General features: G+C 45.4%; 2 protein-coding genes across 5 annotated transcripts in view; both read right to left on the reverse strand.

Moving 5' to 3' along the window:
* Positions 1-7801: 7801 nt before the first annotated feature.
* On the reverse strand, positions 7802-33744 carry GPRC5A (G protein-coupled receptor class C group 5 member A). 3 transcript variants are annotated; one of them, XM_057702885.1, is made up of 4 exons: positions 33657-33744; positions 14847-15772; positions 9088-9146; positions 7802-8791 (listed from the first exon to the last, which is right to left on the reverse strand). In XM_057702885.1, exons 2-4 carry the CDS (start codon positions 15763-15765, stop codon positions 8699-8701), a joined length of 1071 nt encoding a protein of 356 aa, XP_057558868.1. In that variant the 5' UTR covers positions 15766-15772; positions 33657-33744; the 3' UTR covers positions 7802-8698. The 3 variants fall into 3 exon arrangements, with proteins under 3 accessions (XP_057558868.1, XP_057558867.1, XP_057558866.1); XM_057702884.1 differs by lacking the exon at positions 33657-33744 and adding an exon at positions 27709-27814; XM_057702883.1 differs by lacking the exon at positions 33657-33744 and adding an exon at positions 19575-19612.
* A 33663-nt stretch (positions 33745-67407) lies between these two features.
* DDX47 (DEAD-box helicase 47) overlaps positions 67408-72089 on the reverse strand; it is an 11768-nt gene continuing 7086 nt past the window's right edge. Inside the window, exons 10-12 of one of the 2 annotated variants that reach the window (XM_057703389.1) lie at positions 70554-70624; positions 69855-69984; positions 67408-67982 (exon numbers count right to left, since the gene is read on the reverse strand). In XM_057703389.1, coding sequence (XP_057559372.1) covers positions 67851-67982; positions 69855-69984; positions 70554-70624 — 333 coding nt within the window. In that variant the 3' untranslated portion in view covers positions 67408-67850. The remainder of the gene's footprint in view (positions 67983-69854; positions 69985-70553; positions 70625-72089) is intronic. The other variant, XR_009048502.1, reaches the window with a different exon arrangement.

Here is a 72089-nt window from a genome sequence, read left to right on the forward strand (position 1 = left end):
TTTCTGGCTGATGAGACCCTCTGCGAGAAGCAGGGGTCTGGGAAGCTGGAGGAAGTGAGGTAATGCCATCTGCTTGTGACCCAACCCTCAGGGTACTTGAGGTTGTGGAAACCAAGGTCACAGGCATGGGTCATGCACCCTGAGTGAGGGACAGCTGGTAGCATGCCTTCCTTCTCAGCTACTCAATCAACAACCTCCCGATTTGCTACTGATTTGAATGGAAATATGTTTTATTTGGCGTGATAATATGTAAGCATACAGGAAGTGACTAGGATTAAGGATAACGGTTTCATTGAGCTTGTGAGAATGGCTCTCCGTACCTTACAATTACATCTGATCTGTGGATGTAGGCAAGGGAGGTGGGTTGGGGGGGGCGGGGCGGGGCAGGGTGCACGCACGCTTACACCAGCTGACACCCCACACATGTACTGGCGATTTCAAAGACTCCCACAGGCCACTGGAAACGATATTTGGAGAGCATGAAAATTCTTCCATTTACCATTTATCCCTTATGCAGAATTGATAAAGAACTCTTTTTTTTTTTTTTTCATTTCAAACCAAGGCCAATTTTTTTTCCCCCACCCCACGGCTTGCAGGATCTTAGTTCCCCGACCAGGGATCGAACCTAGGCCCCGGCAGTGAACGCACCAAGTCCTAACCACTGGACCCCCAGGGAATTCCTGAGAAATCTTTTTCTTCCTATCCCCTTGTTTTTTCCTAAAATTAAATGCAAAACACACACACTTACACACACACACACACACACACACACACACACACACACCCCCAATGACCTGGCAAAAATAAACAGGCTTTGGTGTGTCACTGCAACCAGGTGTGGTGGGTCAGGAAATGGAGGGAACGGAGGCCCCAGCCAGAGCCTTTGAAGCAGGTGGGGAGGAGAGTGGGGGAGGGAGGGGCGATGGCGGCAGGAGAACCACCTACTGCGCATGCCTGGCTCTGTACCTTCAGCAGCTGCCTCTGCTCACACCGTCCCTGTCTTTCATGATTCGGGGAACTCCTGGGAACTTAGAGGGGAAAATAGCCATTCTCCATAGGAGGTTCTACGAGGAGGGCAAACCCATCTGACCCATTTCACAGACAGTTCATGACGCTGGAAATTGGAACTTAACGTTTTCCTTAAGTCCTTAACTTTCATTTCACCTTACAATGCTTTTTTCTTCATTATTTTGCCATTATTTTGTTGATGTTACAACCCTTCCTCCTGCTTATCAGCCCTCTCTCCCCATCTCCTCACCCCCACTCTCACACTTTCTCCCCAACTCAGCCCTGGTCATCCTCATCGTCGCCGTCCTCGTCCTCCTCCTCTCCCTCCTCCTTCTTCTCTCTCTCTCCCTCCCTTCCCACATAAGTCCAGTTGGGTATCCTCTCTGACCCTCTTCCTGGTTCCCAAGTGTCCAGAGACTTCACGGGCTCAAGACTGAGGACTAAGATCATGGGGCTATACAAGAGCAACCCACAAGCCTTTTTGATTTTGCTGAGCAACACAAATCATAGAGTTCTTCCTTATGCCATGAATCACCCTTGAAGAACAACATGGACTAGTAGTTTTTGTACTTAAAACATGGTAGCTTTTGTGTAAAGAACTAAATCAGGCAATATTTCAGGCATTGACTGCATGTACCCAAGGCAAGGGGTTGGGGATAGGGGGCACACTGGTTTTTATAAAGTTCAAGTGCCTTTGCAAAGGATTCTACATCATCATCATCATGTCCATAGTAAAGCAAAATTAAATGTAGCACAGACCCTATTCACAAGGTATCTTCCATTCTAAAGCAAGGCTTTGAAGGGACTTCCCTGGTGACACAGTGGTTATAAATCTGCCTGCCAATGCAGGGGACACAGTTTCAATCCCTGGTCCAGGAAGATCCCACATGCCGTGGAGCAACTAAGCCCATGCGCCACAACTACTGAGCCTGCACAACTAAAGCCCACAAGCCACAACTATTGAACCCGTGTGCCACAACTACTGAAGCCCACGCCCCTAGAGCCCGTGTTCCTCAATAAGAGAAGCCACCGCAATGAACAGCCCCTGCTTGCCGCAACTAGAGAAAGCCTGCATGCAGCAACAAAGACCCAACACAGCCAAAAATAAAATAAATAAGTTAAATAAAAAAGGCTATGAAGAAGGGTTCTGTAAAATACAATCCAGCCAGGGAATGGATTTTGACAGCCAATAATAACACTTACTAAAGGGTGAGGGGACATCCAAGTGATGAAGACATTCTCATTTTCACCTAAGACCAAAAAGTGCAGGTATGGGGGCAGAAAACTGTGCAGAAAACTGATAACCCCTCCATGGTTCTTAGAATCAAACACCAAGAACAACAACTTGTCAAGTAAAAGTCCAGAACCCTGAGGGTTACAAGACTGCTTGAGGTTACCTAGTGCAGCCTCACTCCTAATACAGAATTCGCCACACCATCCTCAGCAGAGCACCCCTGACCTTGAACACCTCCAGCAAGAGATAACCCACCACTTCCAGGATCTGTCTCCCTTGAATTTCCGACCCTGGAGCCGTCTGCTGTGCTGTCATTATTACAGGCAGCTGAGGCAGCCTGGGGTTGTGCATAAGAGATCCAGACTCAGCCCTCCAGCTTTGACTCCCAGCCCTCCCACTGGGCAGCTGTGTCACCTTGGACACCAGTTAACCTCTTAGAGCTTCCATTTCTGCAGATGTTAGATAAAGGGTGATGATAACCATAGGAACGCATATGGTTTTTATAAGTATTAAATTATATGCCACAAGTAAAGCATTTAAGTCAGCCTGGCACAGAGGAAGCACACAATAAATGTTAGCTGTGATGATGGTCATACACACAGCAAAGTCTTCCCCTTTCCAGATGAAATAGCTCCAACTCCATCAACCTTGCTGTATATCATGTAGTTCTAAAAATAGCTCCACGGGACTTCCCTGGTGGCGCAGTGGTTAGGAGTCCGCCTGCCAATATAGGACACATGGATTCGATCCCTGCTCCAGGAAGATCCCACATGCCACGGAGCAACTAAGCCTGTGCGCCACAACTATTGAGCTTGTGTGCTGCAACTACTGAAGCCCACGCACCTAGAGCCCGTGCTCTGCAACAAGAGAAGTCACCTCGATGAGGAGCCCGTGAACTACAACGAAGAGTAGCCCTTGCTCACCGCAACTACAGAAAGCCTGTGTGCAGCAACGAAGACCCAACACAGCCAATAAAATTAATTAATTAAAAAATAAAATAAAAATAGCTCCTCCTTTAGAAGCTTCTCCATTACAGGAATGGAGTTAATATTCTGATGCGGTATATAACCTGCCCCCCAATTCGGTGGGAGTAGCACTGCCTTGATCCAGACTTCACAGTGGTATCAGTGTTGCCTTCAATTGAGTGGGCTTTTTGTCTGCTCAGCCACATCACTGGTCCTTATCAGTCTTAGAAACACCTAAAATTACCAGGTTTTTGGGGTTTTTTTGGTTTTTTTTTTTCATAAAAACTACTGTCAAACCAAGCCTTTCCAACCTATACTTACGTAATTTATTTTGAAGGTAGGAATACATTTACATCTATTAAACTCAATTCTTGGTCTGGGATCTTTATTCCAGTCTATTGCAATACATTTATAGTCTGGTTTTATTATTCAGTGTTTCCAAATTTTGTGTCGTGTGCAAAATTTGAGAAATATGCTTTATTTTTATCCAAGTGGTCAATAAAAATGTTATCCAAACAGATCCAAAAACAGAGCCCTGTGGGACACCACTAGAGACCTCCAGCTAATAAATGACCTTTTCTTGGATGTTTGACTTATGACTCAACCTAATGCTATGGTCATCATTCCTGCTTTTTTCCTGAAGATAGCTTGTTCGTAAAGATATCCTGCTAGACGCAAACTATTATATACGGAATGGATAAACAACAAGGTCCTACTGTGTAGCACAGGGAACTATATTCAACATCCTGTGGTAAACCATAATGGAAAAGAATATAAAAAAGAATGTATATATATGTATAACTGAATCACTTTGCTGTGCAGCAGAAATTAGCACAACATTGTAAATCAACTACAATACATGCTAAAACAATGTATGCTTTTTCTAATTCAATATCTTGTGGGTAAAAAAATAGTTGATCTGGAACTGTTCCTTCTTAGGAAGTAGCTTTACATAATCACAGGGTATGGTGCTAACCTCTACCACCATGTCCTAGAGCTCACGGCATAGCTGCATGAGTTTCTCAGAGCTTTTTAAACTGAGTTGATAAAAATCCAGCAGGTGTGATAGATCTTATTAGAGAAGGGGACCTGACTCAAAGCAGATGGTAACCAAATTTCATTAACGTTTCATCTTCTTTTCTGTTGAAGATCGTGATTGGATCTGGTGCTTGAGACACACAGCTCAGGTCACTACACACACAGTGGTTCCTCGCAAAGTTTTCCTAAGGACTGCCTCTGAAATCTGCCATAGGGTGGTGATGATTTTGTAATGTATAAAAATATGGAGTCACTACATCACACGCCGGAAACTAATATAATATTGTAAGTCAATTATACTTCAATTTCAAAAAAAGAAAAAGAAACTGCATAGCGAGTGAGAGATTGCCAAGGGGAGCTGTAGCTCCAGGCAAAGGAGAAGAACAGGTGCTGGGTATGGGTATTTGATTCAGGATGGGACTCAAGGAAGTGGAAGGATTATCCCAGCCATTGGGAAGATGAGAAACTCCACCTTCCCTTGCAGCCCCTCCTTTAACAGAAGGAGGCTCGTGTGGCTTGGAGGTTGCAGGAAAGTGACCTGGGGTGACCCAGAAAATGTCAGTCCTCACCAGGTCCCTCTCCCCACAGCTTCCATGCCCAGGGGAGGGATGCCTGGAGGAGAAGTCAAGGGCAGGAAGGGCATCTGGGGAGGCAAAGGAAAATGACAGAAGAGCCTGAAATACATGCTGACCACAGTTATTTTATCTGATTCTTTCCTCAAACACCCCCTTTGGGGGGAAAAAGTGTCTAAAATGGACCACACAAGTGTTGACAGTAGAAAAAGCACAGAACCAGACATCTGAGCCTGGTTATATTAAGTCCTTCAGGCCTGAATTCCATCCTCTGTAAAATAAGGTCGGTGGACACCAACTAAGGAAGCTCTGTGACCTTCTCAAACACTAACGTTTTAGGCACTGGAGTGGTCCCACTCTGAAGGGTCAAGGAAGTGGTGACAATTTGCAGAAATCGAGGTCAGGCACCCATTGTTTGCCACACAGACTCCTCTGCATACCTGGAAACCCTGAAGCCAAGGGGGCAAATCATTATCTTCCTGGCATCCCTTCCATCAGAAAGTGGCCACAGCTGGACCATAGAATTTCCAAAGGCAGCAGGTTACATGCTGGAGACCAAGTTCGCAGATTCAGAATCTCAGCAATCAACACCAGAGAATGATTTTTCTGAAGCTGCCACCTCTGAAGCTGCCACCTCCAGTTCTGAAATAACCCCATGTTTCAGGTTGGGGCTGGGACCATGGCAAACCTGCAAACCCGGAAGCAACAGGAGGAATTGGACAAGGAGGGAAAGGTGGGCGGGGCACAGTTCCGTTCTCGGTGAACGGATTTAGAAGTGAAGGGAGAAAACCCAGAATGCATGCGGCGGGGACTTCACCACTGCATTTCCGGGGCCAGACTGGAGTCTTGGTTTTGGCAAACTTTTCCTGACAAAAGCCAACGTTCTCACCGCATAAATACTCTTCGACATTAATAACCACAGCTTATGAGACCAATATCTGTCAACATACCAGGTTGCGTGAAGATGAGCTGGAAATACCTTGCAGAGTTTCACAAAAATGAGACACAGGGCAGTGAAGCTCCAGCAAGGAAGATGGAGAGCGGATTCTTTAAAGATGGTGGGAGGGAGGATGCAAACGGCTCACATGTTCAAGCCTTTTGATATGGGACATGTTTGCCTCAAGCCCGCTGAGTAGCTGCAGCCCTTCCTCCTGCCTTCAAAGGAGTGCTGCTGTGGACATTTGCTGAGTCCCTGAGGGCTGATGCCTGAGGTTTCACCGCCATCCAGTGGAACCAGGGGGGTATGGCCACTGTGGACAGCCTCAGCCTAAAGTGAGAGGCAGAGATGAGACTCCATCTATTTCCCATCTGACAGTGAAAGATGAGGGGAAGGTGGCTGAGCTTCATTTCATTATCACGCATTTAGTTCCAAGGAGATGCTGTTTTGATTCCCAGCCATCAATCAACTGGCATCACTCAAGGACCAGGCTGGGCTAAATTTGTACATTCTATTTCAGTACAGGTGGAGATAGAGACTTACAGGAAGGGCTCTGAAATCCTCTTCTCCAGTAGCATAGTGATTCTCAGATGCCCAAACCTCTGGTCCCTGAGATGTCCCTACTTTAATAAAAGAGTTTAATTATACACGGAACACAGAGACCTGAAGTCAGGTTAGCATCTTGCGGGGTTGGGGGGGGGGGCGGGGCGGAGTGCACAGGTGATAAGTTCTATTTCAATGGGGAGCATTCTTCTATCACCTGGCAAGAAAAAGAACTCAGTAAGGTAATAGTCTACTTGTCCAAACTGTATTTCTTTTTTACTTTCTTCATCCCTTCCTTCCTCCCTTCCTTCCTTCCTCAATCAGGGATCAAACCCATGCCCCCTGCAGTGGAAGCATGCAGTCTTAACCACTGGACCGCCATGGAAGGCCCCAGACTGTATTTCTTGGAAGAGAAACCAATCTCCAACAATGGGTGCCGTTTCCATGCCCTCTCTTGTTTTTGAAGAGGTTGTCTTGAGGACGGCCGTCATGGGGCTAGAAATGCCTGGTACATTCTTTCCTTAATGAAAAAGCAAATCCAGAGTATTTTGTGGCTTTACCTCTCACTCAGCCCCCTTTGCTTGGTTGACAGGCAGGAGACGGGGAAGGAAAGAAAAGAGGGGAGGAAATACGTATTTCTTGAGTACCCACATGGTGACAGAGAATACAGACACACACACATGAAATTACATTGTTTTCTCTTCACAACAAACCTTGCTGGGTTATGGCCTCTTTGGAAAGACTTGAATAGTCTAGAAGGATCCAAATCATCATTTATAATTCCCCTTTTCAATACAAAACAAGGCTAATGTTAGTGCAACGTCTTGTGGGAAACCATCAGCTAAGTCTCTGTGAAATGTAAATATCCCTAATTAAGCAAGTCATTAATTCCTCTCCATCCTCACCACGCCTCTCCCCACACTGGGTTTGCTTTGTGATGAGAAGCTGAGCATCAGGGCTCTTGGCGGTAACTCCCTAACTCAGCGATAATCTTATAAAGGTCATTTAGTTTCTGTGCTTGGGGATTTTTTTTTTTTTTCTTTCTTCTTCACCCAAAAGCGATTTTCGATTGCCCTGCCCCACAGAGCTGTTTCTGGGATTAAGCAAATGATAATTATTAGGTAGCCTTGTTTTCTCCGAGAGATATTATGAACCAATTCTGTCAAATTAGGGATCTGGATTTATCACCCACAATTAAACCTCAGATGAAACATGACATTGGCTTTGAGGTCTCCTCCCTGTCTGATCCGGGCTGTCAAACCCCATTCTGAGGTTGCCACTCCTCTGTTTTCCTGGAGCAAAATCTCAGGTCTGTGACCCTTCCCAGCTCCCTGCCTCACCTTTGCGGCCCCAACCTGGGGAACACACACTTGTTGTAGACCTAAGGAGAAGGAGAGACACATGGAGAAAAGTCAAGGCCACACCCAGTGCGACTGAACCTTTAACTTCAGCTCCCACGTGAAAACAAGTGTCCAGTACCCATCGCTCACAGTGCTTCGGCCACAATCAAAGAGCTGCCACCACACCTTTATTGCATCTCCAGGGAAGAAGGGTGAATAACTTATGTTACAAGGAACACTCCCCCGTGTGTGCACACTACCCACTTCCAGAACACAGGGGGTGAACACAGGGTACATCTATTTACAGAGGCTGAGGAGCAAGGGGGTGGGAGAAGAATCAGTACCGGGAACTTAGAACAAGACAGTACACACATTCTGCTGGCAAAGAGAAATCAGGCTTGTCTGCGCCAGTAAGGTTTGGAGGGAGAGCTCCCCATGAAGCAAAGCGGGGAGGTGAGTCTGGGGACCGACGGTAAGTCTGGGAGTGAATTGGCACTGGGGACCCTGGTTAGGTAGCATCACACAGGTGAGCAAATTTTGGTGACTTTTAGCCTCTCCCATCTGGGCAAGCAGGGAGGTGCCAGTAAGTTGGCTTCCAGTGTAGATGTGGGTGGGGTGGGCTGAGAGGTGGGCCTTTGCTGGTTTTGCTCGGGTTTGCAGCTCTGCTCTAAGTGAAGCGATCCTCGCAGAACCAGCCCAGAGCTGGAAGAGCTGGCTTCTGACGCTGAGCGAGCCAGTGTGTGGTCAGACGACCAGAGCCTTACTCGCGTGTAAGATGGCAGGGATGGTAAGAGTCACCCTGAGTTGCCTGCGACTCCCACTCGAGAGAAGCAGCCTAAGTATGGGACAAAGGGAACAGCTACAGTGCTGCTGAGAACTGTGGTCCCGTCAGCCCCATCAACCCCAGAACAGAAGGATCACGGCTGAAGGCTGCAGGGAGGCGAGGTCTTCCTGTGATGCTATGTACAGCTTCCTGGGACGCCTCGGGACTCAGCCCACATCTCGTGAACTCCCCGTTGGCTCTGCTGACTTGCTGTGTTCATCCCACCCTTCCGGACGTGTTAACTGACGTCTTTCCTTCCTTCGTAGTCACTGTAAGGGCTGACCCGAGTCTGGGCCCGTGGAATGGAGAAATCCTTTTGGGAGTTCCGATTCTGAAAAAGAAACACTCATACTGTTCAACCCACTCCACTTCCCAGCCATTTCCACAGCACTCGGCACTCCAACCTGGGCAGGAGTCTAACTTTCCTCCCCTTCTTCTAAGCCCTCCCCTGCCCTGCACTCCAGTTTCCTGCCCTAACCTCATGATGAAGATTACAGGAAAGTAGACCCATCTTTCTTTCTAGATGGCATCTAGGGACCATCAGAGTGGTGACGTCATCTATTCCCAACGGACAAATGCTCCTGGGGTGCCAACACTGCTGGTGAAAAAGAGAACGAGCTCATTTACCTGCATCTGGAAGTGGGTGGAGTACGGAGCATACAGTGTGTCACCTGTCTCTTCAGTACCTGAAACAGACAGAGAGGAGCAGGTAAACGTCAGGGTCCCCTCCTTCGTGCCCCCTCCTGTGCTCACCACAGTTGAGTCATCTATAAAGCATGATGCCTTATGCATTTAATTCTCTGTCTCCCCGGTAGATGGTCAGTTTCCTGCGGGAGGAGACTGTGTCCTCAAGCCCAGGCACAGAGTCAGCCCCAAACTGGTTGAATAAATGAGTAACTAGCCACAGATAATCATTAGGGAAATGCCTTCTAAAACCTCTCCAGAGGCCTCCTCATCCTAGGACCCCTCCAAAATCGCATTTGAACCTAGTCTTTTCAGACATGTATCTGCTGGAGGTGGACCTAGAGAGAATCTCACTGGGGATTTACCTACTTCCTTACCTTACCTGACAAGGGGAAAAAATGTCATGATTTTCTTTGTGAAGGGATAGAACCTATGAATAATTGTTTTCTATGAATTCGGGGGAAATTAGAGGGTTATTTATTTTTTTTCTGTGCCATGCAGCATGCAGGATCTTAGTTCCCTGACTGGGGATCAAACCTGTGCCCCCTGCAGTGAAAGCTGGGAGTCCTAACCACTGGACTGCCAGGGAAGTCTGAAATCAGAGGGATTTAAACTCAGGAACAGACAAGTAAACACAGACGCCCATCATGAATACTATTTAGGGAATTCCCTGGCAGTGCAATGATTAGGACTGGATGCTTTTACGGCAGGGGGCACGGGTTTGATCCCTCATCAGGGACCTAAGATCCCAAGCTGCAAGGAGCAGCTAAATAAATAAATACAACGGTGAGTCAAAAATTATCTGCACTCCAGTTATATTAAAACTTCTATAAATTCTACAGCCAGAATGTGGATAATTTTTGACTCACCCTTGTACAATTTAAAGCAATCCATTTATTTCCCATCAAATTTACCTGTTCAATTTACTCAATAAACACTTAAACACCTTCTGTCTGTAAGATATGTGAAGAATAGAAGGATTAACAAGAATGATTCCTGCCCTGAGGTTGTTGCTGGAGAGTCTGGAGTATGATAGCTACACAAATAACTCCTCGATGAGACAGACTCTGATAAGAGCATCTCAAAGGTCTAAAGCTATGCAGGGCGAGTGAAGACTGAGGGAGACTGGTGAATAGGGACTCTGGAAAAGCGCAAGAAGATGCAGGGACACATCAGGCAGAGGACAGACACTCTTTGAGCCCAGACACGCAGGCAGGGAAGTGCAGGGACTTGGTTTGAACACAAGAGCACAGCTTCAGGGTTGGTGGGGTTCAGGCTGTGAAAAGCCTCACCAAGGATTCGGTAAATGCAGTGGACGCTGGGGAGATAGTGAGGCATGTGGGCAGGAAGGGGTGGTGTCCAGAGAAGTATTTTAGGGAGGGGAAGCTGACAGTGACCAATAGAATGAAGGGAAAGAAGGATTAAAGGAAGGAAGACTAGGGACTTCCCTGGTGGTCCAGTGGGTAAAACTCAGAGCTCCCAATGCAGGGGGCCCAGGTTCAATCCCTGGTCAGGGAACTAGATCCTGCAGGCATGCCGCAACTAAGAAGCCTGCATGCCTCAAGTAATGAGTCAACATGCCACTATGAAGACCCCGCATGCCACAACTAAGATTAATTAACTAATTTAAAAAAAAATAAAGGAAAGGACTTCCCTTGTGGCACAGTGGTGAAGAATCCACCTGCCAATGCAGGGGACACAGGTTTGAGCCCCAGTCTGGGAAGATCCCACATGCTTCTGAGCAACTAAGCCCACGCACCACAACTACTGAGCCCTCTTGCTGCAACTACTGAAGCCTGCGTGCCTAGAGCCCGTGCTCCACAACAAAAGAAGCCACGGCACTGAGAAGCCCTCGCACAGCAACGAAGAGTAGCCCCGCTCTCCACAACTAGAGAAAGCCTATGCACAGCAATGAAGACCCAACACAGCCAAAAAAAAAAGAAAAGAAAAGAAAAGAAAAAAATTTAAAGAAAGTCAAAATATTTTTAAAAAATAAATAAATAAAATAAAGGAAGACTAGTTAGGGACTGATAACACAGAGTCCAGGCATGAGGTATGGAATGAAGCATTGGGAATGCACAGGAGGGAGTGGGTGGTAAAATATCCCCTCTGGCCCTCCACCTCCCTTCAGTCCTTCCAGTGCACAGGAGAGGACCCAGGGCCGCAGAGAGAAACACCAGCAAGCTTTGCATCGCAGGCTTCAAGGGGACAGTAATTTACTAGCTGGAGCTACAAACCTGGCCTTGGAGGTCCCTCACTCCTGTCCCAAACCCACTCCCCTTCCCTGAGTAGACCCAGAGACCGGTGTAAACCCAAGAGACCAAGGCACAGAGGCCTATGAGCAAAGGCAGTTTCTGCCTATCCGGGTAGCCTGGTTGCTCACAACTCCAGGCAAGAGCCAAATTCCCTCCCGCGGGCCAGAGATGGACAATAAAATGTAGCTCTTCGGGCTACAGGGAAATCCTCAGTAACTGTATGGAGATTCCTACTGGTTTATGATAAAAGAGCTTTCTCCCCACTCTGTGCTCTGTGGTCACTGCATCACTGCACGGCTGGGCTTTGTGCACTCAAATCGACACAGGCTCCACATTTCTGGAAGGATCGCCTACTTGTCTTTTATAAAGAACACCATCTCACCCACTTGTCTTTGGGGATTTGTCTAATCATTCCTTTCCCATTCCTTCACTCCATCTTGTTCAGTTCAGAGAAATCTACATGGTAGATTGTAGATTGGGTAGAAAGTACTAGATAAAGACCCCCAAGGCCAGCTTCTGGTTCTACTTTTCTCTAACTAGCTGGATGATTTTGACTAAGATCAGAGCCTTGGTGACCTTATCTATTAAGATCCAAGCCTTGAAGAGAGGATTAAGATGGTGGAGTAGGAGGACGTGAGCTCACGCCCTCTTGCAAGAGCACTGGAATTACAACTAACTGCTGAACAATCATCCACAGAAAGACACTGGAACTCACCAAAAAAGACACCCCACATTCAGAGACAAAGGAGAAGCCGCAATGAGATGGTAGGAGGGGCGCAATCGCGTTAAAATCAAATCCCATAAATGCTGGGTGGGTGAATCACAAACTGGAGAACAGTTATACAGCAGAAGTCCACCCACTAAAGTGAGGGTTCTGAGCCCCACATCAAGCTTCCCAACCTGGGAGTCCAGCAACGGGAGGAGGAATCCCCAGAGAATCAGATCCTGAAAGTCAGTGGGATTTGATTGCAGGACCTCCACAGGACTGGGGGAAACGGAGACTCCACTCTTGGAGGGCACACAAAAAAGTGTGCTCACCAGGACTCAGGGGGATGGAGCAGTGACCCCATAGGAGACTGAACCAGACCTACCTGCTGGTGTTGGGGGGTTGCCTGCAGACGTGGGGGGCAGCTGTGGCTCACTGAGGACACAGGGGCACTGGCAGCAGGGGTTCTGGGAAGTGCTCATTGGTGTGAGCCCTCCCAGAGTCTGCCATTAGCCCCACCAAAGAGCCTGTGGGCTCCAGTGCTAGGTGGCCTCAGGCCAAACAACCAACAAGGTGTGAACACAGCCCTACTCATTAGCAGACAAGCAGATTAAAGTTTTACTGAGCTCCGGCAACCAAATCTGATTAAAGCTTTACTGAGCTCCGCCCACCCAGCCCTACCCACCATCAGTCCCTCCCATGAGGAGGCACACGGGAGGCTCCTAGATAGCTTCCTCCACAAGAGGGCAGACAGCAGTATCAAGCAGTATCAGCAGTATTTCATCTTGCGGAACTGAAAACCACAGCCACAGAAAGACAGAGAAAATGAAAAAGCAGAGGACTTTGTACCAGATGGAGGGACAGGATAAAACCCCAGAAAAACAACTAAATGAAGCAGAGTTAGGCACCCTCCCAGAAAAAGAATTCAGAATAATGATGGTGAAGATCATCCAGGACTTTGAAAAAAGACTGGATGCAAAGATTGAAAAGTTTACCAAAGACCTAGAAGAATTAAAGAGAAAACAAACAGAGATATGCAACACAATAATGGAAATGAAAAATACACTAGAAGGAACCAATAGCAGATTAATTGAGGCAGAAGGGCAAATAAGTGATCTGGAAGACAGAATGGTGATCATCACTGATGCAGAAAAGAATAAAGAAAAAAGAATGAAAAGAACTGAAGACAGCCTGAGAGACCTCTGGGACAATGTTAAACGCACCAACATTCGCATTATAGGGGTCCCAGAAGGAGATGAGAGAGAGAAAGGACCCGAGAAAATATTGGAAGAGATTATAGTTGAAAACTTCCCTCACATGGGAAAGGAAATAGCTACCCAAGTCCAGGAAGTGCAGAGAGTCCCAGGCAGGATAAATCCAAGAAGAAACATGCCAAGACGTATAGTAGTCAAGCTGACAAAAATGAAAGACAGAGAAATGTTATTAAAAGCAACAAGGGAAAAATGACAAATAACATACAAGGGAACTCCCATAAGGGTAACAGCTGATTTCTCAGCAGAAACTCTGCAAGCCAGAAGGGAGTGGCATGATATATTTCAAGTGATGAAAGGGAAGAATCTACAACCAAGAATCCTCTACCCAGCAAGGATCTCATTCAGATTCAATGGAGAAATCAAAAGCTTTACAGACAAGCAACAGCTAAGAGAATTCAGCACCACCAAACCAGCCCTACAACAAATGCTAAAGGAACTTCTCTAAGCGGGAAACATAAGAGAAGAAAAGGACCTACAAAAACAAAAACAAAAAACAATTAAGAAAATGGTAATAGGAACATACATATCGATAATTACCTGGAATGTAAATGGACTAAATGCACCAACCAGAAGACACAAACTGGCTGAATGGATACAAAAACAAGACCCATATATATGCTGTCTACCAGAGACCCACTTCAGACCTAGGCACACATACAGACTGAAAGTGAGGGGCTGGAAAAAGACATTCCATGCAAATGGAAATCAAAAGAAAGCTGGAGTAGCAATACTCGTATCAGATAAAATAGACTTTAGAATAAAAAATGTTACAAGAGATAAGAAAGGATATTACATAAAGATCAAGGGATCAATCCAAGAATAGGAGATAATTATAAATATATATGCATCCAATGTAGGAGCACCTCAATACATAAGGCAAATGCTAACAACTATGAAAGAGGAAATGCAAGGCAGAAATAGAGACACAGGTGTAGAGAACAAACACATGGACACCAAGTGGGGAAAGCGGGGAGGGTTGGGGGGGAATGAATTGGGAGATTGAGATACCAAATTGTACACTCTAAATATATGCTATTTATTGTCTGTTAACTGTATCTCAATAAAAGTTCTTAAAAAAAAAAAAAAAAAAAGATCCAAGCCTTGGGGACCTTATCTATTAAGATCTGAGCCTTGGGGACCTTATCTATTAAGATCCGAGCCTTGGGGACCTCATCTATTAAGATCCAAGCCTTGGGGACCTCATCTATTAATATCCGAGCCTTGGGGAACTTATCTATTAAGATCTGAGCCTTGGGGACCTTATCTATTAAGATCTGAGCCTTGGGGACCTTATCTATTGATATCCGAGCCTTGGGGACCTTATCTATTGATATCCGAGCCTTGGGGACCTTATCTGTTCTATTGGGAGTATGACATGATAATCTTGCATGTTCCTTACAGTAGTAATAGCTTATGACTGCCCCCCATTTTTCCACAAGGGATTCCCCACCCAGCCAGGCTCCGCACCTTGCGTGACTCCCTCTTGAGAATAAGCTCTGTTCTCCACACCGTAGCTCTGCTTCATGAGCTGAGGTTTACAGAATGCATCTTCCACAGGGTAATCCATGGGGTTCCGTTGCCTCGTGAGCAGCTGCAGCTCGGGCGCAATATAAGCCAACAGGAAAACCCAGCCATTGGCGACCAAGGCTGAACCGAGGATGGTGTCATCCCACTGGGTGCCAGGGGTAGGAACCATGAGCAGGGTGATCCACGCCACCCAGATGGCGATGGAGAGGAGCGTGGTGAGGTAGATGTGGGCCCCATGTCTCTTCCAGCCAGTGAAGGACCCCCGGAAGGTGAACGAGGCCATGAGGAAGGTCAGTGCCATCAGGAAGAGGACGTAGATGAGCAGCATGACGAAGTCCTCGTTGCGCCGGGGAGGAGGAAGCTCGGAGAAGATGTTGACGTTGGTCCTGTTCATGGTGAGGACCACATACTCGAGGGCGATGATGTCCTGCACCAGGCTGAAGCCCAGGGCCAGGCCCAGCATCGCCAGCATGGAGAGCGGCTGCCTCCCTCGGACCAGCTTTGTCAGGTTGAAGGCGTGAACCAGGAGGCAGGAGAAGCAGAGGGCAAAGAGGATGCCGAAGAGGAAGAAGCGTGTGGGCCCCGTGCCGCCGTCAAGTTTGATGATGAAGGCGAACGTGAGGCCAAAAATCCCCAGCACGCCCAGCAGAAAGAGGAACTGGGTGGGGAGCATTTTGCGCCTGTTGGAGTCCTGCACCTTGCAGATGAGGACCAGGAGGGCGATCACGAAAGCCACCGAGGTCACAGCCCCCACCGCGGCCAACGCTTCTAAGACGATGCCCCAGGCTGCCTTCTTATCACAGAGCATGTAGTACCTGGGGTCCAGGCCCGAGCGGCAACCACCAGGGGCTGAGGACATTCTGGTCCTGCAAGAAAGCAAAGATGGGCTGGGGGTGAATCTCCCCACCAACTCAGGCACAGAGGACCAAAAATGATTCGGAAACAATGTTGTATATTTAGCCAGGGTTTTGCCCCTGAACTTACAATGTTAGATCAAGCTACTAGCTGTTCTCCACCTCTCGTGGCAAATTCTAAAGGCTAATGAAGGGAAGGAACAATTTCATACCTCCCCCCCCCCCCCCCGCAATTTAACTATATTAATATTTACCCTGAAGCCAGGGGGCCCAAGGGCTCTGATGAGGTATTCGAGAGTCACATCTCAAAAAATATGTCACAAATAACTCGCCAGGGTTCCTGATGTGTGTGGCCAGTGTTTTCTTAGGAATTGGTGAACATGGAGATGTCTAACCTTAAAGTTAACACTTTGGGAATTCCCTGGTGGTCCAGTGGTTAGGACTCAGTGCTCTCACTGGTGGGGCCCAGCTTAGATCCCTAGTTGGGGAACTAAGATCCCACAAGCAGGGCAACGTGGCTGAAAAAATTTAAAAAAAATAAAGTTAACGTTTTAATCATAATTTATCAGCCTCCAGTTCTTTTCCGTCTTGGGCCCAGCCTCAGATATTATTTGTAAGCATCCCATTCTCTTGTGGACAAGAGAAGTTATCTGAACCGTAGATATCTCTGCAGGCCAGCCTTCCCCTCTCAGCCACTGGGCCCTCTTCTTCAGCTCTGCTGTCACCATATTATTTTCCCTCTTTAAGGTTTGTAAGGATGGCCCTGCTAGTCCTGAGAAGCAATGGAAGGTGTCTTCCCTGTCATAGGGCTGGCGGCACCGTGAAGCTTGTGGGATCTTAGTTCCCTGACCAGGGATCGAACCCATGTCCCCTGGAGGGGAAGCACGAATTCTTAACCAGGAGTTAAGATACTCTTAACCAGGATAACCCTGGACCTCCAGGGAAGTCCCTCCCAGCTTCACTTTGTAATATAGCTGTTCATTCAACCAGCACCACTATGTATCCATCACTCTTCTAGATGCTCAATGGTAAAGGGGAAAACAGACATCAGACATGATCCTTGCTGCAGAAGAAATAGACAGAATGACGTAATCTTCCACCACTGCCACGGCCTTCTCATGGTCTTCCCTGGCCGGGGGTCTGTCCCCTGCAGTCCACCCCAGGCAAATGACACCCCGGTCATCCCGACCGCATGCAGAGCACAGAGCAAAGAACAGGTTACGTCCCACCTGCGCTGGGCAGTGCAGAATGAGACACGGGAGGAAAAAGGAAGGCAAATGCGCTTCAGATACAGGCAACCCCTGAAATACAAGGCCCCCAAAGTCTGATACACCTCGCCTTGGGTGGCGTATGGGGGGTGGTGACAGGGAGGGGGATGCACCCCCTTGTCTATGCTGAGGATGCAGGAGAGGAAGAGCCCGGTCTACTTCAAGCGCAGCAGCACAGGGGAAGGGACCAGGCTCCTGCATTCGCCTCACTCCCCACCTCCCCACCTCACTCCCTCAGACAGAGCAGAAGGGCAGCGTCCCGCTGGAGAGGTGTTTCTCTCACCCCCCCTACCCCTCCCTGGCAGCTGCTCCTTCCCCACCCTCAGGGCAGTGCCGTTTGTTGACAAGTAGTTGCCATCATAATTACCTGATAATTACAAAGGACTCTGAAACTGAGGACTCTCAATCTTGAGAGGCTGAGGAGGTTTTCACCTAAAGGAAGTTTCTGGTGCTGCACAGGAGGATGGTAGGGCAGAGACCTCCTGCCCCCAAGTTGGACCTCTAGGCCCCTCACATCTGTGCAGCTGTGCAGGAAGGGGTTGTATCTTGGGGCCTCCTGGGGCCCACAGACCAGGGTCCGACACTGTAAGCACATAAGGTAGGGGGTCCCTGGAGAAAGAGAACCAGGTGTGGCTTTCTTGACATAAGAGAAACCATTTTTGGCCTAAGCCATTTTGTAATCTAAGCCTGGCTTCAGGGCTTGCTCTTGAACAGGTCTCAGCAATTATAGAAAATTTCAAGCATACTCAAAAATAAAGAGACTAGCACAACGGAAGCCCATGTATTCATCATTTGGTTTCAAAATTACCACTATTGGGCCAATTTTGCTTCATCTACCTCCCCATCCCACTCACCAGGTCATTTTTAATCTAGTGAGAAATCCCAGACATCATTCTATCCACAAAAGCTTCAGTATGTATCTCTAAAAGAAAAAACTGCTTTTTAACTTAACCCCACTTTAGAAATTAACAATGACTCTTTAATATCAAATATCCAGTGAGGGTTCATAGTTCTCAATTCTCTCACACGTCTTTTTTAAAAACTTCTTAGTAAATATTTTTTTTTATCTGAGTGACTAATGTTTCGCAATTATCCTTCCTAATTCACCTCTCGGCCCTCCTCCACCCCTTCCCCAGCATGACATCTGCGCAACGGTCTGAACTGTCCTAAGCCCTTTGAATTTTGTCAGAGGGAAACCAAACTCACCAAGCTCACTAACAAGCAGGTCTGCACTGAGAAGGTGCTGGGTCACGGAGGGAATGGCCCAGGTGAGCCGCCAGGAAGGACGGGTGAGGTGGGGAAGAAGATAGGATTCTGAGACGCTGAGGTCTTCTAGAAAGCAGGGTTTGAGAAAGAAGAAGAAAGCAATCAGCATTGGGGAATAGAAACCTCCAGGAGCTAAAGCAACAGCCTCGGAGAACCAAAGGCCTGGAGCAGAAGGAGAAAATGAAATGAAACTGGTGGGCATGTGGACATCGTGCATAACCAGAGTCAAGGGCAGAGAGACCTATGGGACTTGCCTGGCAGTCCAGTGGTTAGGACTCCGAGCTGTCACTGCCGTGGCCCATGTGCAGTTCCTGGGCGGGGAGCTAAGATCCCACAAACTGCCCAGTGCGGCCAAGAAAAGGGGGGGGGCAGGTGGAGCAGAGAGACCTAGGGTCCAACCAAGAAAGGACTTGCTCCTACAAAGACCAAACGGGGGCAGAAAGAAACAATTTACTCTTGGACTTGCTCTGAAGGGGAGGGAAGATCTCATAACTCATTCTCACCATGGACCAGGCATGGCTGTATGCATCTCACTTATTTAACCTCACAGCCGCCTATGACATAGCCCATATTACTATCATCCTGTCCACAATTACAGCAGGTTAGCTGGCTCCCCAGAGTCACACAGCTACTAAGAGCAAGAGCCAGGATTCAAACCTGAATTCTAACTCCAACGTCACAAGTCTTAACACAACACCATGCAGCCCGCTTTGTCTGGTAAGAACTTTAAAGCCAGGGGTGAGGGTGACCTGACAATTAGAAACCGGGGGCGACCACATGAGCGCTCGAGTGCTGCTTTGGGCTGTGAGCGTGGGTTAAATCAGCTGAGATGCACAGCTGGCCCTTGTGAGTCGCTCCCACTGTTCAGAGTTACGCAGACCCTCAAATTCCTACCCAGTAAAGAAGTGACTGTACCCACAGACTGGCTTGCGTGCTCCTCTGCCCTAGACAGGGCAGGATAGGAGCGCCTTTGCAGAAGATGAGAAAGTGGGGCAGGAGGCATCCCAGGGGTCTCCCTGTTTATGAACCCGAGGCAGTGGCACTAAAAGCCAACTTCAGATCTACCACTGGGTTGGGAAGTGGCCTAAGAAGCCCCTAGCCCATCATCCATGTCCTACCAACTCTACATCTCCAGTATCTCCTAGGTTATGTCCATCTCTCCCTGCCCTGAGTCAGCCCACCATCGTCTCTGTCTGGACCACTTCAGAAGCCCGAGCTCTCTGTCTCCAGGTTTGCCCTCTTGGAGTCACTCTATTTACAGTCAGAGAAAGAGCCATAACCTGTGCATCCAGCCCCTGCCTGCCTCCTCAGCGTCTCCAAGCCCTCCTCATCCCGATACGTGTGCTTCTCGTCATCCTCCAAACAAGCTCCACTCTCACTTCAAACATGCCGTCCCATCGGCATGGGACATTCTCCCTGTTGTCCTCCATTATCCACCTCCTTAGAAGTTCCCTCTTCCGGGATGCTTCCCCGGATGAGCTGGTCTGGTGAGAGACAAACCCCATGAATTCCCAGAGAGCCTGCACATCTCCTGCCATAGCATTTATCACGAAATCCTGCAGTGCCTGTTGGTGAGTCTGCGTCTCCTTCTCCTGGGCTGCCCAAAACGTTCATTCCGGTTTTCCATAAGATGTCATGGAAAAACCCAAACAAACATTTTGGCCAACCCAACAGATTCAGAGGTTCTGTAAAGGCGGGGACTGAGCTGTGAAAAGTCTCTCCCCAGCTGCTAGCCTAGCGCCTGGCGCAGGGTGAGCGCCTAACCAGGATGGATGAGTGGGGACAGAAGTGGAGTCTGCTGGGGAGCAGGACAGCTCTGAGATGGTGGGGGCAGGGGGAAGATCTCCTCACAAGCCCCCATCCGAGAATCCACTGAAACCCCCAGCCGAGACCCTGATATCCCTTGGCACTGCCTTAAGCCCTTTGCAGATGAGTCAGGGCATGATGGAAAGGTTAAGAAGACAAAAACGGAAGAGGGAGGAAAGGGAGAGGGAAAGGAGAAAGAAGAAACAGAAGGGAGATTGGGGGGGGAAAGCGAGGGAGGCAGGGAGGGAGTCACTGTGCTCCGTTCCGAGCCCTCTGACTCTGCCCCTCCGGGAAAGAGGGGTTTCAGCTGCCTCTGTGTGCGTGCGGACACCACTTCCTGGAACCTCCACCCTCTGCAAAGCAGGGCGGATGCAGAACAAGAGGTCTGAGCCCATGTCCTGCTCATCCCTCCGGGGAGCTCCTTGCAGACAATCTCCTAGTCTCTTTCTCCCTCCCCCTCATCCCCCTTCCTACCCCATCTCCTGTCATTAAAAGAATACGTGCCGAAAAATCCTAACCAAACCCCAGAGGTGAGGTTGAAGGGTCTGAGTACGGGCTGGGCTCAGCACACCAGAGGAATGCTCACCTGCCGGGAAAATCCTCAGGGGTCCTGGAGCAGCACTGGCCCTAAAGCAGCCTTGACACACAGCATTGACTGGGATGCAAGGACAAATGCCAGCATGTGAAAGGTCTCCCAGCTTCTCCTTTGCAAACTCTGAGACTCCCCTTTTCCCAGAGAGAAAAGGGAGGGTGTCTGGAGTCACTTATGTCCAGACCTAGCAGGTTGCCTAACTGGCTGTATGCAACCTACCCCAGATTATCTGAGCAGGAATTACCCGCAGCCCTGAATCTTCCCCAGAGCTGATCTTATGTTTCTCCTTCTGAGATCTATCTCCTTCTGTCATCTGTAAAGAAGAGGACGACATACGTATAACTGATTCACTCTGTTGTACACTTAAAACTAACGCAACATTGTAAGTCAACTATACTCCAATAAAAAAATTCTTTAAGAAAAATAATAAAAATAAAAAGGCCTCTCTCACCTTCTGAGATGGCCCACACTCTGTCTGCAGAGTGTGTTTCTCTCTAAATAAAGCTCTAAATAAACTTCTTACCTAAAACAAATAAATAAATAAATAAGACGATACTGACCTCTTAGGATGACTGCCTGGGGAATATCAAATAACTCAAGTGCTTATTAAAGCTGGGCCTGCACACCATCCCAGCCAGTCAATTGGTGATTTTTCAGTACTTTAATTTTCTCTCTATTCTGGAATTGCCACATTCAATCAGTAGTAATAAAATAGTCACAGTATGAGTAAAACTAATCACAAGTACTCTCACATGCTGAGTCCTCTTATGAGCCAGGCTCAATGCTGAGTGTTCATACGTTTTTGATGTGTGTTCACTCATTTACATGCTTTTACAACTACTTTCTCATTTACTATTCCTACAACCCATTTTGTAGGTGATAAGGCTGACTCTTGGTGTAAGACTATGCTCTCTGAAGCTTTTCTCCCTGACTCCAGCCTCTCTCTATTTACTTATTTTTAGTGTTTATTTTTTGAAATTGAAGTATAGTTGACTTACAATGCTGTGTTAGTTTCTGGTGTATGGCAAAGTGATTCAGTTATACATATGTATATATTCTTTTTCATATTCTTTTCCATTATGGTTTATCACAGGATATTGAATATAGTTCCCTGTGCTATACAATAAGACCTTGTTGTTTATCCATTCTCTTTTTAATAGTTTGCATCTGTTAACCCCAAACTCCCAATCCATCTCTCCCCTGTCCACCTCCCCCTTGGCAACCACAAGTCTGTTCAAGCCTCTGTCTATTTAAACAATGTCCAAGAAGTTTCCAAAGTAAGCAGTCCTGCATTTGGTCAATCTTCTTGAATTTGCTGTGTTAAGTACAAAAATTGTGCAGAACCGCAGACAGAAAGTGGGGCTGCTGCCCCTAGGAGGACCAGCAGAGTCACACTGACATACAAATAAGGGTTGCAGAGTATTCAGGGAATGCTGAGAGTACACGGAAAACAGCGACCCACTCTACCTAAAGGGGTTTAAAAAAAACGGGGGGGGGGGCTTTAGAGGGGAGACCAGGGGGAGATGAGGCCTGAAAGATGGGCAGAGTGGTGGGAGATTTTGGGAAGGTAGAACCAAATGGAGCTTAGAATTATGGGGACTTCCCTGGTGGTGCAGTGGTTAAGAATTCACCTGCCAATGCAGGGGACATGGGTTCGAGCCCTGATCTGGGAAGATCCCACATGCTGCGGAGCAACTAAGCCCGTGAGCCACAACTACTGAAGCTCGCGTGCCTAGAGCCCATGCTCCACAACAAGAGAAGCCCATGCACTGCAACAAAGAGTAGCTCCCCACTCGCCACAACTAGAGAAAAAAAGCCCACTCGCAGCAATGAAGACTAAAAAGCCCATGCACAGCAACAAAGACCCAATACAGCCAAAAATAAACAAATTAATTAAATTTAAAAATTAAAAAAAAAGAAATATAGGCTTGTGGGGAGAGATGCCCAGTTTAGCTTTGTTGAATTTAAGATGAATTGGGGGGGCTTCCCTGGTGGTCCAGTGGTTAAGAGTCCACACTTCCACCACAGAGGGCACGGGTTCAATCCCTAGGGGGGAACTAAGATCTTTTTTTTATTGGAATATAGTTGATTTACAATATTGTGTTAGTTTCCATGTACAGCAAAGTGATTCAGTTATACATGTACATATATTCATTCTTTTTCAGATTCTTTTCTCATATAGGTTATCAGAGAGTATTGAGAAGAGTTCCCTGTGCTGTACGGTAGGTCCCTGTTGGTTATCTATCTCATACATAGTGGTGTGTGTGTGTTCACACAAGACTATGCCCCCTTTTTACAGTGGAGGAAACAGAGGCACAGAGACATTAAATAACTTGCCCAAGATCACCTGGCTCTTACACGCCAGGCTCCTGGAACTTCCCTGGTGGCCTAGTGGTTACAACTCAGCGCTTTCACTGCCATAGCCCAGATTCAATCCCTGGTCAGGGAACTGAGATCCCGCATGCCATATGGCATGGCTAAAAAAAAAAATTATTATAAATAAAAATAAATAAAAGCCAGGCTCCACGACACTAGGTTGCGCTGACCCCTCTGTGATTGGACATGTGAGTCTGAGGCTCAGGAGATATTTGGGCTGTGAGCACAGATGAGGGGTCATGGGCTCACAGCAGGTATTGGAAGGTTTCAGAGGAGACCATATCACACAGGGAGCACGCATGGCACCAAGAGGGCCAAGGACAGATCCCCGGGACACTGTCTCATGGAAGCAGGAGTCAGCAAAGTTATTCAAAAGGTAATTGCCAGGATTAGTATAAGAAGCAAGCCCGGCTGGTTTCCTAGAAGTCAAGGAGCAGTTTCCCACAAAGTGGTTGATGGAAGTAAATGCTACAAGGGCAGCAAAGAAGAGAAGGCATGGGAAGGGATCTTTTGGTTTTGCAGTTAAAAGGCATATCAAAACATAAATTAATTAAAAATTAAAAGCACTTCAACTCCTTTTTGTCTATGATAACAGATTCAGCCCCAGTGTGAGCATCAAGGCTTTTCTCCAACTGGTTCTCCCACCCACTTTTTCCTGCCTTCCTAACTCCCCTCCCCACATCTATGCAAGGCAAGCAAAACTTCCAAGAGTATTTTCTATCTGGAAGGCAACTGGGGCTCCTCTAAGACCCTCTCTGACAAAGTCACTCTGCCTCACCACCTGCATTGTTCTCCTTCCCAGAAAGACCATTCTTCTCCTCGTCACAATTCATGTTCCATGTTTCTTAGAAACTTGACCCAAAACTTACCTCTACCTTGAAGGCTTTTTTAATTATTAGCTCCATCTCATTCTAAATTTGTAGATCTTTTCATAGTTTTTACAGTTAAGTAGTTCTCAGCACTCATTTTTCCATACCTATGTCATATATTATACATTAATATCAGTGCTAACTCGCTTATGAGATAACAAGGAAATAGACAAAATAGAGCAAATCTTCTATTTGTTGGTATCTTCCTCACTATGTGCTCTGTGCAGTGGAGCAAATATTATGGACTAAAACTGAGCGTGACTATAACTCACAGCAAATTATTCATTAGCAAGTGTGAGTAATGGGGAGGAAGAATTTTGGAAGCTGAACATGTGCTGATGCTAACCCTTACAATTTTATCGAGGCTGAGTTCTAAGACGAGGGTGGAGTCGCACAGAAATGTCTCTGTCCTAGGTGAAGGATTAGTGGTAAACGGAAAGTGTCTACAGAGAAATCTCCAGGATCCCCTCTTCTGGGTAAGCCTTCCAGATTCTGATGACATAAAAATGATGCATCGTGGCAACAGCTTATGAATAACATCTGAATAACATCACTGAGTTGAGTTTCTATGTAGTAACTGGGAAAAGTAAATCATCATTCCACCATAGGCAGATCTAAACACGTATAACAGCAGTGTTCATCCCAATTTCTTCACTTTTGGAGGTATTACCGTCTTCCTCCAGTCTAAACAATGCATATGAAAGTTAGATACATTACTGAAATATAAAATAAAATACTGGAAACTGCTTTTTTTAAGATTTTGAGTGAAACTGCTAAATCTCTTAGGCCCAGAATTTTAAGATGTGAAATTTCCAGAAAACAGGTGGATAAAGTGAAGCCCTCTACTGGTATAACAGCTCAAAGCTCTCAAAGACACCTTCTTCCAAGTAACTTATTTCAACATATGAAGGTAACATACTTGTATTTATATTCCCAAACTAAACTTATCTTTCCTTACAAGCCTGTATTTCTAAACCCTGAGAATGGTACTACCATGCACTTAGTGTATCTAAAAGTACAATATAGACTATCTAATGTGGGAGAAGATAGAGAGAGCAGACCACATGGCCAAAAATTAAATGACAATAGCAACTATTGTTACAATAAATGTAAATGGTAACTTTTTTATTTGGAAAAGTCTAAATTAAACAATATTATACCTATAAGAATCTCACCTAAAACAATAAGATTCAGAAAAGTTGAGAGCAAAAGAAAGGAAAAAATGAAAATAAGTGCAAAAAAAAAGCAAAAATAATGGATATGTTTATTTAGCAAGTATTATGTACCAGGTACAAAATTAGATAATAGCTTGCTCAAGATAAGAAAATTAAGTAAGAGTTGAGTTATTAATATCACACAAAGTTTAGATAGAGACAAAAAGCTATTATATTGACCTAAAAGCTTTTTTATAATAATTAAGAATACTCCACATTGAAGATATAACCATCATAAACTTTTATGCACCGAATAACATAGCATATAAAAGCTACCAGAAATACAAGGAGAAATCAAAAGAAATAGTATAGTTACAGAAACTTTAATACTTCTTTATCCGTCTTCAGCAGATGAAATAGAAAAAGCAAATAGTAATATGGTAAATTTTTATAAATGTTGTACGGATACTTTGATACGCTCTATCTTCCTATTTTATTAGCTCTCTACTATTAATCATGTAATTCACATTCTCTATATCTGTGATGAGCAAACATTTTTTGTAAAGGGCCAGATAAGTAATTTAGGCTCTGCAGGCCATTTGTTTATAGCTGAAAGCAGCCACAGATGACACGTAGACAGTGAGCATGGCTAAGTTCTGATAAAACTTTATTTACAGAAACAGGCTGTGGGATGTATTTGGCCAGGAATCTAGTTTACCAACCCTCTCTATATGATTTCTTTTATTGACGTGGTCATGGGACGTTTACAAAAACAGTATATTTTAGACCACACAAAAAAAATCTTAAAGTCTAAAATAAGAAATGTACAAGAGAAGCCACTGCAATGAGAAGCCTGAGCACCGCAATGAAGAGTAGCCCCCACTTACCACTCACTGCAACTAGAGAAAGCCTGTGCACAGCAACAAAGAGCCAATGCAGCCAATAAATAAATAAATAAATAATTTTTTAATGAAATAAAAATAAAATAAGATAAAATAAGAAACGTACAAAATATATATTCTGACCACAAGGCAATAAAAATAGGAATATAAGTAGCAACAAACACACCAAACGACTCAAAAAGTTCAAGACTCCTCAAGCAAAATTATTATTCGATTCATTGTTTTTAAAGGCCCTATTTTACCAACACATCATTTCCTGCCCATTTCCTCAGCTAAGCCTATGGATTTTTAAATAGCAGTGGACCTGAAGACAAACCCCGAGAGTGAGAAGGATAAAAATCACAGTCAAAACTCTTCTCGTCCTATTATCTTCAACTCCCACTAAGGAGTGGAATACAAAGAAGCAGACTCCAAAGAGGACACCCAAAGAGACACGTACAGATAGAGATGAGCTAGGGTCTCAGCCCTGGGAAGGAGCTGGGGGCCTTTCCAAGACCCCTTAGGAGGAACTCAGGGTCCAGCCCAGGCCTCCACACAGCTGCATGGCCTGCAGAGCTGGTATGAGAAATCAGGCTTCCTGACTCCAGGTTGAGAACACTTCCCAGGTATGTTAGCCTGTTTGAGTTCTGCTCATTCCCATCTGCCCTTGGAGCACCCACCTACCTCTCCACACCAAGAGGAGCCTGTCTCCCAGGTGATACCTCTGCTGACACCCCACCCCCACCCCCGCATTCCTTCCCTCTCCTGTAGCAGCCAGCACACAGACCAGAGGGCAGGGTTCTCACCCCCATCTTCACCCCTCCCCGGGCCCCTCGTATCTGAAGTGGCTCAAGTACTCCCCTTCAGGAATGAGTTCACCTGGCGGATTCAACCAAACCCTTCAACAGGTGGGGCATTTACCAACCCTCAGAGGCAAAAATCAGCCTGGAAATAAGTCAGGAAAGTCCTTCAGATTCCTTGAACCTGAACTGGCTTTCCCTTCCTTCCCCCATGATGTGTAACGGACCATCTTGGACAGTTCGGGGCCATTCCCGAGTCCCATCTGGTTGGTGTCTGAAGGTGAACTGTTACTGGACATCCAAATGGACACTCAACCCAGGGGTCCAGGGCAACTCAAGGGACGGCAGAGGAGGGACTGCTGCAGAGCTGACGCCCACACTCACGTCAAGAGAAAGGTGGCTTCTAGAATCTACTTCCCCAAATTCAGAAGGGCACACTTGTTGTTGAAGAACAAATTAAATGGGCACCTTACAGTACCTGGGTAAAGTAGCAGTGGTCACCAGCTCCCTCCTCCTCCCTACCCCCGCCCCCCCAATTCCCTGCCATTCCTCTAAGATCATCCCCCTTCTCTTCTCTTCCCCTAGACTGACCTCTGAACTGCTCACCTGCCTGGCACCTACTCAGTTTGTTCAGTGTATCTGAGCAGAAACTATTTCTCCTGATTATCTTTTTGCTCTCTGCCTCTTAGCCAGGGACGTCCAGGGGGTGGGAAACAAAAAAGCAATCTGAGTTGAGTTAAACGACAGGAATTCCTTTCTTGGGGTTGTTTTTCCCTCCGAGCCAGCTGTAGTCCATTACCAGGGTTTCTCTCCTCTTGTATCCCCACTCCCAGCGCCGCTCTCCCCCCCCCCCACAGCCATCCCCCCCCCTCCCCCTCCCCCCGAGGATTTCAACCCCGAGGCCGGCGCGCTCTGGGCTCCGTGCGCCTCACTCACCCTGGTGCCTTGGCTTTGGCGCGTGAACTCGGCGCTGCTTCCCGCGCTCAGAGGCAGCACGGGAGCCCCTCGGTGCTGCGAGAACCCGCCGCCGGCAGCAATCCCGCCCTCCGGCGCGCGCGGAGCGGTTATAAAGGCGGCTGTCGCCGGAGGGAGGAGGGAGAGAGGGGGGGAGCAGAGGGACAAGGGGCGGGAGAGGGTCAGGGGGAGAGGACACGCCTAGTCCAGTTCCACGGCACTGCGTGCTGTTATGAAAATAAAGTCCCTGCGCCAGGGAATGAGCCAAACGCCACCTGACGTCAGTTGCACAGTCACCCCTGAAATAGGTGGTGGTGGTGGGAGGGGAGACCTGAGGCACCCAACCTGCCCCGCCCCAGGGTGCCAGGTAAAGAAAGGGGTCAGAGGGGACCGCTCCTTGTCTGTCCTGCCAGCTGTTACCTCCTGGAGGGAGCCCCACCCGTCCTCCTGCCGGACACTCCTGTCCGCCCAGGGCAAGGGCTAGACATCTGCCGGTGCCTGTGTGATTCCTGGGTCCCCTGGGAAGCCAGACCAGGGAAAGGAGGAGCGGGCCACCCTCTTGGGTCTCCGCAGCCAAGGCAGGTGGAGGCCAAGGAAAACCTCCTCCAGGGGCCCCGAGTCAGCTCCGAAACTCCACTGGTCAGAAGGGTCCCCAGACGGGCACCACAAGTGCTGTCCCAGGGCAGAGAGATGGAGAGATGGTTCTCTCTCCACTTTCCTAACTATATCTCTTAAAGTCTTGACAATGCACGTGGAGGAAAATGTGGATGCCAGATAAAATTATGAAATAAAGGAATTCGCCTTTGGCGTCTGGTTCCCCCTCCCTCCGCTGCACACTCTTAGGCCATGATCAAGCCAATCCCACTGAAACTTGTCTTTATTGACTTGCCAAACAATCCCTGAGTGGCTGCCTCCTGGGCGCCGGGCTCAGGGAAGTCTCTACCTCTACTGCCTTGTGGGAGGGGGGCTGTGTGCTTTTAAGGTGCTTCTTAGTTAGCACACTTGCTCAGCCAACCTGGGATTCTGTGCATATAATGAACAGGAAGGCCCAGGGCTCCCCAGCTTTCTCCTTGTGTCTCCTCACACCCCAAGTTTCCAGTCTTTTTAAAGGTGACTTTTTGGAGACAGTGCCTCCACCTTTGTTAGGTTTTTATTTCTCTCTCAAGAATCCACAGACAGGGACTTCCCTGGTGGAGCAGTGGTTAAGAACCTGCCTGCCAATGCTGGGGACACGGCTTCAATCCCTGCTCCAGGAAGATCCCACATGCCACGGAGCAACTAAGCCCATGCACCCCAAGTACTGAGCCTGAGCTCTAGAGCCTGCAAGCCGCAACTACTGAGCCCAAGTGCCACAACTATTGAAGCCTACGCGCCTAGAGCCCATGCTCCACAACAAGAGAAGCCACCAGAATGAGAAGCCTGCACATCGCAATGAAGAGTAGCCCCTGCTTGCTGCAACTAGAGAAAGCCTTCATGCAGCAACAAAGACCCAATGCAGCCAATTAAATAATTTTTTTATAAAAAAGAATCCACAGCCAATGTCTTGAGTCTTAGAACACTTCCCTTGAGGCCTGCAGCTCAAAGGTCTAAGTCCATGAGTTCCTTTCCCAGCCTCCTAGGCGTGCATGTGTGTGTGTGTGTCTGTGTGTGTGTGATTGTCAGAGACTGGAAACGACAGTGCTTTATAGCATGTGCCGTCTGCAAAATCAGGTCACCTCTCTGGACCTCAGTATTCTCACCTGTTAAAGGAGGAAGTTGAACTAGTTCAGCTTTGTCCTGTGGATATGTCATTCAAGTCACGAAGGTCAGCCACATGTATAATTTAAACTTCCTAACAGCCACAGTAAAAGAAATAAAAAGAAACAGTGGAATTCATTTTAATGATACGTTTTGCTTAACCCAAGAGACCCCAGACATTATCATTTCAACATGCAATCAATGCTTTGAAAATATTAATAAGCTACTTTATAGTCTTTTTTTTCAAACTACATTTTCAGAAGCCTAGTATATGTTTTATACTTCCAGCACTCGCTAGATTGGACCAGCCACAGTTCAGGTGCTCAAAAGCCCTGGGCTAGCCGTCCCTAAGGGCTCTTCAGACATCACCGTTTCAGGAGTCTGGATCACCAAGGCTAGGCTGAGGTTCATGACATCAAGGAAAAGATGTCAAATTGGAGGCGGGAGGGAAAACAGAGGGGTCATGACTTTGGGGATTCCCCCCCACAACCCCCCACCCCCGACCTTCGCAAGAAACTCGGGGAAACCTAATGAGAAAGGGGTGCATGCGTTTTGTTTTTCCTGTTACTCCTTGTTCTCTAGTGCCAGCTGCCTGGCAGGTCCAGGGCTGCGTGTGGGAGAGCCTTGTGTTTTGAAGCGCTGCCGTTGATCACCTGTGCCTATTAGTCTCCACTTTTCTGTTGACTTCAGATTTCCCACCTGGTCCTCTTAGCACTCTCTTTTCTACCCCCCTTGTAACCGCCTTGTCTCTTCCCAACCTCTTATCAATAGGCAGCCCAGTGCCAAACCAGGACCGGGGTGAGGTACTCAAGGCACAAAATTTAAGGCGGCACTAACACAGCCCTGAGAGTGGGCGCCTTCTTAAACTCTGAGCCCTGGACACCTTGCACTGCCCCAGAATCCTTGTGGGCCCACCAGTCTGGGAGGTGGGTGGGGGGAGACTGAGGAGGGCAGGGTAGCTGAATAATGTTGAGACGCCCCCAAGGAGGACAGGGAGGGACCCAGTAGAAATAATTCATGTGCTGATGGTCCGGAGAACAAGGCTGAGGCCCTTGGAAATCAGTGGGAGAAAGAACATAAAGGGAGTCTGGGGACGCAGGCACAATCCAACTCGAGTTCTCCTCCTCTGAGTGTCACCTGGCTTCGCGTGACAGGTGGCATTGTTGAGGGACACAGAAAGGAAACTCATGTGACTGGAAATGAGAAGACACAGGCTCACAGTAAGAGTGCTTGTTCCAGAGGCTGGAGAGGACCTTCATTCAGCTGCAAGACCGGCTGGGGTCACTTTCCATGAGGACGGGCCTGGGTCTGCCTCTGTCTGGGAGCCCCAGAACCCAGTTCCCGCGAACCCCTCCCTCACCGCCCCCCTCCCCCCACCCAACCATGGCCACTAGGACCCCACCCTTGATCGCAGGACTGAATCAGGAACACAGACGCTGTCCCAGTGCCCTGATGCTCTGACCCCTTCACCAAGGCCGCCTCGGCATTCGGGGCTGTAGAACCTCAGGCCGGGGGCTGCCCCTTTCTCTGCCCGCACTTCCTCACCAGCCAGATGGAAGGTGTCACCTGTCCCCCACCCTGACCTCCATTAAATCTCATTTAAGAAACATCTGAGGAATTCCCTGACGGTCATGTGGTTAGGACTCCGCCCTTCCACAACAGGGGGCACGGGTTCAATCCCTGGTCAGGGAACTAAGATCTCAAATGCTGCAGGGCATGGCCAAAAAAAAAAGATGCATCTGAGTTGGAGGAGATAAGAACAGGGTCCTCGGGTCATTGCACTCATGGACCAGCAGGATCACTGAACCACAGCTCCTCCCAGCTTCCTGCTAATCATGGCTTTTCCATCCAATCGCTAACCATACAGGAAGCATCGGAGAGCCAACTACACACCAAGCATCACAGGGAATGTAATACACATATGAGAAAGATGCTAGTTGGTCTCTACCCCTGAAGGGAATCTCCATGTTTTAACAGTCATTTAGCAGCTGGGGGTGATCGTCTGTATACCATGCTGGGGACTCTAAGAAAACCCTTGAAGGAGCTCAGTCTGGAGGAGAGATGAATGTAAGGAAACAAAAGTATGCATTCTGTTACACGTTATACTAAAGGAACACATGCGCCACGGCTGGGCATGAAAGGCCGCAGCAGTCAGAGTAGCCCTCCCGATGGAGAGAGGCTTAAAGGATGAGTACATTTTTCAGGAGGAGAGGGAGGAGAGTGAGTGACAGCCTGGAGAACATTCTAGGCTGAGGGGATAGCATTTGCAAAGTCACAGAGGTTGTGAGAGCCCTGTCCATCAGTACAGTGTGGCCACGGAGCGTGGGCAGCAGGAGGTGAAACTGGAAAAGTAGTCAGTGGCCGGCTGGAGTATGGAGTCCGACTCATCCTGGAAGCAGAGAGGCACTGCAGTAGGAAGCAGGGGGCCCACCTTAGGGCATGTGTGAGACGGGCATCCCCTCCAGCAGCCCTCAACCCAATGATCGGTGTCCTCATAAGAGGACACAGGGGGGCTTCCCTGGTGGCACAGTGGTTAAGAATCTGCCTGCCAATGTAGGGGACACAGGTTCGATCCCTGGGCCGGGAAGATCCCACATGCCATGGAGCAACTAAGCCTGTATGCCACAACTACTGAACCTGCACTCTAGAGCCCAAGAGCCACAACTACTGAGCCCACAAGCTGCAATTACTGAAGCCCGTGTGCCTAGAGCGTGTGCTCCACAACAAGAGAAGCCACCACACTGGGAAACACGCACACTGCAATGAAGAGTAGCCCCCACTCACCACAACTAGAGAAAGCCAGTGCACAAAATGAAGACCCAACACAGACAAAAAGAGAAAAAGAGAGAGAGAAAGAGAGAAAGAAAAAAAGGAAGGAAGGAAGGAAGGAAGGAATGAAGGAAGGAAGGAAGGAAGGAAGGGAGAAAAAGGAAGAAAGAAGGGAGGAGAGAAAGAAAGAAAAAGAAACAAAGGAAGGAAGGAAAAGAAAGACACAGGAATTTCCCTGGTGGTCCAGTGGTTAAGACTCCACGCTTCCACTGCAGGGGGCTCAGATTCTATCCCTGGTCGGGGAACTAAGATCCTGAGTTCCCTGTGGTGAGGAAAAAAAAAAGGAGGGAGACATGGAAAGATACACAGGCACAGACAAGGCAGAGACACAGAGGAGGAGGCTACAGGAAGGCAGAGGCAGAGACTGGCATTACAGAGGCAGAGATTGGAGTTACGCTACCACCAGCCAAAGAGCTCCAGGGATGACAGCAGCCACCAGAAGCTTCTCCCTCTGAGCTCCAGGAGGAACCAGCCCTGCCCACACCTGGGCTTCAGACTTCCAGCCTCCAGAACCCTGAGAGAATAAACTTGTGTTGTTCCGGCCTGACATACTTTGTTCCACAGCCCTGGGAAACTAAACACTCTGAACTGGACACAATTTTGCATCAGCGGCTGGTCCTGTGAGCTGCTACGAAGAGCCCGCCTAGCTCAGCAGGGGTCCCGGGCCTTCATCTTGACATGGCCTTGGTTCCGTCCTCCCACCTCCAGGAGGACGAGAAGTGGCGTGCACAGAGGGTAAACACGTGCAGCACAGGAGACACGACACTTGAGGCCCTGGAATGCAGCCTGTGGGGAACCCGAGCTTGCGGTCAGCACCCTGGCCCAGCATCAGCCCCGCCTGTCCCCGCCTGTCCCCTGCCTGGTGTGGTCGGGCCGTTAAAAATGCCAGGGTGACAGCTTGTGCGTGCCCACCTGTGGTGACTGTGCTCACACTTAGGGTCTTGATTCCAAGGAAAGCTATGAGCCAAAGCTGCCATGCTGAAACCAGAGAGGTGCCACCAGTGACCCCAAGGCTGGAGTAGAGAATCCCATTAAGTGCCCAGACTGGTTCAGTGATGAGAAACCCAATGCAGCTGCCAGTCTCCTCTTCCAGCTCCCTCGCACCCGCCCAGTGGATCTGCCCTGACCTATATCCCCACCCTCTCCCCACCTAGCCCCCCACCTCTCCAGCTGTGCTCAGCCCAGGGCAGGGAGCCAGTGAACAGGGGGGGTCACATTGCGATGAATTTGAATCATTTGACCCTTGGGGTCAGGAAGATCTGCTCTCACTCCTATCAACAGCTCCAAGGTCTATTTCCTCATCTGAAAGAAGGAAGTTCATTAATTGAATTCACAGTGTTGTCACGAGCATCATATAGACTTACGTGTAGTGTAAAGCACAGGAGATATTCAGAAATATGCACCCAGTGGCTCGTGGATTTCTGGCACTGAGGGCAGGAAGGCAGCTTCCCAAGTCTGTATGTGAAAGACAAGCAAAACAGTGAAGCTGGCAAAATTATCCTTCAGCAGCTTGCCCGCGTCAGACCTCTCCCTCACGTCCAGTTACCTGAACGCCCTTGTATTTTCCACAGGCTGCTCAAACTAAAATAACTCATTCAGACTAAAGTGTCCAAGGACTGATAGGATTGCCTTTCAAAGGCCTAGCAATTCCATGCAACACTCAAGAGAAATGAGCCACTGGTACACATCACATGGTTGAATCTCAAAAACAGCACACCAATCGAGAGAGTCAAAGAGTACAGACTGTATGCTTCCAGTTCTACAAAATTCCAGAACAGGCAGAGTTTATCTATGATGACAGAAAGCAGATCAGTGATTGTCCAGGGCTAGGGGTGAGGGCCGAGGATTTCTTGCACACTTTTTTGGGGCGATGCAAATGTTCTAGATCTTCACTGTGGTGGTTGTTACACAGCTGCATGCATTAGTCAGAACTCAACAAACCATACCTTAAACACGGACGCATTCTATGATATGTAAATTATACAGCTATGAAGATGATTTATCTTTTGGTGGGGGGGGGCGGCCCATGTGGCATGCAGGATCTTAGTTTCCCCACCAGAGATCGAACCTTTGCCCCCTGCATTGGGAGCACGGAGTCATAACCACTGGACCACCAGGGAAGTCCCTGCAGATGAAAATGATTTTACAAGAAAAACAGGAGTCTGTTAAAGAGGTTGATCTTAACATTAAAAAATGGATCCCTCAGAATAGAATTTTAAGGAAACTGAAGGATGACAGAGCCAGGCCGAGGAGGACATTTCAGGAGAATGTCTCGGTGGGACAAAATTATTTGGTGTCCCTTCCAGGCATAAGAAGCTATTTTGAAAATGTGGTTTATATCCTAAATATTTAGGACTCTGTGATCACCCACACTACTACCTGTCCGTTCTTCACTCCCTGGCTCGAGGCTAGGATATTGAATCATTCAACAAATACGTATTGAATATCTCTGCGTGCCAGGAACCCTTTCCAGAAGGTGAGGATTCCACCCTGAGCAAGACAAAGACTCTGTCCTCATGGAGCTTATGTTTTAGCAGAGGGAAGAAAACAATAAGCAAGTGAATATCTTATATTCAGCAGAGTTGGGAGGCAGGGTTGGAGGGAATAGATGCTGTCATACACGAGGGGCCAGGGCAGCCCCCTGGGAGAGGGTGACATTTAGACAGAGACCCGGATGCAGTCGGAGAGGGAGCCTCGCAAATCTCTAGGAAAGCAGCCCAGGCAGAGGGAACAGCTGGGCGGGGCCCTGAGCTTGGCACATTCACGGAACAACTAGGAGGCCCGAGTGACTGCAGAGGAAGGTGCAAGGGAGGGAGCGGGGCAGGAAGAGGGGGCAGATCGAGGCCAGCCTTGGAATCACCATGAGGTCTTTGGCTGTCACTCTGAGTGGGATGGGAGGTAAGAAGGGACATTTTACGAGGGTCAAGCCTCTCTGTGTTGAGAATGCATGTGGGGGCTGGGAGCAGGGCTGGGTGGTGGGAGGCCACGGCTGCAAAGGAGGCTGCTTGGAGCGAGCGTAGCAGTCCAGGTAGAAAGAAGCGGCAGATCCTGGGTACATTCTGAGGGTAAAGCCAACAGGACTTGCTAGTGAACTGAATGTAGGATATGCAAGAGAGAAAAGGAATCGAGATGATTCCAAGGTTTGAGGCTTTGGATATAATTGAGAAGAAATTCCTTTTGTTCTGTGTGTTATCAAGAAACAACTAGGACCCTTATTACTAGATTCTTTTCAAATTAAACGACCATCTTTTCAAAATAAGAAATGGAACAACGGAGACTACCAAATGGTTCTGATGCCACAAAGTGCAAGAGGCAGTTTCAAAATTATAAAAACCTAAATATTGACATTTCTAAGATGATTTTTTTTTTGGTTGCACTGGGTCTTTGTTACTGCATGCCAGCTTTCTCTAGTGGCAGAGAGCGGGGGTGGGGCGTGGGCTACTCTCTGTTGCAGTGCGTGGGGTTCCCAGTTCAGTGACTTCTCATTGCGGAGCACAGGCTCTAGGCACAGGCTTCAGAGGTTGCAGCATGCGGGCTCAGTAGTTGTGGCGCATAGGCTTAGTTGCTTTGCAGCATGTGGGATCTTCCCAGCCCAGGGATCGAACCCATGTCCCCTGCATTGGCAGGTGGATTCTTAACTACTGCACCACCAGGGAAGTCCTCTAAGATAGTTTAAAGCTTTATGGGGTCAGCTGTGGGATGAATATTTGAAACTGGGATGATCCCATAAAACCTTATAACCGCAAATTTCCCCAAGAGAATTACAGAAATGCTTTTTCACTGATTCTCAAAACAATCATGAAATTAGAAATTATTTCATGGTCAAGTCACTTGCCCCAATGCAGCTGAGTTGGACGGATTGGAACACTTTCATGGCGAAGCAGAAGTTTGGTGACACAATCAGATGTAAGATATAGGAATGTTTATTTGTTTGTTTGTTTGTTTGTTTGTTTTGGCTGCTCCGGGTCTTAGTTGCCTCATGCAGGATCTTTAATTGCAGGATGCAGACTTCTTATTTGCAGCATGCAGACTCAGTTGCAGGCATTCAAACTCTTAGTTGTGGCATGTGGACTCAGTTGTGGCATGCAGGATCTTTAGTTGTGGCATGCAGACTTCTTAGTTGTGGCATGCAAACTCTTAGTTGCCGCATGCATGCAGGACCTAGTTCCCTGAACAGGGATAGAACCTGGGCCCCCTGAATTGGGAGCACGGAGTCTTACGCACTGGACCACCAGGGAAGTCCCAAGATTTAGGAATTAACATCAAGTTTGTCAGTCCCTAGGGTGGTTTAGAATAAGTTATTCATCATTTAACCGAAAGGGGAAAATATCACAGGAGCATAAAGGATAACTTTTCCCATCTTGTTTTTTTATCCTCTTTGGTACCATCTTCCAAACGTTTACAGTCTTAGGGTTTTTTCACAACTGTTCAAAGTAATGATTCATTTAGATTCTCATGGAACCACAAATTTCTTCCTCTGCCTTCAGTCTATAACATTTATCTCCCAGCAGATTAAGTAATATGAGAGGAATGAAAACATTTCTACTCACACCGATTGGGGCACCCCAGAGTTTCAACTTGGGCAGACACAGAAGGCCTTCACTTCTAAAACTGTTTTCAAATAAACCAACTCCCCAAACGCCCATATTTCCCTTTGTCCCTAAAGGCTTGGCTAAGACCCATAGAAGAAAAGTGACTTGTCCAAAATTTACTGAGACAATGGAACATGGAAAAATATTCCTACCAAGATAAGAAGGTCAGTAAATGAAGTTCATTCTATACTGAGTGCAGGGGAAATATTTGGCTTTCCAATACAGCCTGGCCTGAAGTTTTTAAATATATATATATATATTATATACATATATGTTCTTTACTGTAGCCTCCATCGTGATTTCCTGAGTCATCCGGAGAAGAATGAGATACCTGAGGGAAGAAAGAGATAAGAACCAGCTGTTGATCAAAGGCCTACTTGTGCCAGCTCCCTTTTCAGTGCAAAAGGACTAAGGAGAACTGTCCACGTATCTTCTCGATAAACTTGTACAAAACACCTACTATGTGCCAGGCATGTGTAGTGCTTCAGATGAAATGGAATCAATGAGTAAGAGGGCTTCACCCAGATCAATAAATCACCTCTGCATCAAAACGTGTTCAGGGTGTCCTCTCTTGGGTTGGGAAATCAGCGGATTTTCACCTTGTGTTGCCTGTCCTCTGGTTGCTAAGCGTATACAGAGTGTTGGGGGCGACCCCAAGGAATACGGCCCAAAGGGCTAAGGTCCCACAGGGGCTGGAATGAGAGGGGTCCCTGGTCTGCTTTCCAGCCCCCAGGCCACATCCCAGTCTGGTTCTGGCCTCATCCCAGAGATGGGCCAATGGCTAATTCCAAGGACAACACAGACCCAAACCAGTGTGAAACTCCCGTGGAAAGACTCTGGGCTGGCACTCGGGCAACACCCCAGGGCCCCCACCAGTGGGGCCACATGGCCGTGGCATCTCTAAACCGCCCTGGCCCGGGGCAGGTGCCAAGCAGAACAAGGGTGCTAGCGGGCCCACCACCTCCCTGCCAGTCACTTCCTTATTTCTCTGGTGCTGCCCCAAACCACGACTGCGTGAACTGTCTCTGTGAGAAACTAATGGGTGTGACCTTGGGAGGGAACAGTGTAAATAGGCGCCGACAAAGGTGAACACTGAGAAAAGAAAGTGATTTTAACGGAAAGTGGGACAAGACCAAGCCATCTTCATCTTGATAAAGGTGAAGGCCCCAGGTATTTCTGGGTGTGACTACTCAGTTTCCCAGAACCAAGGCTCATCTTGGATCCCTTGAGAAAGAACTTCTGAATTGAGACCTCAAGAAATTTTATTTTCCCATTGTAAAGAAATGTGGCTCTCCTCCCACACAATAATAACAATACTGTGTATGTGATGTATATATATATATATATATATATGCACACTTTGTGATCTTGAACTATTACTTAATAATATTTGGGGGTGAGGGGAAACACTTAGCATACTGTGTCTGACCCATGATATAGCATCAGAAATTAGCAGCTCTTGGTGGGAATAATCTTGACCAACAAAAGGACTGAAGTTCAGAGAGACCAAGGGGCATATCTCAGGTTCCAAATCTAGTTAATTGGAGAGTCAAAACTAGAACCTAGAACCTAGGTCACCAGACTCCTGATCCAGGCACCCAATGGTTGCATCACCCTGGTTCCCATCTCATGATTTATTTAAGGATGACAACTTAGATAGCAAACTCTTTTCCATCTTGCGTGTTTAAAAATCTTGCATTTTTACTCCCACCCACCAAAAAAAAAAAAAGGAAGAAATTCCTTGATATTCTCCAAGACCACCAACATCCCTATTTTCAGGAGTGCGTGGCTTCATGGTCCACGGACCATAGACACACATACACACATCAGGGATCCAAAGATGATTTCAAGCTGAGAACTCCTCTCCACTGTCAGAAATGCATGTGCATTTTCCTTGAGAAAGTGTCCATAGAGAATTCCCTGGCAGTCCAATGGTTAGGACTCCAAGCTTTCACTGCCTAGGACCCCGGATCGATCCCTGGTGAAGGACTTAAGATTAAGACTCCATGCTTCCACTGCAGGGGGCACGGGTTTGATCCCTGGTCAGGGAAGTAAGATCCCAACGAGCAGCACAGCCAAAAAATTTTTAAAAATAAAAGAGTACAGTAGTGATAACCAACAAGGGCCTGGCTGGGAAATGCAGGATTAGCCCGGGGGTAAGTATTTTCCTTCTTTTGGCATTTTATTTAAGGCCTATCTGCCTACTACCCAGAATCTTTCCACTAAAATACATTCATATGGAATGTTCATAAGAGGGAAAGGTTTCTTTCTTTTTTTTTTTTTTACTAATTTATTTATTTCCTGCGTCAGGTCTTTGTTGCTGCACACGGGCTTTCTCTAGTTGCAGAGCGTGGGGGCTACTCTTCATTGCGGTGCATGGGTTTCTCAGTGTGGTGGCTTCTCTTGTTGTGGAGCACGGGCTCTAGGCACACAGACGTCAGTAGTTGTGGCGCATGGACTTAGTTGCTCTGCGGCATGTGGGATCTTCCTGGAGCAGGGATCGAACCCGTGTCCCCTGCATTGGCAGGCAGATTCTCAACCACTGCACCACCAGGGAAGTCCCAAGAAGGAATGGTTTCTTTTTCACCAGTGTAAGGGACTGGATGTTTGTGTTCCCCCACCCCAAATCTGTATGTTGAAGCCCAGCACTCAGTGATGGTATTTGGAGGTGGGGCCTTTGGGGAGTAATTAGGGTTAGGATCATGAGAGTGGGGCCCTCATGGTGGGAATAGCGCCCTTATAAAAAGAGACACCAGAGGGACTTCCCTGGCGATCCAGTGGTTAGGACTCTGCACTTCCACTACAGGAGCAAGGAGGGGTTCCATCTCTGGTCAGGGAGCTAAGATACTATGATTTTGCATACCATGTGGTGCGGCCAGCCAAAAAAAAAAAAGGAGGTCATGTGAGCACACAGCGAGATGGTGGTCACCTGTGAGCCAAGAGAAACAGACTCAGAATGAAAAACCCTGCTGGCACCTTGATCTTGGACTTCCAGCCTCCAAAAGCGTGAGAAAATAAATCTCTGCTGTTTAAGCCTCCCCAGGTGTGGTTAAGGCCACCCGGGCAGACTCAGACGACCAGTTTATTTTCTTTTTCATGCTCAGACACCTGGCATCCAGAGTTCTCAGTTTCCGCAGCACTTATGCTTTCTGTGTCGTGTCCCATCTTTCCAGAAACTCTCCAGCGCAGGGATTATTATCCTCAATTTATGGATGAGGAAACTGAGACTCAGAGGCAAGAGACCTGCACAATGGTTTTCAAACTTCAGAATGTGGTCCCCCATTCACACAGCTGGACCCTTCTCACTCCAGAGTCCGGTCATCTTTGGGGCATCCCTCTGCCCTTGGCCCCCTTGGCCCCACATGTGGCTGACTCTGCAGGGACCTCAGGGCGGTGTCTCTGCCATGTTTTCCCCGAGAGCTCTTGTGGCCTCCCTGCCGGCCTCGCCCTGCTGAGCTCATTTGCAGCTGGTGCTGCCCTGAGGCCTTCAACAGCCTGCTTTTCCACCCTTTAGGTTTGGCAGGAGATGCAGCTCCTGCCTTCATTTCTCTTTCCCAAGTGAAAAGATCTGACAAATTGACTTCACTGGGGCCAGGCTGGCATATCCTAGCAAATGCCTCCATTCACAGCTTTTTTTCCATGATTTGGATTTGGTGCTGTTGCTGTAATTCTACACATTCTGAGATGCATCACTGGGTGCTAGTCAGGGACTTTATCTCATTTCCTGGTTGCAGCTCCCCTGTAATCTAAGAGCTTCTCGAACAAGCCGGGAAGGGGATGTTCCCAGTCCTGGGTCTCCTGTCCTCTCCCCCTCCCCCAACTCCACTAATGCTATATCCTTCCCCGTTTCTCCTGTATGAGCTGAATACCTTCCCTGTCTACTCTGCTCTTTTGCTTTGTTCGTTTTCTGTTTTCAGCTTCCTTTGTTCGTTTTCTGTTTTCAACTTCCATCTGTTGAGAACCTTCTGATATCATACACAGCATTACTAGCTTTATGTCCATTAGCTCAGTCCTTTCCCCCTCCCAGGAAGAAGCTGATAAACACATTCACGGCCAAGGAATACAGGACAGATAAGGTTTAATGGGTTAACCCTGGGACTCTTTAGTGGAAACAGAACTTCCGCCAAAGCTTAGTCTGTCGCTGTAAATACGAAAGTATTCGTCAGCCAGTTAAGGAAGGCAGTGCGTGGTTTGATTTAGTTTAATAGACAGGAGGTACCTCCCTTTAAGACCTTGCATCAGGTTACCAGGTGCTCCGTCACCTGTTGCCTCTTCTGCAAGGCTGTTTCCTTGGCAAGTGTCATTACATTACTCAGTTAATTCAGCACAATGGTACTCATTAAGCACCTACTGTGTGAGGGGATTATATCAGTATTACTCTTGCCACACAAAGATCTCTACATAAAGGAGGCTGCTGAATTCCTGAAACTACAGAAAGTTCATGAATGTCTCTTTACATCTTTCAGGGGAGAAATTTCATATGTTTCTGAGATTTTCAAGGACCTTCAACTCACTGGTGGTTCAGAATGACTGCTTTACAGATTTCAGTTATAAACCCCCAGATGTTATGATACTTTGTAAAAAGAATGAATGTAGAAACAGAACTAATCTGTAAACACATAGAAAAATGAAGTCCCCTCTCAATGTTACCATCTGTCATGGAGGCCTGCTGTGACCTTGGGAAACAGAAGGACCCTCTCCCCATGTTCACATTCTCGTCTGGTCATAGAGCATCAATCTGGACTCAAACAAAAGGAGCAGTTCTCTGGGACTTCCCTGGTGGTCCAGTGATTAAGACTCCATACTCCCAATGCAGGGGGCCTGGGTTCGATCCCTGGTCAGGGAACTAGATCCCACGTGCTGAAACTAAGACCCAGCACAGTCAAATAAATAAATTTTTTAAAAAACAAACAAAAAAAGAGCAGTTATCCAAGCTACTCCATCTAAGGCACTTGACTGGTCGGAAAGGCCCAGGAACTGACCAGTCTCTTCTTTATCCTCATCCATTTGGTAATGTTACTCCTTGTGACTCTATTGTTTAGTTTGTTTTCTTGGCTAGATTTGCCTTGAGTGAAGATAGTCATCGAGAAAAGCAATTTTAAGTAAACACACACAGACACACACGCGTACATATTGTAATTTAAGTCAACAGACACCCTGCTTAGCCCTCCGGCTCATTCATTCATGCATTTAATCAACATTTGCTCTCCTACCTGGAACCAGGCTCTGGAGTTAAGGACAGAAGTAAAGTAGGTTCTGTCCTTAAGGCCCTCACAACCTAACAAGAGACAGACATCTAAGCACACGATTACAAGACTGTGAGTTAAATGCAAAAGTAAATAGTTGGGAATTCAAAAGAAAGAGGGCAATTTCTCCTGGAGGGATAAAGACGGCAGGAAAGGCTTCACAGTATAAGTGACTTTTCTTTTTAATATTTATTTATTTATATATTTGGCTGTGCCGAGTCTTAGTTGCGGCATGTGGGACCTAGTTTCCTGACCAGGGATCGAACCCGGACCCCTTGCACTGTGAGCTTGGAGTCTCAGCCATTGGACCACCTGGGAAGTCCCTAGAAGTGACTTATGAGCTGAAGAAAACGTTAAGACCAGAAGTAACAAAGAAGAGAGCGCCCCTTCAGAGGGGCGCCTATTCCTGCAAGCACTCACTCAACACACACTAACTCCTCAGCTGGGTGCTAAGCACTGACCGCCCAGCCTTCAACTCTGCGGCAATAACGCACCGTCAAAGCCGCCAGGGGCTCCACCCCCTGCCCCTTTCCCCCCACCCGAGTGAGAAAAGCAATTTGCCTTGCAGACATCTTGGCTGGGGGTGGAGGGCACTTTATAGCAGGGGTTCAGGAGTCCAGGCACATATTTATAAGTCCAATTCAAGTCTGCTCCCAGCTCTGGCTGAATGAAAGCCAGCCTTTGACATGAGCTGTGTCAGGAAGGCCCACCTGACCCCCAAATCTCCTGCCAGAAAGAACCCTGTCATCTGCCTGAAGGCGGACCAGGAGCATTAGTAAGGGTCTTGCTTTGAAATGCCAGTGTACCATGAAACACCAGTATATTAAGCTGGTCATTAGATGATTATTATTCATACCTTGTGTGTAAATTCTAATCCGATTCTCCTCTCCTTTTTTAAAAATTGTATTTATTTATATATATATATTTTTTGGCCTCACAATGCAGCATGTGGTATCTTAAGTCCCCTACCAGGGATCAAACCCGCGCCCCCTGCATTAGAGGTGCAGAGTCTTAACTCCTGGACTGTCAGGGAAGTCCTCCCTGATCCTAATATCATCCCCCTTTGGCACTCGCTCTGCCTGCACTTGTGAAGAGCCAGCAGTATCTGATGCCTCTCCATGGCCTTGAACCCAGGCCTGGCTGCCCACTGACCAATGCCAGTGGAGCAGGAGTCTGAAAGCCCCGGTGGGTCCAGTCTCCTCACTCCCACCCCCCACTCCCAGGCAGACTGCTGGGGGCTGCACCTTACCTGGTGCCTTCCTTTGTCCCGTGCAGCTGTCCTCCATCCCCGCTGAGAGCACTTCCTTAGGGAGCCTGACCTCAGGCAGCCAGCCGGGAAGCTGGAGAGGGAAGAGGGAAAGGCCTGGATGATAAATTCCCGCTGCTGACCATGTCGCCTGGGGAGCCCTCTCAGAGGGAACAGAGGGGACTGAGACACAGTCTGTGGAGCGTTATGGGCAGCGAATTCCCTGGCGGTTCAGTGGTTAGGACTCCACGTTTTCACTGTCAGGGGCACAGGTTCAATCCCTGGTCAGGGAACTAAGACCCCCCACAAGCCGCGCTGTGCGGCAAAAAAAAAAAAAAAAAAAAAAAAAAAAAAGAGCGATGGGCAAAGCATCCCAGGGACCAATGTTGTTTTGGGTTTTTTTTTTGAACTTTTCTTTTTGTTTGCCCTATATATTTTAATTTATCTTTTTACTTTCAGCTTTTTGAGTTCCATTGTCTTATTTATTTATTTATCTTAGCTGTACCATGCAGCTTGCAGCATCTTCCCTGACCAGGGATTGAACCCTGGGCCACGGGAGTGAAAGCCCGGACTATAACCACTAGGCAACCAGGGAAGTCCGCCAATGTTGTTGCTATTGGTCCTCATTCACATTCCTGTCTCGGGCCTTTAAACTGCCAACAGCCGCTGGCTGCCGTCCACTGCATGCAGTGAGGAGGGCCACGCACACGTTTTCATTGAATCTGCACCCTTGGCAGTAAGAGCATGGAGTCCTAACCACTGGACCGCCAGGGAATTCCCCACGCACACGTTTTCTCATTTAACCCTCACCACAACCCCAGGAGGCAGGCATTATGTGTCTCCACATTTTACAGGGAGAAAATGGAGGCTTCCTACGTTTCAATAACCACAAACCTGGCCAGGAGGAGAATCAGGACCAACCCCAAATCTCCCTGCCCAGAGACTGGGCTTTTCGTCCTCACCCAGGTTGGTGGTCACTCTCTCCAAGCATTTCTGTGGATTGAAACTAGACCTCGAAGCTGGGAGGAAGGCCCAGCCTAGCAGGTCTGAAGGCTCCTGTGCTCCCCAGGGGAGACGCCTGTGCCCCTCCACCCCAGCCTCCTCCCACGGGGCCTTCAGAGGAAACCAGGAAGTAAGAGGTGTCTGGGGCACCACTTGGAGGGGAGTAGAGGCTCCCATGGGATCTTACTCTGAAGGGGGCAGAGGAAGCTTTCTCATTGGCTCTTACTCAACATTTAGTGAACAGTCTCTTACGGAACATCAACTAGGCCTCAGGTTCTGTGCTAGGCCCCTGCAGTCACCAAGATTTAAATGAAAAAAAAGTATAGCCCCTGCCCTTAGAAAAAGTAATAGTCTCATCTGTAGAGGGGACAGGTAGGTGCACTGGTGCTGCACGGAAGGAAGTGATGACACGGGAAGCAGCTGGGAGCCAGGGCGTCTGGGTTTTATTTCTGAGGGGGGAGAGGGGTTGGCACACGAGTACTGTGGGCGTTATTGAAAAACTGTACGTTTCCATTTCCTCAGCAGTAAAATGTGGGTGATAGGACCTACCTCTTAGGGTTGTTGGAAAGATTAAACAACAAACGTAAGGGAACTGTTTAACTGGGGACACTTGCGCTTAGCTCCTGAACAGACACCAGGCTTCACAACCTTGGGCAGGTGACTTAACCCTTTCCTCCTCAGCTTCCCAATCTGTACGTTAGGGCTGACCCATCCTCCAAACTTCTGTATCTGTCCATCAACAGAGGTGGCCTAGAAACTCTGAGAGGTGTTTTGGGGACAAGGGAGGGACACCCATCAACCTTCAGAGTAGCATCCTGTTGGAGAAGAACATACACAGCAGGTGAGTCAGTGCTGAGTGATGTGGAGGCTCCTTTCCCTCTGGGGTTCTTTTAAAGGTTGGGGGGACATAGGTGTGGGGGAGTGCCCCACAGGGGCTGAAAGAGTGAGGAGAGGCTCCCACAGACGTGGGACCTTAGCTGCGACTTGAAGGATGTGTAGGACCCTATTGGTCAAGGCCCCATGTGGAATCAGGAGCAAGCATGGGGTGTTCCTGGACAAGAGGTTAGTGTGGGCCTGACAGAGGTTATTTATTTATTTATTTGTTTGTTTTAATTTTTATTTTTCTAAAATAGACACAGCCATTTTATTTTATTTTATTTGGCTGTGCCCCGCGGCATGCGGGATCTTAGTTTCCCAACCAGAGATCCAACCTGTGCTCCCTCCGCAGTGGAAGCATGGCGTCTTAACCACTGAAACACCAGGGAAGTCCCTGTCAGAGGTTATTGAAAACATAATCTTAGACCTTCAGGGTCCCCTAGTTCAGTGGAGGAGACAACACCAGGCTTAGTCTTTGTCCGAGGTCCCCTTTGCTGCCCCTGGGGTCCCCTGTTTCCAGCTGTCTCGGACCTTCTAAGAATTATGGGCTCTACAACCAACTTGTATCTACAAAGAGTATTTGAGAAACACAGCTTCAGAAGCCAAGGATGCCCCAGCAGAGTAGCCAATCAGAACTGACTAGTGTTTTACATACCAAATAAACCAGAAAAAGCAAACAATCACTCCCAGTCTGACCCAAAAGAGAACAGATGAGGCAGTTATGAAAGATAGGGTGTGATGCTTGTAGTACAGCTGGAAAAAACCTCTCCTTCAAAGAGACTCGCTGACTTGGAGGGAGTGGTGCCTGGGGGGCACATCTATCTATTATTAGCAATTGCAGGCATAAGCAATGGAAATGAGACCCATCCCTCCCGGCGAAACCATCTCTGCCCACCTATTTGTAGCTACTTATCTGTCTGCATCAAATTGTTCACATTCAACTGGTGCTTAAATAAACAAGTGGAAAAGGTTCATTTCCCGGCAGGAAATTCCTCCGTAATTAGTCAGCAACTCCAGTCCCTGCTCTGTCACGAACCAGCACTGTGACCTTTAGCAGGGCTACCTCTCTCCAGCCCGGCAACCGCCACCTTAAGCTAGGCTACTATGCCCCTCTCCTGGACCACACAGCTTCCTACTGATCTCTGTCTCTAGTTTTTCTCTTCCCCCAGGTCTTTCCCACTCTAGAGATCTTTAGTATAGAGATCTTCCTAAATCCCAAATCTGATCAAGTCTCCGCTCCTTAAAATCTGTCACATCTCTTCATTCACTCTAGGAGAAAATTCAAACACCTGTGCACAACTTAGCCATGCTCTGGCCCCCACTTACCATTCCAGACTCCTATCTCCCCCTTCCCCATCTGGAGTCCTATGTGCCAGCTGTGTGTAACCCCCTATGATCTCCTATATAGTACTAACAATAACCAACTTGAGTGCTTTTTTTCTTTTTCTTTTCTTTTCCTTTTTTTTTTTTTTTTTGGCCATGTCACATGTGGGATCCTAGTTCCCTGATCAGAGATCAAACCCGTGCCCCCTGCAGTGGAATCCCAGAGCCCTAACCACTGGACCGCCAGAGAAGCCCCATATTGAGTGTTTTCTATGTACCAGATACAGTTCTAAACAACTCTTCATGCATGAACTTACTTAACCTTTATAACACTACTAAATATGCTGTGATCATCTCCATTTCACAGATAAGGAAACCGGTACAGAGAAAGGTTAAATAATTATCCAAAGTCACCCGGCAGGTAAGTCGTAGAACCTGAATGCACCATGCTCACCATTCCCTGGCCCACTCTTCTTGTCTCCAAGTCTTTGTACGGTGGTGGGGGGTGGGAAGGGGGGTCCCTTCACTTGGAAGACTTCTCTTCCTACCCTTTCTCTTCCCCAGCCTTTCACCACTTTGCTAGCTCCTACTCTTCGTCTGAGATTTCCCATGCACGTATCTCCTCCCCAGACGGCCCTTTCCCCAAAGATGGCCCCCCATTAATAATGTCTCCTGACACTCATGCCCTGACGTAATTCCCTCACATACTGAATCTCAGCTGGCCCTGTGACTCGCAACAGAATATGGTTGATGTGATGCTAACTTCTGGGCCTAGGTCATAAGAAGCCTGGCAGCTTCGACCCAAATCTCTTGGAACACTCACTCTGAGATAAATCAGACACTATGCAAGAAGTACCTCATGCTGTGGGGAAGCCATAGGCACATGGCGATAGAGAGATACCCAGCCAGTCCTCAGCTGTTCCAGCCATCCAAGGCCATGCACCAGATGTGTGATAAAGCAAGCATCTTGGTTGTCCAGCTCAGTTGAGCCTTCAGATGACACCATCCTCAGCCACCACCTGACTACAACTGTATAAAAGACCCCAAGAGGGAACCACATAGCTAAGCCCAGTCGACCCACGGAACTCTGATTTGTTATTTTAAGCCGCTAATCTTTAGGGTGGTTTTGTTAAGCAGTAACTGATAACCAGAATGATGGAGATACAGTGGTGAACAGTGGATTGTGTCTACCCTTCAGGAAGTCTCAGTCTAATGGCAAAGTCAAGCAAACAGGCAACCACAACATGATGTGATGAGTCTGAGTGGTTGGGGAAGGGCAAGGGAATCGAATGATTGTTGAGTCCTTAGCACCACCAAGCTGAAAACCAACAAAAGAAAGCAGTACGGTGCGGGTGATAAAAGTATGGGCTTTTGAGTCAGAAGGAGTTCTTTGAATCCAAGCCCTGTACCTGTTTTGGAGTCACTATATTACATATGCATCACATGTGATTAAAAATATTTATAGTTAATTACAGAAAAAGAATATGATCCAACAATAGCCTGGGCTTGTCAAAGTTTGCGTCAAACTAACACAGCTGAAAATTCCCTCTAGACATGTGACCTTATCTCCAGGCTGTACATTTTATGATGAAATCATTCATTCTATTCCATTTACTGGAAAACCCATTTCTTTGGGAGAGCACGCAGAGGGGGATTATTCCTTCGACTTTGGTGCGTACTGAACAAGAGACTGGACTGGCCACTCTTGTAGGGCGAGAACTGGATCTTGTTCATCCTCGTATCTCCATGCTGATAACAGCACCTGGTACATGGTAGCTGCTTACCAAGGATGAGTTGAATGAATGATTGAATAAAGGAGAAGGAGAACTCACAATACGAAGTGCAAGATCTAGGCTGAGCATTTTACCTAGAATTTGTTGCCTACTTCTCATAACCACCCTATGATGTAGACTATATAGCTACTTCTGATTGAAACCACTCTCCAGGATTCAACACTTTGTTTCATATTGCTTGTACCATGGACTCGGGGATAATCGTTTTCATCCTTTTTTTTTTTTTTTTTTTTGGCCATAACACGCAGCATGTGGGATCTTAGTTCCCTGACCAGGAATCAAACCCACACCCCTGCACTGGAAGGGAGGAGTCTTAACCACTGGACAGCCAGGGAAGTCCCCAGGGATGATCTTTTTCAGAGAGGAAAAGTGTGGCTTGACTTAACTGGCTAGAGAGTAGACTTTCACTGCCATGCACAGTTTATCTTCCAATCATTCTGTAACTATGTAAATAACCTTTGAAAGGTAAGATAAGCTGGTGAAGGCAATCTAGCTGAGATAACGGTCCAATAACTGGGGCAGAATGAGGGCCAGACACATAGATGCCCATAAGATCATAACTGAATATTTGCAATTGATGGATGAAAGGAATCCCAGTCTGGGAGATCAAACAAGATGTCAGGAGACAAAGAACCTCTCTAGTAAAAGAGAAGGCTCTGCATTTTACCTTCCTGTCAAAGAGGGGATGTACCTATATCAGTCTGGGTCTGATCAGGAGGCAAAAACTACATACTAATTTAAACAGGGAAAATTTAATATAAAGAATTATGAAGCTATGATAGGAGTGTAACTATAAGATGCAAAGAGAACTATAGAGGGTACTTTAGGAAATTCCCTGTTGGTCCAGTGGTTAGGACTGTGTGCTTTCACTGCCAAGGGCCTGGGTTCAGTCTCTGGTCAGGGAACTAAGATTTCGCAAGCCGCGTGGCACAGCCAAAATAATAATAATAATAATAATAATAATAATAAGTACTTTAGGGCTAAGGGAGAATACCCAAGGAAAGAAAAACTTGGAGGGGAGGCCTCCTCCCAAAGGCTGGGCTTCTGATATCATTGAAGGAGTTGTGGTTGCAGCCCACTAGGTGGTAAAGTTCACTGCGTTGCTCAGGCCAGAGCTGGTCCACAATCACTGGGCAGGCAGGAAACAACTCCCCAGGGTACTGGCAAGCTGAGGCTGGTGGACAGGCGGGCAGAGGGAGCTGGGGCACTGCTGCAGGCCTGGAGTGTGCAGAACCGTGTAGGGAGGGCCACAGGAAGGTGGTCACTGGGCCTGCCTGATCTCCAAGAGACTGCATGGTCTGGGCACACAGCTGGGGCAGAGCACCGCTGTGATCACAGATCTGCACCACCGACCACCCGCACAGCAAGAGCAAGAAATGAGGGCGTTCCCTGGCAGACCAGCCATTAGGACTCGGCGCTCTTACTGACAAGGGCCCGGGTTAGATCCCTGGTTGGGGAATTAAGATTCCACATGCCATACGGCACAGCCAAAGAAAAAAAGAAATGTAGTTTTTATTTGTCCAGTTAAAAATTAGAGGATTTATTACCAGGAAAGAATGGATGGAACAGATATTGGGGTACAACTAGCTGTCTCTGTCACACGGATTATTACAAGAATTTGATTAGATAAGACATACAAAAGATTTGGCATACAATAAGCACTCAGTAAATATTAGCGCGCTCTCTCTCTCTCTCTCTCTCTCTCTATATATATATATATATATATTTTTTTTTTAGGAAGCTTTTTATTTTTTAATTTTTATTTTTTAGCTGTGTTGGGTCTTCATTGCTGTGTGTGGACTTTCTCTAGTTGTGGAGAGAGGGGGCTACTCTTCATTGCAGTATGCAGGTTTCTTATTGCAGTGGCTTCTCTTGTTGCGGAGCACGAGCTCTAGTGTCATGGGCTTCAGTAGTTGTGGCATATGGGCCCAGTAGTTGTGGTACATGGGCTTAGTTGCTCCGGGGCATGTGGGATCTTCCTGGAACAGCACTCGAACCCGTGTTCCCTGCACTGGCAGGCAGATTCTTAACCACTGTGCCACCAGGGAAGCCCAATATTAGCTATATTTTGACACAAAGTATTCTCAGTATATGTATTCTTGGCAGCTACTTGTCCTCTACCTTAAATGCTTCCTCTCACCTCTCCAACTCTTTTCTGTCTTTAGGCCCCTCCATGTTCTAGATCCTCTGTGGAGTCTTCATTAACTTATCCTTCAATTCATTCCATAGATATTCGTTGAGTGCCTATTATGTGCTAGGCATGCTGCTTGGTGCTGAAAATATAATGATGGGTAAAAACAGATTCAGTCTTACTTCTCATTGTTCTTATAATCTAGTGAGAGAAACAGATACCAGTCGAATAACCAGGCCAATATAATACATGTTAGTTACCAAGTTACCAAGAGATGCAGCATGCAATGATAGTAGGAGGATTTAACCTAGTCAGTGTTAGCAAGTAAGACTTTCCTGAAGAAGGATGTGCCTGAGCTGGGATCTGAAGTATGAGTAGAAGTTGCATAGGTGAAGAGGGCAGAAGAGGAGAGCAGGTAGAGAAAACAGCTTATGCAAAGGCCCTGTGGCAGGCAGGAGTTTTAGGACTGAAAAAAGTCCACTGGGGGAGGAAGGACAAGTGAAAGAGTTGCTGGAGAGGTCAGCGGGGCCATGCAGAGCCTTGTAGGCCATGCTAAGTGGCTTTGTCTTTATCCTTTCTCCAAAGAGCAATGGGAAGACATTGAAGTGTGGATGGGTGTGTGGGTTAGTTGTTGGTTTTTCTGAGAGTTGACAAGTGTTGCTTCACCTAGCAAAGAACTCTGGAAAAAGACCAGAATTAGTGACAACCATCTACTTGGGCTGACACTGTCTGCCTCCTCTGGACTCATTTACTCTGTGTTGTTTGTGTCCCCCCTTCCCTGTGCAACCTTGAGTAAGCTACTTGTTTGAGCTTTAGCTTCCTCTTCTGAAAAGGAAGATACTGATAGTAGCTACCTTCGAGAATTTTGTGTAAATTAAATTAAATCATGCATATAAAGCACTTGGAAAAGCATCTGATACATCGCATGAGCTCAGAAATAGTAGCTGTTATCTTACTATTATGTTGTCAGCATTATATTATTTATTGATCCATTCTTTAATTATATGCCATATAACCAGCACTCCATTTTCATTTTCTTCAATCATCCTTTGTGTACTTAATTTTAACCCTCCAATTAAGAATGAAAACTCCTTAGAGGTAAAAACTGTTAGCTCTCTCGTCATCTGACATGCTGCTCATCTAAATATTTGTTGATTGATCAGTTCTTCAGAGTCTGGTCTGCATCCACTCCCATTTATTTTGAATGATGGAGGCAGCATAGGAAGGTGGAAGAATGACGTGGGCGCGTGAAAAGAGATCGGAGAAGGGAATTTGGTCCTGATTATGAATGTTGATCTTCAGGGTTGAGTGGTCCAAAGTGCAGACGCCAGGGTGCACGTAGGAACTGCTCAGGACCCAGAAACAGAAATCACCATCATCATCATCGTTACTATTTACTGAGTGTCTACTCCTAGTACGTGAATTAATTCTTTTAATCCTCACAATAACTCTGCAAGGGTGGTATCATTATTGCTGCCCCCATTATACAAGGAAAGGTACAGCAGTGCAGAGAGCTTAAAATCCGGTGTGACATAGCCCACACGTAGTACAGCCATGTCATCAAAGTATAGAGGACTCATGGTTTCTGCCACCACCTTGGGTCGGCGCAGGACTCCCTTTGCCTTCCCTGTTCCTTCACAGTCTCTCGTGCATCGGGCCTGCACCACAGGCAGCAGGGTGCTGCCCAAGTCAACCCAGGTTGTGTTCTGCTCCCCCTAGCTAGAGGTTGAAGGCAAATCACCCGAATTCTCCATTTGCTATTTCCTAATTTGAAATCCACACTCCCACAGTGTGGAAGTGAGCTGTGGCTGTTCTCCCTATTTACCTCTCAACTGTTGGGATGAGGTCAGACAGGCTCCTGCGCCGTATATTTCCAGAGTCTTCCCAGCCTCCGGAATCCCACTGCTCCCCCTGTATCTAGTGGCTTGGTTTAATGCTGTGCTTTGTACAGTACTTTGTGCATTTGGGCATCTGATAGAAGTTAAATTAGAAAACCTAAAGGTGGCATCGCTGCATCTATTTTGGCTTCTAATTTGCAGGAGAAATCCTCATTTTATTTTTCCAAAATTGAATGATGAAGAGGAAAACGAGCCAAGCCACTCCAAGTTGAACTGACAGAGAGCTGGAGGCACAGATGAATGAGCATTGTTAGCACCCGCTTAGGTAGGTCTTCCAGAGAAAAGCGGAGGTCACACACCATTTAACATGGCAGCAATCCCAGGTTCAGGTTCAACACCAACCAAACCTGTCTCTGACTCACAAGGTGTGGCAAAAGAAGATGCCACCTATGGGACAACCTGAGTTGAAGATAACAGTATGAATTCATGATTTTTTCCTCTTTAAAAAAATATACAAGGAAAAGCAAAACAATAGGAACAGAAAGCAAATGAGCACGAGAAAACTTTAGGGATTATAAGTGTTCTAAAACTGAATTGTGGTGATGGTTGCACAAATTACCAGACCAGAAAGGATAAGGCTGAGGTAGGATGGGAGGTGGGGGGAGGGGAAGGGGTGTCAAACTCAACCTAGAATCCTGAATCCGCTAATCAAGAGTTAAATGTCCCGACCATCAAGAAACAGGTCATATAACAAACAGTAAACCATTTGTGAGACATTGGCTTGTATAATTTTTCATCTCTCTTTGATAGCAATTATCACTGCATCAGTTACATTATAGTAATTTGCATACTTATCTCTCACTCCCACTAGGCTGTAATCCCCTTAAAGGTAGGCACTGGCAAGAACCGTTCATGTACTCTACAGTGCCTAGCTAACTGAGGATATTCATTCAATAAGTTGTATTTACATGGTACTTCTTTTTATTTGTTTTTGATAGGTATCACATTGTTCAAAACTCAAAAGTTACTTAAAGGCATATATGATGAAGGGTTTCCCTTCCTCAGCACCCCCAGATCTACTGGCAACAAATTTCCTTGGTGTTCGTCAGAGAAAGTCTTTATTTCTCCTTCATTTTTTAAAATAAATTTATTTATTTACTTATTTATTTATTGGCTGTGTTGGGTGTTTGTTGCTGCACACAGGCTTTCTCTAGTTGTGGCAAGCAGGGGCTACTCTTCATTGTGATGCATGGGCTCCTCATTGTGGTGGCTTCTCTTGTTGCAGAGCACGGGCTCTAGGCACACAGGCTTCAGTAGTTGCAGCACACTGGCACAAGAGTTGTGGCCCACAGGCTCTAGAGCACAGGCTCAATAGTTGTGGCACACGGGCTTAGTTTCTCCGCAGCATGTGGTAACTTCCTGGGGCAGGGATCAAATCTGCATCCCCTGCATTGGCAGGTGGATTCTTAACCATTGCACTACCTAGGAAGTCCTCTCCTTCATTTTTGAAGGATAATTTCATAGGGTGTAGAATTCTAGGTTGGTGGGGTTTTCTCTCTCAACACTTTAAATATTTCTCTCCACTCTCTTCTTGCTTGCATGGTTTCTGAAGAGAAGTTGGAAGGAATTCTTATCTTTGTTCCTCTATAGGTAAGGTATCTTTTTACTCTGGCTTCTTTCAGGATTTTTTCTGTATGTTTGAACTTCTGTAATTTGAATATGATATGCCTAGGTGTATGATTTTTGGCATTTATCTGCTTGGTGTTTTCTGAACTTCCTGCACCTGTGCTTTGGTGTATGACATTAATTTGAGGGAAATATTAAGAGAGATAGAAAACCTAAAAAGAAACCAAAAACAAATTCCAGAACTGAAAACTGCAATAACTAAAATGAAAAAATTCACTCGAGGATTTAAAGACATATTTGAATAGGCAGAAGAATTAGTGAATTTCAAGACAGGACAATAGAAATGATCAAATCTGAGGAACAGAGAGAAAAAAGATTAAAGAAAAGTAAACAGAGCCTAAGGGACCTGTGAGACATCATCAAGAAGACCTGCATATACATGGAAAGAGTCCCAGAAGGAGAAGAGAGAGAGAAGAGGGCAGAGAGAATATCTGAAGAAATAATAGCTGAAAACTTCCCAAATTTGATGAAAGACATGAGTATAAACATCTAAGAAGTTCAATGAACTCCAAGTAAGATAAACTCAAAGATATCCTCACTGAGACACATTGTAATCAAACTTTCAAAAGGCAAAGACAAAGAGAGAATATTGAAAGCACCAAGAGAGAAGTGAATTATCACATACAATAAGATTATCAGTATTATTGATCCTCCATAAAATAAGATAATCAGCATAGTCTCATCAGAAACTTTGGAGGCCAGAAGACAGTGGACTGATAGATATATTCAAAATGCTAAAACAACAACAACAAACCTGTCAACTATGACTTCTATATGTGGCAACTGTCCTTCAATAGTGAAGGAGAAATTAAGACATTCCCAGATAAACAAAAGCTAAGAAACTTTGTGGCCACTAGACCTGCTCTGCAAGAAATGTTCAAGAGATTCCTGCATGGTGAAATGAAAGGACAGTGGCTAGATAGTGGCTAGAAGCCATATGGAGAAATAAGGACCTCAATAAAGGTAAATACATGGGCAATTATAAGAACTAATATTATCATAACAATGTTTTGTAACTGCACTTTTTTTTACATGATTTAAGAAACTAATACATTTATTTTTTTTCCTCTTTTTGTTTTTTTTTTTTTGTTTGTTTGTTTTTTTGGCACACAGGCTTAGTTGCTCCGTGGCATGTGGGATCTTCCTGGAGCAGGGATCGAACCCATGTCCTCTGCATTGGCAGGCAGATTCTTAACCACTGCACCACCTAGGAAGCTCAAGAAACTAATACATTTAAAGAAAAAATTTTTTGTGTAAAAGCTATTATTACTATAACTTTGGTTTGTAACTCCAAATCTTGCTTTCTACGTAATTTAAGAAACAAATGTATTTAAAAGAATTATTAGCTCATGTATGTGGGCACACAATGTATAAAGGTCTAATTTTGTGACTAACAACAGAGAGGACTGGGGACAGAACTGTAAAGAAGCAGAGTTCTTGTGTGTTATTAAAATTAAGCTAGTACAAATTCAAATTAGAGTGTAACAGGGACTTCCCTGGTGGCACAGTGGTTAAGAATCCGCCTGCCAAGACAGGGGACAAGGGTTCAATCCCTGGTCCAGGAAGATCCCACATGCTGCGCAGCAACTACTGCACCACAACTACTGAGCCTGTGCTCTAGAGCCTGCAGGCCGCAACTATTGAGCCCAAATGCCAAAACTACTGAAGACTGCATGCCTAGAGCCCATGCTCCGCAACAAGAGAAGCCACCGCAATGAGAAGCCTGTGTACCGCAACAGAGAGTAGTCCACACTCGCCACAACTAGAGAAAGCCCTCGCAGAAATGAAGACCCAATGTACCAATGAAGACCCAATAAAGAAATAAATCTATAAAAAAAAAAGATCCTTCTAACAAAAAAAAATATTAGAGTGTTATAACTTTAGGGTTTTAAATGTAATTCCCACAGTAACCACAAAGACAACAGCTAAAAGGAAATGAGAAAGGAAAGTAAACATTTCACTACAAAAAATTAGCTAAACACAAAAGAAGACAGCAATGCAGGAAATGAGGGACCAAAAAAAGTCATAAAGCATATAGAAAACAAATAGCAAAATGACAGAAGTCCCTCCTTATCAGTAATTACTTTAAATGTAAATGGGTTAAACCCTCCAATCAAAAGACAGAGATTGGCAGAATGGATAAAAACACATGATCCAACCATATGCTACCTATAAGAGATGCACTATCTACAAGAGACACAAAGAGATTGAAAGTAAAAGGATAGAAAAGATAAGAAAATAGTAACCAAAAGAGAGCAGATATTCTATACCAATGTCAGACAAAATAGACTTTAAATCTAATAAGAGACAAAGAAAAGCATTATATATTTGTTCAATAAATGTTCAATATAGCAAGACAATATAACAATTATAAACATTCACACACCTAGTGACAGACCATTAAATATATGAAGCAAAAACTGGCAGAATTGAAGGAAGAAATTGTTCTACAATAATAGTTGGAGACTTTAATACCCCACTCACAATAATGGATAGAACAACCAGACAGAAGTAAGGAAATAGAGGACTTAAACAACAAAATAAACCAACAACCTGTAGCAGACATATACAGAACACCCTACCCAACAACAACATACACATTCTTCTCAAATGCACATGGGACATTGTCCAGGATAGTCCACAAATTAATTCTCAGTATATTTAAAAAAAAAGATATCATACAAAGTATGATCTCTGACCATAACCAGATAAACTTAGAAATCAGTAACAAAAGGAAAGCTGCAGATTGACAAAATTGTGGAGAAATTAAACAACACATTTTTAAACAACCAATGGATCAAGGAAGAAATCACAAGGAAAATTAGAAAATACTTACATGCTAGTGAAAATAAAAACACAACTTACCAAAACTTATGGAATGTGACAAAAGTGGTGCTATATGGGAAATTTATAGCTATAAACACTTTAAAAAACAAACAAAAAGGGGGAAAAGAGGAGAAAGAAGAAGATAAAAATAAGATCAAAGAATAAGTACAATGATAAAAAAATAGTTACACATGGTAAATATTCATCTAACTATATTAATAATCACTTTAAATGTCAATGATTTAAAAACACCAATTAAAAGACATACATTATCAGAGTGGGCAAAGAAAGAAGACTCAGTAATATGTTGTCTACAAGAAATCTACTTTAAATATAAAGACACAGGTAGATTAAAAGAAAAGTGATGAAAGGAATTCCCTGGCAGTCCAGTGGTTAGGACTCCAAGCTTCCACTTCAGGGGGCACAGGTTTGATTCCTGGTCAAGGAACTAACATCCCACATGCCATGGCATGGCAAAAAAAAAAAAAAAAAGTGATAAAGAAAGGAAAAATAAAAATAAAACCAAAAAAGACCTCAAATCAAAAACCTAACTTTACAACTTAAGGAACTTGAAAAAGAACAAACTAAACTCAAAGCTAGCAGAAGGAAGAAAATAATAAAGATTACAGCATAGATAAACAAAATATATAGAATAGAAAACAACAGAGAAAATCAATGAAACCAAAAAACTGTTTCTTTAAAAAGATAAACAAAATTGACAAACTTAGCTAGATGGAGTAAGAAAAAAGAAAATAAATTACTAAAATCAGAAATGAAAGTGAGAATGTTACTACTGATTCTTCAAAGGTAAAAAGAATTACAAGAGGGTACTATGAACAACTGTATGCCAACAAATTGGATAACCTCAACAAAATGGACAAATTCCTAGAAACACAAAACCTACCAAGACTAAATCATGAAGAAACAGAAAAACTAAACAGATGTATAACTAGTAAGGAAACTGAACTGGTAATAAAAAATCTCCCAACAAAGAAAAGCTGTGGACCTGATAGTTTCACTTGTGAATTCTACCAAACATTCCTTAAATGATTTTAAACTTCTTTAAAGAACTGATACCAATCCTTCTCAAACTTTTTCAAAAAAGTGAAAAGGAAGGAATTTTTTTCTTTGCTTTTTATTTTATTTATTTATTTTTGGCCACACTGTGCAGCTTGTAGGATCTTAGTTCCCTGACCAAGTATTGAACCGAGGCCACAGCAGTGAAAGCCCCAAGTCCTAACCACTGGACTGCCAGGGGATTCCCAGGAAGGAATATTTTCTAAGTGATTTTCTGAGGCCTGGATTCCCTTGATATCAAAGCCTGACAAAAAAACTACAAGAAAACCACAAAACAACATTCCCCATGAACATTAAGACAAAAATCCTCAACAAAATAGTAGGAAACAGAATTCGGCAGCATATTAAAAAGATTACAAGTGACCAAGTGGGATTTATTCCTAGAATGCAAGAATGGTTCAACACTGGAAAACTGATCGATGGAATACGCCACAGCAACAGAATGAAGAGGAGAAAACGTGATCATATTAATTAATGCAGAAAAAGAATCTGATACCCTTTCATGATAAAAACATTCAACAAACTAGGAGTAGAGGAAACTACCTCAACATAATAAAAGCCATATATTAAAAATCCACAGCAGCTGCGGAGCAACTAAGTCTGTGCACCACAACTATTGAGCCCATGTGCCGCAACTACTGAAGCCCATGCACCTAGAGCCCGTGCTCTGCAACAAGAGAGGCCACCACAATGAGAAGCCCACGCACCACAAGGAAGAGTAGCCCCCACTCACTGCAACTAGAGAAAGCCCATGTGCAGCATCGAAGACCCAACACAGCCAATGAAATAAATAAATATATTAATTAATTTAAAAAGCCATAGAAAACCTCATAGGCAATGATAAATGACTGAAAGCTTCTCCTCTAAGATTGGGAACAAGGTAAAGATGTCTACTTTTACCATTTCTATTTAACATACTGCCAGAAGTGCTAGCCTGAACAATTAGGCAAGAAAAAAGAAATAAAAGGTACCTAAATCAGAAAGGAAGGAAAGGAAGATATTATCTCTTTTTGCAGCTGATTAAAAGATGAGCAAAGGACTTGAATACTTTTCTCCAAAGAAGATATACAAGGATGAGTCAAAAATTATCCACACTCTGGCTGTAGAATTTACAGAAGTTTTAATATAACTGGAGCATGAATAATTTTTGACTCAGCCTCATACAAATGGCCAGTGAGCACATGAAAAGTTACTCAACATCACCTAGGGAAATTCAAATCAAAACTACAATGAGCTTCCACCTCACACAAATTAGGATGGCTACTAACAAGAAACAAAAAAAAAATCAGAAAAAGGAAAAAAAAAACAGCTTTTGGCGAGGATGTAGAAATTGGAACCCTTGTGCACTGTTTGTGGAAATGTAAAATGGTACAGCTGCTATGGAAAATAGTTTGGTGCTTCCTCAAAAAATTAAAAATAGAATTATCTATGATCCACCAATTTCACTTCTGGGTATATGTACCCAAAAGAATTGCAAGCAGGGTCTCAAAGAGATATTTGTACACCCACGTTCATAGCAGCCTTATTCACAATAGCTAAAACATGAAAGCAATGCAAATGCGCACTTAACAGAGGAATGCATAAGCAAAATGTGGTCCATACATACAATGAAATACTATCGTGTCTTTAAAAGGAAGGGAATTCTGCAATATGCTATAACATGGATGAACCTTGAGGACATTATGCTGTGAAATAAGCCAGTCACAAAGAGACAAACACTTACAATTCTACTTACACAAGGTACTTAGTCAAAAACATAAGGACGGATAGGATAATGATGGTTGCCAGGGGCTGAGGGGAGGGATGAATGGGGAGCTACTGTTTAATGGGTAGAGTTTCAATTCTGCAAGATGAAAAGAGCTGTGGGAATGGATGGTGGTAGTGGTTGCACAACAATGTGAATGTATTTAATACCACTTAACTGTATACTTTAAAATGGTTAAGATGGTAAATGTTATGTTATGTGTATTCTACCGCATTAGAAGAGAAGTGGGGGGAGGGAAAACCTGCACAGGAATGTTTATGGCAACTTTATTCATAATTGCTAAAGCTTGAAAGCAACCAAGATGTCCATCAGTAGATGACTGGATAACCTATGATACATCCAGGCAATGAAATATTATTCAGCGCTTAAAAGAAATGAGCTGTCATGCCACGGAAGCTAATCTGAAAGGCTGTATGTATACTATATGATTCCAACCATATGACATCCTGAAAAAGGCAAAACTATGGGGACAGTAAAAATATCAGTGGTTACCAGGGTTTCGGGGCACAGGGAGGGACAAACAGGTGGAGCACAGAGGATTTATAGGGCAGCGAAAATGCTCTATGATACTACAATGGTAGATACATGTCGTTATATATTTGAACAAACCCATAGAAGGTACAACACCAAGAGTGAACCCTAAGGTAAACTATGGACTTCAGGTGATTATGATGGGTCAGTGTGGGTTCATTGATGTAACAAATGTCCCACTCTGGTGGGGGCTGTTGATAACGGGGGAGGCTATTACATGTGTGGGAACAGCAGGGTATATGGGAAATCTCTGTACCTTCCTCTCAATTTTGCTGTGAACCTAAAACTGCTCTTAAAAAAATTTTTTTTTAATCATAAGGATATATCAGAGTTTTGTTTGAAAATTAACTTCAGGATGAAACACAATTCTTCTAAAGGACTGTTGTCAGAATAATTTCCTAGGGCTTTAGTCTCAAGCTTTCCCAATAGTGCACCCCTATTTAACATAATATTTTTAAAATACTTCCACACCTGTATATAAGTTGTCATTAAAATAATACTTTATGTGCATTATAAAAAAATATACAAAAATAGAAATTGAAACAGGATGAGTTAAAAATAAACATAAGTATAAATTCTAGTATCTTCTCACACCCCGATAAACTGTCGTGCCCTCCTCTGGATGTCTGTGCCCACTGTGGCCACTGCTCCTTGAGGTCAGAGGGAAAAGAAATGAGCCCTGGCCGCGGGCCACAGGCCAGTGAGTGACTCAGGGAGTCTACAGAGTGGAGGAGAAGGGGCAGGAAATGACTGTACTGCTGCTCAGTACCATAAACTCCACAGCCTGCGTCAGGCTATCAATCTCACAAGACACACTCTCTCCTCCTATTCTCTCCCTCCCCACACCCTACCCAGGTAATCAGCACAGAGGTGGCTCTTCTCTTTTTCCCACGTAAACTGCTGTCCTGAACCTTGTCCTTGTGGGACTTCTGGCTTCCTTCCAGGCCGCCCATGGTGATCACATACCAACTAGAGTTCACCTGGACAAAGATGCTACAGAGGTGAGCAATGAAACACAACTTACTTCTTCCAAGACCACACCTGGAACCTGGTTGTAGACAACACTGGCATTTGTTAGGAAAATTAGGCTAACCACGGCCATCTAAAACACATACGTGGGGGAGTCAAAAATTATCTGCACTCTGGTTATATTAAAGCTTCTGTTAAAACTACATCCAGAGTGCGGATAATTTTTGACTCACCCTTGTAGTTTGTCCCCCAACATCTTCCACTGCGCTTCTCAAAAAGGAGACTTCAGCCTTAAGCTGTTATCCTGAAAACCAAGCATTTTTCCCCATTAGGCAGGTACGAGTGTGAGTCAAAAATTAACCGCACTCCAGATATATTAAAACTTCTATAAATTCTACAGCCAGAGTGCAGACAATTTTTGACTCACCCTCATATTATGAACAAAATTCCATTAAAACTTTTTTGAAGAATAGTGTCTCTCTTTAAATTGCTATAACCTCACAAGCACGTTACACACTGTAAAACATACACAAACCTACAAATATATATACTGCCTTTAAGTATCCCCAAAGGAAAAATGAACAATCTTGTTGATCACCAAGGTCCTCTCAACCCTAAAATTATGATTTGGGATGAGGTTTCACATGAATATTATGGTAGAGTTCAAACATCAAATTTATTAATTTTATAGAGACTTGGTGAAAATATAAAACTACGGTGGAGAGGGGCATCTCTTTCCACTCCCCCACTCACCCTCAGGCCTTTGGATTCTACCCAAATCAATGAAATGGACACAGAAGTCACAGCTTAACTATGATGTGACCAAATCTCTACTTCATTTTGTCAGCATAAGCTCACCATGCTAATTTCCTGAATAGCTTTGGATGAATTTAAGAAATCATGGCATGCGGCTTCCCTGGTGGCGCTGAGATTAAGAGCCTGCCTGCCAATGTAGGGGACACAGGTTCGAGCCCTGGTCCGTGAAGATCCCACTTGCTGCAGAGCAATTAAGCCCATGCACCACAACTACTGAGCCTGTGTGCCACAACTACTGAAGCCCATGTGCCTAGAGCCCATGCTCCACAACAAGATAAGCCAGTGCAATGAGAAGCCCACACACCACAATGAAGAGTAGCCCCCACTCGCCACAACTAGAGAAGGCCCGCCCACAGCAAAAGACCCAACGCAGCCATAAATTAATTAATTTTAAAAAAAAGAAAAGAAATCATGGAAGATGCATAATAAGGAGTGACCAGGTTGTGGTTTTAAAGTATCATGAACAAGCTTTTCTGTTTCCTTAAGAAATGACTCACAATCTCCAGTAAATGAAATAATACATGCCAAGCACCTAGCAAATGCCTAGCACCCAGTAGGCTCTCCACATCCTTATGTAAAGAACCATAAACAAGCCATTACAAATATACAAACAGAAATATGTTAAATAGAAAACCGTCTCATGGTCCCCACTCTCTTGACCCACCCAGAAAACACAATAAGGATGTTGGTTTGAAGTTGGCACTGGATAGAACAGCTTGGGTTGGAGAGTTTCTAAAAGGTCAGGTATTGGGCAGGAGTCACCAATGGGCTCCTCCTCCAGAAGGAATGTGTGGAGAAAAGAGCCAGCACAGAAATCAGTGATGTTGGAGTTAGCTCCGCAATTCCAACCACCACACCTGAATCCTTCTACCACTCTTTTGGAACCAGAGGGACAATTCCCCATCACTTGGAGCTGAAAGACACATCTTTAGGACAGAATGTATGAGCAAGTGGTTCACCAGCTAACCAGCACCAGGCCTATTTGACGGAGGAGTGAGGGCTGTGACAAAGCTTACCAGATAGATATGCAGTAAAGGAGAAGGGACGACAGAAGGGGGACTCAAGGCTCAACAAATTCACATTCAGAAATACAAACGTACTGGGGTAGGCGGTGACGCTGGGGGGTGGGGTGGAGAGTAACAGCACTCAGGTTACAGACTGGGGTGGAGGGTGGAGGAGGGGCATAAACGGAGGCCCAAGGACTTCATCAAAATCCCAGGAGGGAAGGGCAGCCTTTTGCAAAGAACAAAGCTGCTTGTAGGCTGCGCAGGAGGGAATGGAGGCCAAGACTGTGAGGAAGAGATAATAGTGGAAAGCAACTTCTTCTCACTGCACCTGAACCTCAGTTTATTTCTATCTCCCAGTCCCCAGCTTCTGGGTCAACCTAGTTGTTCTTCTTGAAGGCTGACACCTTCAAATACCTGAAGGTAGTTCTCATACCCACCCTGACCCCCAGCCTCTAGTCACTGTGGGCCAAACATTAGACAAAGAGCCCTTTTAATCAGCTACTATGAAAACTCTTCCCATTCTGGGGTAGCTTTTCTCCCTTCTGCCATCTACTGACGGAAATGAAAATGTCATATTCTCCCACCTGGCCGTTCTGATCTGCAAATATTAAATAGGTTGGAGTCTGAAAGCTCATTTGGGTCATACTTCTTTGTTATGTGGAATACATTTTTCCAAAGGAAAAAATATACATTTCAAATGATGGTTCAATCTTCATTCAACAAGCACTTGCTGTACAAATAATATGAAATTATACACACACACACAACACACATGCAGTGTATTTAGCACAAAGAGTAGAGGCTTGAAATCAAATCTGGTCCCTTGTGCACGGTGTGACAAGCTATCTGGGCAAGCTACTTAGCCGCTCTTCATCTGTAATAATCCTAATAGCAACAACCACAGTGGCTAACACTTCTTAATCATTGTGAGGAAGAGCCACAGGACAGTTCACTTAAACCTGAAAAGGTAGGTTTATTACTATTTGTATTTCTTCAGATAAGGGAATTGACACAAGAAAAGGTTGAATACTCTGCCCAAGGTCTCACAGGTGGTAAGGAGCAGACTGAATAGTCCAGCTCCTTAGCTTATAATGGGAACAATAACATCCACCTCTCAGGATTGTTCAAGGAACTAGAGACACGTGTGAAGAGGCCAATACACAGAATGTTTCAGAAAAGGACCGACATCGAACTTCCGCTATGTGCTGGGCCCTGCAAGATGTTCGTCACATTCACGAAGAGGCCATGGTCCCTGCCCCCCGGGGCGAGCACGGCCACAATGCCATGCTAAGACTGAGCTCATCTGAGACAACACCTGACTCTTCTCTTCAATATTGTCTTCCTGGCACCCGGCACAGTGGCTGGGATAGAGCAGACACTGGAAGGGAGAGAGGGAGGGAATAGAATTAAAAAATAAACAAAACTAGGTTCAAGACTCTGTGAGGCAGATGGGAGAGATGCTCTTATTTCCACATTAACAAATGAGAGAAATTGAGGTTGAGTAATTCTACCGAGGTCACAGAGCTACAGCATGAGCAAGTCTCCTAACACTTTTCCCACACTCCACTGTGTTCCCCATCCCTCCAGTTTCTTCCAGTCCTTAGATGGCATCCACAGGTTAGTGAAGAATTACAGTTTTAGATGATACTGGGTGGACTACAAACAGATAAAAACTTGAAGAATATGAAGACATCAAGGCCCACCTCCTAGAGATGATATAGTCTCTACATGAGCCCATTTTTCTCCCCGTCTCTCTTCCACTGGGCACAAATCAGCTCTTTACTCTAGATGAGACTGTTTAGTGCGATTTCCCAGAGTTGAAGTTTCTGCAGTTATTTTTAGTGCATACCTGGGACAGGTGAGGCATGAAAAGGAATGTGGGTGTGGGTAGCCCTTGAGTCTCTAGTGCCAGGGTCTGGGTCTCTTGTCATTCCAGCTGGGGAGGGGTGACTCACACCCTGATTCATTATCAGTCCTGAGGCGAGATTTCACCTTAAGAACTATGTGGATTAAAACTTCTTGTACACTCTCTAATTCTGCATTCAAGTCTTTGAAGCACACTTGCTTGATGTTATTTTGTTACCTGCTCTTGATAGCTTGGACGCCTTCATATTCTGTAACCAATACCATAGCCTGTAGTTCTTTCTGGTCTCATTTCCCAGGGCTTTCAAGGACCTGCGGTAGACAGAATCTCTGATTTGGATTTTTGGATATACCTGCAGGTAGGAAGCTACCTGGAAAACACTCTGACTGTAAACCAGATGTCTTTATAGAGTCAGCCAAGTTCTAGGATATTCATCACATTTTTTGAGGGAGTAAGAAAAGAATAAACATGATCTAGTTGAATCTAGACCCCTCCCGGCAACTACCAGAATCCCCTCAGAGTGCCCCTAAATTCCAGAAAGCCTGGAATTCTGGGCCTACTTTAAGCCTAGAAGACCCTACTCAGCTGAAACCCTATCACTGGGATCCTAAGACCCCTTCATAAGGTAGAGATATTTTCCTCACTTCACCTTAGCTCTGTACAGAGGAAGTAAAACCATGCTGGCTAGTGTCATGAAGCCATGATACAATGAATACTGTGTGAAGTGACTTTATGATTCAGATGAGAAATAATTTTCTCTGAGCCAAAATTACTAATGACTATTGCAAGATACTCCCTTTAAGTCATAAAAGTTAGGTGTGGGAATTGTTTGCAACTGTTTGGGGGAGGGGGATAGGTTGGTTGGTTGCTTTGAAGCCCTCCATTTCTTAAATCCAGAAAGCAGAACTAAGGAATTACACCAAGATGGGACTAAAAGAAAGGCTGGAGACCTCCTTCCCCGCTTCTAAAACTAGACCCTTTGGCACCCATCCTACCGTTTCTGAAGACCTCTCTCTTGTCCTTTCTCCACTTTCTCTGCAATCAACTCTATCTCCCACTTGTATTCCATGATAAACTAAACCCCCCAAAAGATAACAATCCTGAAAGATGGTTTGTCCTGGGCTGGTTTCCCCCCCAAATTCATGTCTACGTGGAACCCCAGAATGTGACCTTATTTGGAAATACGGTCTTTGTGGAGACAAAGTCAAGACAAGGTCATATTGGATTAGGATGTACCCTAAATCCAATTATTGCATCCTTACAAAAAGGCCATGTGAAGGCACAGACACACAGGGAACAAGGTTACATGAAGATGGAGGCAGAGACCAGAGCTATATTGCCACAAGCCAAGGACTGCCGGCAACAACCAGACGCTAGGAAGAGGCAAGGACAGACCCTTCTCAAGAGGTTTCAGATGGGACCCTGCTGGCATTTTGATCTTGGACATCTAGACTCCAGAACTGTGATCCAAGAAACTGCAGTTGTTTTAAGCCCCCCAGTTTGTGGCACTTTGTTACAGCAGCCCCAGGAAACATACACACCTGATAATGGTTTCAGCCTCAAGACTTCCAAACCTTGCCTTAGCAGACAGGGAGCGTAAAGAACAGCTCTGATTAGTGATACAAACCAGCCGCTTTGCCCTCCTTTACGGCTAGGTCGCATTCATTTCTTCCTGTGCCTCCTGCCCTTTACAATGACATCTTTACTTGTTCTGCTTGGGACTCTAGTTTATGGTCTGGACCCACTAACATGCCTGAAGACACATCATCCACCTTTCTTCCCTTAGAGTCCTATCTTCCCATTCCAGCAAAACATAATCCGTATGTACTTCAGAGACAACAGCTAAGCTTTAGAAGAGGTTTTCAACCTTTTTAGTCTCCCCAGAAATATGCATGTACTTCAGGGGTCCAGAGACCCTAGGCTAGAGACCCTGCCTATTTAGAAAGTTCAGACTCCTCCAGTATAATTTCAATCTCTTCTTACCCACCACCCATAACCCAATCCAAATTCAGCTTGCTTCTGAAGTCCTCCACCGGGTTGAAACAGCAACCATCTACTGGCTTTTACCTGCTGGCTCAGAGGGAGAGAGAGTTGCTATTATCTAAGCCACTCTGGAGAGCCCCATCAGGAAATACATTAATGGAGAATCATCTCCCAGTGGTAGGCACGGCCACCCCGTATATTTACAAAGAGCTTCCTGCAATCAACAGTACACACTTGACTCCCACAGAGAATTTTAATCCAAGAAGCCAGGGAAGTGAATCTATTCAGGGATCTAAGAGACTCTGCTCCATCCCCAAGAAAAACACAACCTCCTTTCAAGCAGGACTTCCCTTTCAAAGCCATCCATCCTCTTAATTCTTTGTTGATATTTTTAAATTCATAATAATGTTTACCTCAAATTAAGGACAACCAATGAATCTGCCATGGAACCACCACTACCAGTTTCTTACCTATTAGGAAGATCTTATTTAAATCTATAATGTCTTTAACCCAAAAAGGTCTTCAAGGAGTTTGAATTTTTTTTAAATAATATTTAAATGTATTATTTCCCATTCGGTCTCATGAAACACAAGCTGAGACTGCATAAGTATCACTGTTTTATAGATGCAGAAGCTCTTTTCCTTTACAACTTCAGGTCAGGGGCTTTATCAGCCCAGGCCTGGACTTGCAGCTGAAAAAAACACAGGTCTGTGTGAAGGGATAGGAGAGCACATCCTACTTGTGTCAGGAGCAAGGAACCAGGGCTGAAGAAGTCCCAGTCTTGACATCAGCAGCTGTGAAAATATTCTGCAGGCAACGAAGCTCTAACACACAGAAAGGGGGATGAGCACTGAGTGAGCCAGGCAGATTCCAGACACAGTTCTGATGGATTTCAGCCTGAGGAACTCTGATGGGAGAAGTCCCATTCTCTCCTTCAATCCTCTTTACAGCACAGAAGGCAGAAATCCAGTCTTTATATAAAAGAGATTAATGGCCTTTCCGTTTCTTCATTTTTCCTCCAGCCACCTTGTTCCTGACACCGATTGCACCCTCCGTATCATCATTGTCCCCAGCATCCTCTCGCGAGCGCTTCTTCTTCTCTCCATGCTCCCTTAACTCCTGCAAGAAACAGAAAGGATGTGATTGAAAATGAATTACTGGGACTTCCCTGGTGGCGCAGTGGTTAAGACTCCAAGCTCCCAACGCAGGGGGCCCGGGTTTGAGCCATGGTCAGGGAACTAGATCCCACATGCATGGTGCAACTAAGTAGCCAGAGAGCCACAACTAAGAGCTGGCGCAACCAAATAAAAATAAATAAATAAAATGAAGAACTCAAGAACTTTAAAAAAAAAAAAAGAAAATGAATTACTGTCATTGAAGGTAACACATCCTGATCTCTGCTCCTTAAAATCAAACAGTAAGTAACTCCCTGACACCACATTATTTAAGAAATAAGACCAAAATCCCAAGATACAAAAATGTTAATCTTATTAGTAATCAAAGACAGGAAAATTAAAACAATAAGCTATTCTTTTCATGTGGCAGACTAGCAAAGATTTAAAGAGAATGGTAACACCTAGACCTAGTCATGCTGTGGGGACAGTCACGTATACAGTCACTCAGTGTAAACTGCTATAGCTTTTCTAGGGTGGCAATTTGGCATTCTGTGTGAATTCAAATTTTAACTGTGTATTCTCTTCCGCCCAACGATTGATTCTACTCCTAGGATTTTATTCTAAGGAAACAAGTGTGCAAAGCTGCACATACTAGGATGCTCAACACAGTTAAAATACAAAAAATTGGGAAAAGCATAAACACACATCAGTGTAAATCATATTATACATTCATAACAGAATTCTCTGTAGCCATTAAGTGATCGAATGAGAATTCTAAGATGCTAGCGTCTAAGATAACAGAGTCTCTACAGGTAAGTGGTACTGTTTTTAAAAAACTGAATTCCCTCTCCACAGATTACCAATTTTCAAAAAACTGGAAAGCAACAAAATATACCTAATGCAAAGCCTAGAAGATGTAATTTGATCTCCCCTGCCAATTCAGAAGGCAGTTGAGGAATTTTCAATGACTCTTGTAAAGTTTGGTAATTGAATTGAATGAGTGCTAAGACACAGCCTAGATGAAGCTTTTTAAATAAAATTTAAAATGTGAGGGGGAAAAAAGTGATTGCATGAATCTCTATTAGTTGAAATAGAAAAATTATATACATTTAGATAAAGTCATATACAATTAGATAAAGTCTAATTATGGCTAAAGAAAGAAAAACAGCCAACTGTTATCAATGGTTTTCTGTGGGGGGTGATTTATGTGTTTTGCTTAATATTTTAATCCTTTATGTATTTTCTAAAAATGTTTCCCAATGCACATAGTAATATTTTTACAAACAAAAATACCAAAGAATTCCACGTGGGCAGAAAAAAAAAACAAGTCCACACCTCAGCTACTCAGAAAGCACCCTACAGGTGAAGTTTCTTCATCCCTCAGACCAGCACTCCAGGGAGCAGACGGTACTTGCAAGCGTTCTCCTTTAGAACCTTCTCATCTCCACTCCTACTGCTACTGCTACTGCTACTGCTACCATCAGTAACTTCACTGTTTACATCAACATATCTGGTGCTCATAAAACCCTGTACTCAAGGTAACTATTATTCCCAATCTATAGGTGAGGAACTGATTCTGAGAGGTTAGACACCTTATCCAGGTTCACAGTTCACAGCTGCATCTCCTGATCTCAAGTCCAAAGGTTTTCTTGCCTCATGTGAAACACGAACAGTGGCTGGGAATGTGGTCACTGTAAATCAGACTGAGTCCAAACCCTGATTCAACCATTCAGTCGTACAGTCAAAAGCAAATTACCTACATGCTCATCTTAAGTTTGGAATAAACAATTCCAAGTGGTGGATTAACACGATAAAGTGTCTTGCATGTAGGTTAATTTCATTTGCATAGAAGCTGGTGAGAAAATGCACTGCATACCATTCGGGCAAATCTTTGGGCTTCAGTGACGCGTTCTGTCAGCATCATAACCTCGTCATCCTGGGTTGGAAAGACTGGCAGTTTCTTCCCAATTAAGTGCTCTATGCGCTGGAAGAGTTCCACGTCGTATCTGAGGAAGGAAAACTGGCATGGCTCTGGCTGGCTGACAACGAACATGTCTGTCCATTCCAAAACTATGATGCAACAGGAGCCACAGTTTTCAACAATATCGAACCTATTATTCCTTTTCAGAATACGGACTAAACGCAATCTTCTGCGCACAGCCTAGCAGAAAACCACCCAATGTATCCCTTACTCTCAGAAAAGCTGTGAGTACATGACAATTTGTTCCTTTAAAAACAAAATCAGAACTAGTTATTGTAATACTGTGAGTTGAGGGAACAGTCACTGTTCTCTGGCTCCAAGCAGTTAAAAGAAATAACAGGGTTTTGTGTGTGTTTCTGTATACCAAGTACTATACTACACACAGGTAGTGTACTATATTTACATATACATCTCCAGTCTTCATTAAATCCCTGCTACGTCGGTATTATTATTTCTATTTTACAAACGATGAAAGTGAGATGAGGGAGGTTAAGTGTCTGTTACAGTAGGTGGTGAAGTCGAGTTCCAAGTCAGTCTGCCCCATAGTTCCACTCTTTTCTCTAAACTGCTCTGCCCCAAAGTCGGGTCACTTACTGCGTGACAAAGGTAATAGCCTTTCCAGAGCGCCCAGCTCGAGCTGTTCGACCTACTCGATGGATGTAATCCTGAAACAAAACCGGTAAGTGACTGTGAGTTAGCCGGAATATAAACTAAAAACTGTGTATGTAAAGTCTTCCTGCAAACCTTTGTGTTGGAATGTGGAGAGATGGACTGCCGATCTGTTGACATAAATCTACTTCACTTTTTTTTTTCTCCTCACAGCACAAAACTCATCCCTTTTCCTTTCTTTTATAGAAACACAAATCTACAAAGCATATCTCCATGGACACAGACAGCATGGGTAGAGGAAAATGGCACTGGATCTAGAGGCAGACCTTGGTCACAGCTCTGCTTTTCCCAATGACCAGCAACACAAATGTCTGCAAGTCACAGAACCCCTCTGAACCCTAGTCTGTATCTATAAAACAGAGACACAAATACATGGCCAAACTCACAGAGTTACTGTGAAAATCATATGAGACAGCACCTTGTCTACAGCAGTTTAACACAAAGTAGAGACACACTAGTTGTTCTCAGCTGGTAGCAGTTCTGTCCTCCCCAGGGGCATTTGGAAATGTCTGGAAACATATCTGGTTGTCACAACGTCACCTGTGGGTAGGGGCCAAGAATGCTGCTACACATGCTACAATGCAAAGGACAGCCCCACAACAAAGAATTCCCAGCCCAAGACAGTAACAGTGACGAGGGTGAGAAACCCCCGGATACGCTGAGGACCAAAGGCTGCCATTTCTCATCAGCTAAGACCAACAGAGGTGAGCATGTGGTGCGTCTGCTCCTCCAATGGTGAGCATCTAACCCCTCTCCTCTCCTCCACTCACATTAATATCACATCCACTGGCATGTGCAAGATGAGGAGAGTGAATAGATGAAGAGCATTCCCAATTTTTGATACTTAACTAATCAAGGACACACACACACCAAAAAAAACTCCAATACTGTATGTAACTAAGGAAAAACAGAAAATAATCCATTAAAAAATACACTTTGGATACAATGGCATATTATTCAGCCATAAAAAAAGAATGACAGCTTTCCATTTGTGACAACATGGATAGACCCTGAGGGTATTCAGCTAAGAGAAATAAGTTATAGACAAAAAAACTGAGGTCTCACATGTGGAATCTAAAAAAGAAATTAAAAAAAAAACAAAAAAACCCCCACAAAACCTGAGCTCACATATACAGAGAACGGATTTGGTGGTTGCCAGAAGCAGCGATGTGTGCATGTGTGAAATGGATGAAGGGGGGCAGAAGGTACAAATTTCAGTTATAAAATAAATAACTTATTTTGTACATGTACAACATGCTGCCTAGAGTTAATACTGCACTGCGTATTTGAAAGTTGCTAAGAGAAAATACTTCAGAAGTTCTTATCATAAGAAAGAAAAAGGGTAACTATGAATGGTGACAGATGTTAACTAGACTTACTGTGACCATTTTGCAATATACACAAATATTAAATCATTACACTGTATACCTGAAACTAATAATGTTATATGTTAATTACATC

This window comes from Hippopotamus amphibius, chromosome 12, assembly GCF_030028045.1.
Source record: "Hippopotamus amphibius kiboko isolate mHipAmp2 chromosome 12, mHipAmp2.hap2, whole genome shotgun sequence".
NCBI classification, from domain to species: domain Eukaryota; kingdom Metazoa; phylum Chordata; class Mammalia; order Artiodactyla; family Hippopotamidae; genus Hippopotamus; species Hippopotamus amphibius.

Bases quoted from the DNA above. Each gene is read 5' to 3' on its own strand.
- GPRC5A (XM_057702883.1), bottom strand. The intron at 9,147-14,846 runs GTGCGGAGCCTG...TGTCTGTTTCAG, and splicing joins TCAAGAGGGAGTCACGCAAG to GTACTGAAGAGACAGGTGAC. The intron at 8,792-9,087 runs GTAAATGAGCTC...TTTCTTTTTCAG, and splicing joins CCACCCACTTCCAGATGCAG to AATCGGAACTCCCAAAAGGA.